The 72089-nt window shown below is 32.4% G+C and overlaps 2 protein-coding genes and 1 long non-coding RNA gene across 6 annotated transcripts; all 3 read right to left on the reverse strand.

Annotated features, from left to right (window-relative positions):
- Nucleotides 1-3928: 3928 nt before the first annotated feature.
- LOC148613694 (uncharacterized) lies at nt 3929-21666 on the reverse strand. 3 transcript variants are annotated; one of them, XM_088587213.1, is made up of 6 exons: nt 21374-21666; nt 8837-11235; nt 7859-8016; nt 7393-7423; nt 6978-7088; nt 3929-4492 (listed from the first exon to the last, which is right to left on the reverse strand). In XM_088587213.1, exons 2-6 carry the CDS (start codon nt 11220-11222, stop codon nt 4413-4415), a joined length of 2766 nt encoding a protein of 921 aa, XP_088443339.1. In that variant the 5' UTR covers nt 11223-11235; nt 21374-21666; the 3' UTR covers nt 3929-4412. The 3 variants fall into 3 exon arrangements, 2 of the variants coding, with proteins under 2 accessions (XP_088443339.1, XP_088443338.1); XM_088587212.1 differs by having other exon boundaries at nt 8837-11301; nt 21374-21664; XR_015923424.1 differs by lacking the exon at nt 21374-21666 and having other exon boundaries at nt 4474-4492; nt 7282-7423; nt 8837-19337.
- A 3763-nt stretch (nt 21667-25429) lies between these two features.
- Nucleotides 25430-36327, reverse strand: LOC148613695 (uncharacterized). Its single transcript, XM_088587214.1, has 6 exons — nt 36188-36327; nt 34584-35560; nt 33328-33485; nt 32503-32533; nt 30510-30617; nt 25430-29424 (listed from the first exon to the last, which is right to left on the reverse strand). The coding sequence occupies exons 2-6, from the start codon at nt 35194-35196 to the stop codon at nt 29333-29335; spliced, it is 1002 nt and encodes a 333-aa protein (XP_088443340.1). The 5' UTR covers nt 35197-35560; nt 36188-36327; the 3' UTR covers nt 25430-29332.
- A 12134-nt stretch (nt 36328-48461) lies between these two features.
- On the reverse strand, nt 48462-54394 carry LOC148613696 (uncharacterized). 2 transcript variants are annotated; one of them, XR_015923148.1, is made up of 4 exons: nt 54330-54394; nt 53963-54111; nt 49105-50524; nt 48462-48590 (listed from the first exon to the last, which is right to left on the reverse strand). It is a non-coding gene; the product is annotated as an uncharacterized LOC148613696 (long non-coding RNA). The 2 variants fall into 2 exon arrangements; XR_015923149.1 differs by having other exon boundaries at nt 48471-49186.
- Between the last annotated feature and the right edge of the window lie 17695 nt (nt 54395-72089).

Genomic DNA, 72089 nt, shown 5'->3' on the forward strand with positions numbered 1-72089 from the left:
AAGAGGAAAGGAAAACTATGACACGTTAAACAAATCGATTCGCATGGGGCAGATGAATACACTGAAACGATACACGATTTCATGATGACGACCATAAAGCTTCTGTAGTGAAGACTTTAATCTTGTGGCAACATAACCCTGTACCAAAAGCCTAACGGAATGAACATCATGTTTGCTGTATAGTTGGGTAACTAAGTTTTTTTTACCATCGATCTCTCAGTGTAGGTCAAGATATTAGACTGACTTCACATTGTCTGTAGTATCCTTTACATTGTCAAACAAATACGCAATATTAAATGCCAAGCGTCGATTTCAGAAAAAAGTCGTAAGTGTGAAGTTGATCGTAAGTAATGACGTCACAACCTAAAATAGCATTATGACGTAATACTTTACGATCAATTTCACACTTACGACTTTTTGTGAAATCGAATCCAATCTTTGTATCTTTTTTTGACCTACTGGTTTTAAGTTACTAAACCAATTATTTAGTAAGATCAGTATCCAAATTAAACTTTACACAAAAAGTTTTTTTTTTTAAATATCAAGTGGAGCATAATTCTACTTAGAATTTCAGCCATGTGTAATTCAAGGAACTAAAGCAAAGCGAGAGACACAAACAAATTATGACGCAGACATACACTTTCTAGTGGTTCTATTTCAAAATGACATTTGAGCTACTATTATATTTTCATTAATGAGAATTCATTGGCGAATATATGATAATATACATGTTATACGACACATTCGTCTCATGCCCAATTGCCCCCGTTCTCTTTTCTAATTGATCCAACCCCAATCAGATCCCATATGATCAACATTGTGAAAGAAAAGCACTGTTTTACTACTGAAGAATATTGAAAAATAATGATCAACTTTATGGTTAAAGATTATTGTTATCAAGAATAATGCAAAATTTTGTATAAAACCTTGCATCTTTCAGATTATTTTTACAGTGTTTGTTTGTTTGTTTGTTGGGGTTTAACGTCCGAGCAGCAATATTTCAGCTGTATTCAGACAATGAACATGAAATGGATGATAAAATGAACATGAAATGAAAAAAAAGGATGGGTCACAAGGATAATAGGGTCGACAAATTTTGATTGCCACTGGAAAAAGGGGGGTGGGTAAGGTCGGGCAATTTAGCCTCCTGTGGCGGAGCGCAAAGGTTCCTACTCCTATCGAATACCACAACAGGGTTCTTTAACGTGCGAGGAACGTGGCATCTTTCCCAACGCGGTTCATCACTATGGTTTGCGGTCAGGTTTTCCGTATTATAGCCTGACAACCCCAGCATGTAACACGCCAGGGGTACCCCATTCCACCACCTTGGGCACACATCCCAGTTGCTCTGTGGGCAGAGCGCCTAACCCCCGGCTAGGTTTCTGAGCACTATTTAGTCGCCTTATACGACAAGCTTAGCGCTGCTGCAAGCCTATTCTTTTAACACCCGGGCCTGCACCAGGCATTTTTACAGTGTAAACTCAATTTTATAGTCATAAATAAAGCAATAAAAATTTAAAAGTTTTTTAGCCAACAATTACAAAATTAATTTATGAAATTTCTACCCATTTCCCACCTATGTTGTGTGAAGTGTGAAGCAGAAGCGAAATACCAAATATCTGTGGCATTCTTATGTCGGTTTCTGGTTATTTTTATAGAATGCGCTGGACATAACGGGACAAATCTGAAAGTCCAGTTTTGACTTCAAAAACTTGATTCGATAAAATGAAGTATTCTAGCAAGACCATCTTGAAAATTTCTATGAATATGACTTTTCAGCAATCTCCCGATATTATTTGACTAAAAGGTTTGCAGGAGTGTTTTTTTCAGGAGGTAGACTTAGGGTAAGAGACACAAATCGTAAAATCATAGGAACGTTTGTATAGCATGAACGTAACTTGGACTGATTTTGTTCTGTTTCAAAGAAAGCTTGAAAGATTTTGGTGAAATTGAATATGATACAAGCATATCACTGATTTTAAGAGGTATGTCCCTTACTCTAGGTCTTCCTCCGCAACATCTGTTCAACTTTTGTCGAATATTTTGTGAAGTCTTTGTCGATGATATTTTTTTTCTTTATTTTCTTTGTCTTTAACTTAAATCTATATGAATGTTTTTGGTGTCGTGATTTTTTTTATAACTATCAAATGTTATTACCTTCATTGGATACATTTTTACGAGTAAGTCAAAATGAAAGACCGTTGTTTTGAATTATTTCTGAACCAAGTGTGATTACCATATACCTTAATACACCATATTGTTACGTAAAATACTTTATACTGTATGACTAGGGAGTTGCTTATAATTAACCACACTTTACATTCACAACCTTTGAAATGAAATTTGATTGTCGTAAATCAAACATAAGTGCGGGAAACTAAGATCAAAATGTAATTTAAGGCAAGCTAAATCATTCTTTCACAAATTAATGTAGTATCAATATAAAATCTTCTTAAAATCAAATACCTATAGTTCATGTCGAATTAAATACTAGTATATATCATGTTCATTCCATTTCATTCAAAGATGAAAACATTGTTTGAATTTCTTGCTTTACACGGAAGAACTTCTCGCAGCTTGATTAAGATTCTCATTTCAATATTTTCTAAATTTCTAGTACTTCTTGTATACAATTAATTTTTGAACATTCTAAATAATCAAGTGTAGTGCTGCTGATAAACAATTTCTTCTTGAAACGTGTATACAGCATGCCGAAATTTACAGCATCAATTCAATAGGTCCTTGTATTTAAGTAGCTCTCCTTAATATTGCCTCAAGGGTAATCTTAAATCCGACATTACATCCGTATTGTGCAACATTTAAAAGACCATTCCAAGCACTTAATCAGTTATTAAATTAAAAAGATAAAAGGTATAAAATTTCTTTTATCAAAAGATGCTATTTTCTCAGTGAAAAGATGATTATCATTGTGATATATGTATTAATGTAATTCACTGAGAAGGTTAGAAGTCATCGGTAATACTTGTTCAAATGCATTTTCATTTTATAGTTCATCCACTATATGTTATTTGTGTATTTGACTGTTTTACGTGTGATAATTCATTTTGATTTAATTCCAATCCATTTGCTATACTTTTTTTGATGTGTAAAGATAGTTAACGAACATGATTTGAACCCGGTCATATGACTCTAAATGCATTTTTACAGTTGTTATGTTGTATGAAATCGGTTGACTGATGACTTTTTCTATCCCATCAATACAAAATATTCTTTTACTAAGTTGTGATTCCAATTAAAGGGATTTATTATTTATTATCTTGAAGTTGTAAATCAGATATGTGGTCATCTTCATCGTGATAAGAGATTTGTTTTCAATTTTGTAGTTCCCCTCTTTAGTTTTGATACATCATATGAGCAAGCTTGTAGGTTTTTTTTTTCTAAACAAGCAATATACACTTTCTCTAGCGATGCACCTGGTTTATACTTCCAGTTTTGAAGTCTGGATTGCTCATTTATTTTTAAGTTTCTGTGTGTATTTCTTAAGTTAATTTGCGCTATTAATTATGTTCCTTTGTGTTTTTTATGGAGTACAATTGTAGTTTGGTGCGCTGATAATGTTCCTTTATTTCAATCATAGTGTACTTGGGAGTTTAGTTATTTTTTGTTTTATACATGTATGCCTTTATTAATGCCAGTTCACACTTTCATCATTGTATATTATTTTAGGTAGTTTGTGTTATCCAGGTTTTTCATGTTTTTTTATGTAGTTTTTGTCTACTATATTTTTTTATATCTTTTCTAACTATACTTTGCAAACAGTTCTTTTTAAAAACTTCGTAAATCTTAAACATTTCTTTTGTTGTCTCCATTTGAAACATTTACACACATGATAAAAGGGTTCTATACATGTATGTAACTTGCCAAACCGACACATGTACGCAAAATATGTATGATTCCAACAAACTACTGCTAATAATAATATTTATTTACAAAAATACAAAGAATTTCTTTTAGACACGAAGTACTTAAGAGGTTGTCCATGGAAAAACCAGGTATTGGGCGGCAAAAGACAAATTGTATTTTCTTATTCTCGTATTTCATATCACAAATGCATTCTTTCAAAATAAATATTGCTTTCCGATTAAAGAGAAATGAATCAAATAGAAAGCATTGGAATTATAGTGGTTGAAAAAGGGAGATAACTTTTTTTTGGAGCAAAATATGGTTCCTTTGTTTGGAAACTATATTCTGAGGCATCCATTATCGATTAAAAAAACAACTTTATACTATTTGCTTTAGTATGATGTATACATTACATTGAAACAAAAATTTATTTGGGAAAACATGATTTTGCGCCATAAATATTATAGGATTTGCTTGATTTTTACATGGACTCACTCTTCCAAATAAATACGAGACATCTGCGGTACGAAGGATTAGTATATTAATTTCTAATCCAACACATCAAAGGTTTTCCATTTCTTCTTTTTTTCCAGAATGTAGAACAGCTCATCAGGTTTTGGATAACTCCCTTAAATAAAGAGAAGAGTTGTATGTATATATGTATATGCACTGGATGAATTAAACAAGCCTAATACATGTATCTACACAAAATTACAAACGTTTCATGAATGAATATTTTTGGAGAATCCGTCTACTCCGTATTTCAATAAACTAAGCCTCTTTTCAGAAACCTAAATATACTTTTATGATTTTGTCAAAATAGGAAAAAAAATAATACTTCAAAATAATCTGAGCTTTTTCATGGCAATTAAAGCATCTCGGTCACGCAAAAATGATTGAAGACCAAGGCCTTAATAGAAAGTGTAAAAAGACATGCTAGTCTTTTGTTCTTTACATCTTAAGGAGGTAGACGTAGGGTAAAGGACATAACTCATGAAGTCGGTTATATATTTGTATCATATTCAATTTCACTAAAGCCTCTGAAGCTTTCGTTTGATGCAGAATAAAATGAATCCAAGTTAATTAGATGCTTACATAAAATTGATGTAAAATGCTCAATACAAATGATTCCAATGATTTTTTTTAAAGAGTTGTATCCCTTACCCTAGGTCTACCCTTTAATTAAATAATTGCTCGACGGTTCCTTCAATTTTGATTATTGCTCTAGATCGATCACCTCTGTCTAACCTTTGAGAGATTTGTTTGAGAGATGACTCTTACCCTTCCGGTGCACCTGGTCCATGCTTCCAGTTTTTAGTATAGTCCGAGTTGCTCATTTGCTTTTGTTATTTGGTATGTATGATTTTAGTAACTTTGTGTTCATTGTAATGTATGTCTGTTTTCCATGTCTGGTCTTTGTCCCTGGATTACATTCTTTTGATTACCGCTATAATCTTGGTTTGTGCTTTTCCCACCAGAGATTCATATATTAAATCAACAATTGAAATCGTTTACAGAAATCAAAAACATATGTGAATAGTGGAAAGTAACTTTCTTGGGTGTACCGTTAAAGTGTAAGTTTGCGATTTTTTTTCAAAATTTAAGTATACATAGAGATTACCTTAGTTTTTAAGGAAAACTAGTTCATTTCCGCGAACAATGCCCAGTTATGACCAAAACAATATTTCATAGATGCATTTAATCGATCGTGAGGAGTCACGTGAATTCTTAATTTTATATGATTTAAATCTCTTACAAAAAATGAATGTTATTACGTTTTATTAAATTAATATACATGAATTTCTTAATTCATCTATTTGCGTATTTAAGCAGTTTTTGTATACTTTAATTTGTAAGAGTAATCAAGGGAACCAAGATTATAGCGGTTATCAAAAGAATGCAATCAAGGGACAAAGACCAGACCTGGAAAACAGACATGCACAACAAAGAACACAAAGTAACTAAAATCATACACACAAAGCAACAAAAACGAAAGAGCAACTCAGACTCCACTAAAAGCTGGGAGCATGGACCAGGTGCACCTGTAGGGTAAGCGTCCTCTTTCTCAAACACATTGTCTTGGTCTATCTGAACTTTAATCCTTATACGTAAGTCTTGATTAACCTCTAGATATCTGCACGAATTTTTGTTGCCTGAAAACTTGTCATATTACTTTTTTCTGATTAATGCATGTAATAAATGGTCCAGAAATCCTTAAGTGTTACACTTAACTTGTGTATACATTTATATGATTTACATTACACAGAAGGTCAGCTACATGTAGTTTTTGTATATTGTCACTTGCTATTACATAGATGGACCAGCACGCCAGTCACATCCTGTATATTTCGATTAACTACCCAACGGGTGGGTATGACTTAATTAAGTAATTAAATAATTAAATTGATGACCAAGCTAATGTACAAATAAGCTTGTACAATTTAAAAAAAAATTAAATGATACAAATAACAGAACTTATAGTCGGAAATCATAATTATTGAAAGGAAGAAAAAATATTTTTTATATCCTTTTAGTAGTGTTAACATATTCAATATATTAAATATATATTCATTATTATATAGGACCACGTAAAATGTATTTTAAACTAAAATTGCGCGATATTCTTTCTACTTGTCTTTCACAATGTGTGGTTTAAAAAGAACTCCAATATTGTATGCTATATCGTAAGATACAAGAAAATCTATGTTACAACATAGCAATCGGAGTAAAACATAATTCAGAGCTAAAATTAATGACGATTTATTTATTTAACAATATGTGGTTAATTGTTTGATTGATAATTAAGGTATCTTCAAGTGGCTTTACGCCTCAGAAGGTTAGTTAACTTACTAATGGTAGACTGCCTAGGGATGAGAAGCTCCAATATACAATATTATTAACTAGGTCACTGTGCATGTGACACCGGGTAAATTAATTCCGTGACGACTGTGTCGATTGAAAAACTAGACTCGTAGTCATACTTAGAAATGCACATTTGCTATTTGCATAAAATATTTTTGTAAATCTCAGTAGCAAAAATCGCGAACTTATACTTTAATGAAACCATTCAATAGTGAAAAGTGTAGTGCATTTGTAATCATTAATAAACTTACCAATTTCTTGAAAGAAGTCCTGTAAGGTTTCCTGTATCATAATTTGTGAATACTCTTCTTTTAAAGCAAGTTCAACCATATCAATGCTGATCTGACTTGGTCTGTTGTAGCCTTTAATATAATAATAGTTATATTAATCAAGTAAATGAGGGAATAGTGTTAAATGTTTGTTTACTTTGTCATCTTCTGTGGAATAGGTTAAACAGCAAAGCAAAAAATAAATAAATAAATTTTACATGAAACAAAAATAGCTTTTTCATATCTATGCCTTAACACTTTTCTAGATATCTAGGTTTGTATGTACCTGTATTCCGTGGGATAATTGTACTAAATTTTGGCTCAATTTCGTCGAAAGGTAATGACATTAAAATGTGTCGTGAGCTTATAGTTTACAGCTATGTAGCCAGTAACGAACCTTTGTAAAATGTTTTAAGTGCATTCGTCTCCTACAAAAGAAAAGTCAAAATTTAAAACTTTCTCTGTTTCAAAAAAGTCGTAAAGTATGACATTTTAATCAAAACCCATTTGTGACTTTATTATTAACGATAAATATTACACTTACGACTGTTTATGACAACTAGTGAAAACTTTTGATAAAGGCTTTAAATTCAAATGAAGGACAAATTGAAACATGTATTTTAAAATACTTGTTTTTCTTTTTGAATTATACCTTAATACCATGAAAGTCTTTTATGAAATATGTAAGCAAAAATAATACATAAAACTGACTTCATATTCTTCTTATCAACCTCATTCCACAGACGTTAAATTTACACTGAACCGGTCATTTTTGCCATCATAAAGAACAAAAGGACTACTTTAACAAATACAAATTACTGCTTAACCTATCTTACTGCCTTCGTATATTTTAAAATAATTACATAAATAACATCATGGATAAACTGTTCCGACTTTTCGCTCTGTAGATACGGACAGACAGGGAACCATCGCGCATGTTCTCTCCATGGATCATCCAACAGTAACTCATCACATAAACTTAATCCACAGTAAAAGCAAGTTGTCCCTCTTTTCCCACACCCTATAATTCAATTATTTGTAGAGTAAAAAAAAACTTTTTTGGATTCTGTCAAAAGAATACATTCGCGGGTAGTTACTTCCACGGCTTTAAAAATGTCGAATTTTAAAGTTGATCTAAGTAAAGATGTCACAACAAAAAAAAGCATTATGACGTCTTAAATTACAATCAATTTTATACTTACGACTTTTTGTGAAATTCACACTTGGAATAGGATTATGTTGCTTCAAGATTGAAGTCATCACCACAGAAGATTTATGGTCGTCATCATGAACTTGTGGATCGTTACGGTGTATCAATCTGCGCCATGAAAACTGATTTGTTCGACGTGTCATAGTTTACCTTTCCACTTTCGTTGACCTTTTATGAGTGTTTCTAGAAAAGCAGAGGACGCTTACCATACCGGTGGACCTGGTCCATGCTCCAGTTTTTAGTCAAGTCCGAATTGCTCATTTACTGTTGTTACTTTATATGTGACATTTTAGTTACTTTATGTTATTTGTTTGTTGTCTGTTTTCCATGTCTGGTCTTTGTCCCTGGATTACATTGCTTTGAGTTCAGCTAGTTCCCTTGAATACTATATAATACATCTAATTGACATTTTCCAGTCACTAGTACCTATTGTTGAAATTTAATGCCCATAATATTAAAAAGACGAGTTGTCTTGTAGAAAAATCACTCAGGCTCTAAAAGCTTACCATGATATTTTTTGTTCAATAGTTGTTTTTATAGATTATATATAAATTTGAAGGTCATTGGTCCGACGAAAATAGATACTAAATATAAACTAGACACAATACTCGAAAGTGTAATTGATATTTACCGGTGGAAAAGAACCCGGCTTCAGCAATCAATTCAGCTCTCTCAGGATCATGATGCAGAAAACTACCCACTCGAGTTACCATCTCAGTAAATTCCGGAAAGGAAGGTACAATTTGAGTCCGAGTTACATGTTGCAGAAAGTTTAGTCCTTTGAATCTTTGAAATCCGAAAATGTCTCTGGAAGGAATTTCGTGTCTAGGTGGTATCAAAGGGTATGCACATTTTGTGCATGGACATTCTTCTGGAGCAGCTATAATTGACATCAAATGCGGGTAATTCGTCCGATCTTTCTTGTATGAAATATTTTCGATCTTTAATGGACTTCTTTGTAATAAAGCATCCATTCTACATCTATATTTGTGTTGTTTTGCAGTCAGCCCAATGACATCTTCATTTCCCCAGATAATGTTGAGTTCCTTTGCTTTCAACATCGCAATTTTTTGGGGTTCATTAAATTCGGACTCCATGAGCAAGGAAGGAGAAGTAATCTGTTGATTATTCAAATTTTGCCAACTTTCTATCTCTACATCATCGGTCTTCAATCCAGTGTCGATTACAGGGTTCTTGCCTTTCATCATCGCAGTGTTTTTGGTTCCACTAAATTCGGATGAAGTAATATGTTGCTTGTTCAAACCTTGCAAGCTGCTTCCTATCTCCACATTATCGTTCTTCGATTCAATGTCCAGATCCTTGCCATTCATCATCGCAGTTTTTTGGGTTCCACTAAAATCGGACTCCATAAGGAAGGAAGGTGAAGTAACCTGTTGATTCTTCAAATCTTGCAAGCTTCCTATATCCACATTATCTTGTTTCGATTCAATGTTCAGATCATTGTCATTCATCTTGGCAGTTTTTTGGGTTCCACTTAATTCGGATTCCATGAGCATGGAAGGAGAAGTAACCTGTTGATTGTTCAAATCTTGCCAACTTTCTATCTCTACATCACCGGTCTTCAATCCAGTGTCGATTACAGAGTTCTTGCCCTTCATCATCGCAGTGTTTTTGGTTCCGCTAAATTCGGACTCTAAGAAAAAGGAAGATGAATTAATCTGTTGCTTGTTCAAACCTTGCAAGGTTCCTATCTCCACATTATCGTACTTCGATTCAATGTCCAGATCCTTGCCATTCATCATCGCAGTTTTTTGGGTTCCACTAAAATCGGACTCCATAAGGAAGGAAGGTGAAGTAACCTGTTGATTCTTCAAATCTTGCAAGCTTCCTATATCCACATTATCTTGTTTCGATTCAATGTTCAGATCATTGTCATTCATCTTGGCAGTTTTTTGGGTTCCACTTAATTCGGATTCCATGAGCATGGAAGGAGAAGTAACCTGTTGATTGTTCAAATCTTGCCAACTTTCTATCTCTACATCACCGGTCTTCAATCCAGTGTCGATTACAGAGTTCTTGCCTTTCATCATCGCAGTGTTTTTGGTTCCGCTAAATTCGGACTCTAAGAAAAAGGAAGATGAATTAATCTGCTGCTTGTTCAAACCTTGCAAGGTTCCTATCTCCACATTATCGTACTTCGATTCAATGTCCAGATCCTTGCCATTCATCATCGCAGTTTTTTGGGTTCCACTAAAATCGGACTCCATAAGGAAGGAAGGTGAAGTAACCTGTTGATTCTTCAAATCTTGTAAGCTTCCTATATCCACATTATCTTGTTTCGATTCAATGTCCAGATCATTGTCATTCATCTTGGCAGTTTTTTGGGTTCCACTTAATTCGGACTCCATGAGCAAGGAAGGTGAAGTTATCTGTTGGTTGTTCAAATCTTGCAAGCTTCCTTTCTCTTCATTATCGTTCCTCGATTTAATGTCCAGATCCTTGCAGTTGATCATGGCTGTTTGTTGGGTTCCAATAAATTCGGACTTCATGATCAAGGAAGGTGAAGCAATCTGTTTATTTTGCAATTCTTGCAAACTACCTACCTCGAAATCATCGACATTCGAGTCGATTACAAAATCTTTCCCTTTCATCATCGGAGTTTTTTGGGTTCCATTAAATTTGGACTCCATGGGTAAGGAAGATAAAGTAACTTGTTGATTGATCAAATCTTGCAAACTTCCCATATCGACATTATCGCTCTTCGATTCAATATCGAGATATTTGCCTTTCATCATGGCAGGTTTTTGGGTTCCACTAAATTTGGACTTCATGAGCAAGGTAAACTGTTGATTGTTCAAATCTTGCAGTCTTCCTATTTCGACATCATCGTTCTTCAATTCAAGGTTGAGATCATTGCCTGTTTTCACCAAAGCTATTCGGGTTCCACTTAAACCAGACTCCATTAGCATGCAAGGTGAAGTACCCTGTTGATTATTCAAATCTTGCAAGCTTTCTACCTTTGGGACCATCTGCATGGTTTCAATTTGCTCAGCCATTGTGTGAATATCACTGTTATAATTGCGTTTCTTGTATTATTGTGAACAATGCCTCTTACAAGGTGATATTTTCTGCTTTCTTCCCCGAAAAAGAAAATATTACACTTTAGTGTAAGTGACAAAGCACAAAATGCTACAACACGCAAATAATATATGAACATATGAAACATATGAATATAAGTATATACATGTAAAATAAAATACATATATTATATATAAAGACAATTATTCGTCTAACTAATTGTCAACAAAAACCATCATCCTTGTTCAGCGTCAGAATCAATTTCATGACTAGTCTTAAACGTTTTTTAAGCTTGATATAGGTTATCAGAATTTTTACAATCATTTGCTGATTTTGAAAATATTTAGACGTTAAAATCTGCATGATAGATACATATTTCATTTTAACATTAAAAAAAATTTCATTTCATTAAAAAAACACCCAACATCTCTAATTTGTCCAATGAAGTGTTAGGTTCGTTACTAATGCATGTTGACTAAGGTTGAACTTGACATTATGAACTAGTTGGTATAATGGAAACTTCGGTACGGATGAGAGAGGTGGTTTTACTGCACTATTTACATCATTCGCATTTCATATTCTTTCACAGTGCGTCGCTATGACGTATGCTGGGTTTCGAATTAATTCTGTTTAACTTTTCAACGTGTACCTTTTACACAGCTGATAAAACATCCCTGCATTTTTTTCATAACTAAAGTACGAACACCACAAATAGAATACATAAATAGATAAAATAAAGGTGTGACTCTTCTTTGCATCTTCTTTACTCTCAGAAACGTGGCCACTTATCCCAAAAATTCCACTGGAATGGCTACATTACTCCCTTTTCTCTATCAATATGGAGAGAAATAATTCATCATGGTAGAAAAGATGTTGGTCCAAAAGTGAAAGTCACGAAGCCTAACTGTAAACATATTACAAAAAAACGACAATATATGCATAGTTTTCTCCTATGTGTTTATCTCATGTTATATCAAGTCCACTATGCCGATGTCCCGTTTTCTATTTTCAATGCTTGTTCGGTACTGGAATATTCAGTTACAGTTCACTTTGATAAAGTAGATGCTTTGAAGAATAAAGCCATCTTAAATATGACATTTCTACATTTTCTCAATTTCACTTAGAATGTCAATAATCTCAGTTTGGTTGCAAAAGCCATATTCGAGCATTACACATTTAGGATTTATTAATGTTACATTATACGTAGTTTTGCATGTTTTGAGAACTTTTGTCATGTTAAAGTAAACATGACTTTTAAACTTCCGTTACGGCTGTGTATTGTATTCTGTTCAGGAGCACTAGTAATCTTTAACGTGTTTGAGGTAATGTTATATATATCGCGTAAATAGTTTCAGTGTATTGAAGTGTTTCATTTGTGTTTTAATAAAAAAAAGTAAAAGTATTAGCTAGTTTGGGTTTAGTGAACCGACCATGTTAAATGCTCATATTTACAAAATGAATGTAAAAACAAACTGCATTGCAATTTCGAAACGATAAAGCTATATAAACACTAACATAAAACATTATTTTCTGTAAAAGAATTAATTTTCGCGAGCTAAACACCATATAAATCGTAATAATTGGTATCCGAGTTAATAAGTTAGTTGACAGTATTTAAAGCTCCTGTCATACGTTCAACTATCAACGAAGCGCGTTTTAGCGTCGAACAAGTTCGCCATAATCCGGGTACTTAAGTATCCGCACTGTGATACAACTGATCGAACGCTCCGTGCTGATGTTTATTAACAAATTAGTCACTGGGGCCAAAACAGAAGTAAAATTGATCCATTTATCGACATTTGTTTACTTTCACAAATAATTCAATCATTCAGCTACAAAATTATGTGTCGTAAAATTGTCGTTTAAATGTGTACGTTATAATCTTACTTTTATCAGAAAATATATAGACTATGCATCGGGCAACTAAAGCACACACACACACACACACACACACACACACACACACACACACGCAGCTGAACTGCATTTTATTATCTTAATGAACCGTAAAGTTCAGATCCTGATAATGAATAAATATTGTAAGCTTAAATTTGGGAATATATAATGTTAAATGTTGACATTTAACTTCTGAATGATCTTGTTCTATAGAGAACATGATGCACAAAAAAAAGCACATCACTGCTAATGTGGGAAACCAGAGTTTACCAACATATGAGAAAACAAATAGCTTGCTAAAACATACAGTAAGAACAAAAGAAAGTTTTGTGATCCTATACGTTGTCTTGCAGGTATTTCGTTTATCTATCGGACACCGGAAGTGTGCCCTCCTGCATTTATATACCTGCTCATCAGAAAATAAAGGGGCGTTCAGACATTCTCAATTAAATAATAGAGAACGTTATGCCTTGTTCTATTGTCAAGGTGCTGAATACGCAAGGGTTTAAACATTCATCAAAGAAACGCTTTATTACAGCCGTTATTGAGATGAACGAAATTTCCTACGTTGCGAAACGTTATTAAAACGTTCCATAAATGCTTAACCTTATAGTAACTGTAGTTAGATTTTAAATTATAATGGTATATCCATAAATAAGGTTCACACTTGATTATACAATATTCACCCTTTATCACTCGTGAAAAGCGTGAACATATTAAGTTCCGCAACATTGAAGAATGCATGCATGTTTAACAATATTACTTTTCTGAACAACTGTCTAAGGTCATTCAATTATTATTATTATGAGTGGCGGATAATGTCACAATAGGGATATATCTATCGGCTTACTTTCAACAAGTATCGGCTTACTTTTCAAAAGTATCGGCTTACTTTCAACAAGTATCGGCTTACTTTTGAAAAGTAAGCCGATACTTTTTAAGTTTTGCATATGTCTGCCAATCAAATTCCCGTTTATATAGGGTTTAAACCATTCTAAAACGTAATGGATAAGAACTTACTAAAATGTGATAATTTGTAATTCTGATTCGAGTCTGGTGCATACTTCGTTGACGACAGTAAATTTTGATTTCATTCCATTCTTATCGAAAGATGCTACTTGATTATGATTTTACGAAAACAAACTTGTTAATCAAAATAATTATACATACTAAGTATTATACAAGCAGATTTGATATAAGCCAGTGGATCACTTTTCACGACAAACGTGTGGAATTTGTGTATTACAATAGTCCATGGGCTGGGAGGGTTCACCGTGCACCCATCCCCGCTTATCAACTTCACCTTAAGTACTTTTATACCCCCCATAACCGAATCAATTTATCGCCAAAGAATATTTTCGGATTCTTTTTTCATAATAAGCCTATATTTGTACCCCACTGGGTCAAAAAATCCAATTTTTTTGTGACTCAAGTGTTTGAGCGTCTTAGCCTTCCTGGCCTAGCATGTATGAACAAACTATACAAATTCAGAAATAATCGTATAGCCCAATGTCTCAGCTTTACAATGGTACCAATAAAATTGCAGTAACACTCAAGGTTTTGTGGTAAAAAGGAAAAAAAATGTACTCCCACCCTGTCAAAAAAAAAACACTTAAATTGACATATTTTTCAATGTCAAAACCCCTAGGGTATTAAGGTTTCAATAAAAATGGTTTTTTTTTGCTAGTTTCTGCTTAGTTTTATCACAATTTATACTACTGGGGTTCTTTTGATGAATTTTGGCGTATTTCGTGGTCAGAATTTATAAAAAAATGCGGAAAATGGGATTTTTGATTTTTCGGTCAAAAGTCATATAAATTCAACTCTACAAGTTATTACTCAACTAAAACGTCTCAAATTTGGTATCATTTGATAATTATTTTAAATTTATAAATAAATGAACCATGAAAAAATAATGTTTAAGAACGGATTTTCAAAAATTGTTAAAAACATCACGCTTACCCCTAGAAAACTGGTCTCAGTATCAAACAGAATTCTAATTCACAGCATACTGATATTGTAGAACTCATATTTTAGGCATTCATGATTGAGGTAATGATGTTCCTAACATATCTGATCAATTTAGGCGCTTAGACTATCATTTTGGAGATCGGAAAAATGGGAATTTTCAGAACTTTCGAATTTTTTACTATATCACCCGATATTGTCTTTTTTTCAGAATACCGTAGTTTAAGCAAGCTTTTGTGTGATACGGTTAATTAATATAGTTTCTTAACTTCAAACAAAAGAAGCCCAAATAATAAATATTTGAACTTTTTCAAGTCAAGCTAGGTGGAAATTACTACCATTATCCTTGATAAAAAATGCCTCAATATGAACTAAAATGTTGATTTTTGGCACATAAACGGTACACAATAGATATGTTGGGTACTATTGTTTTAATCATCGATGTATTCCACAAAATATCTTCTTATTTCAGGTGCGTATTTTTTCAGTTTCAGTGTGACAATAATGAGTTTTTCATAGAAGGGGAATGTTCAGAATTTCATATTTTCTTCAATTGCATCTATAATTGGCAAGTTATAATAAAAGTCAAATTGGGACACACACATATTCACATGTGACGTAGCTAGAATCCTTTTAAGGTAGGGGTTATAGTGATTGCTTAGTGTTGTTCTTATTTGTGTTGGTTTCTTCTTGACTTTATTTTTCGTTTGACTTTGAGTCCTTTGTTGTGATCGGGATATACCTACTTTCAATCGAATAAAGGAATGATAAACAGAAAAACGATTTCTTGATCGTCCCTCATTTTTTGACGCTTTTTGTTTTCTATATGTACATTTGCAATGGTGAGGGAGAGCTAAGTTTCTACTTGCACGTCACGGTCCCGTCATTACTTTGTAACATCTTTCCTATGTCTTAATCTTTTGAGTTTGGATCAGGTAGATAATGTAATGCATAAAAAGTGTAGTTCATTTAGCTGAACTAACAGAAAGGAAAGATTTTGTTATACCTCGGGATTTCGTTTATTTCATTAAATGGTTTTAAGTTTATTCTCTTTTACATATTCAGAATTCCTGATTTTCAAGTAACATTTGCATTTAACTTACCTTACTGGAAAGACGAATTACAAGAAATCCCAAGTTTATTTCAACAGTTTAATTTAAAACTGATCTTTTGTTTTTGAAGTTGACAAATTTATTCATCTACAGTCTTAGATATAAAACAATATACAAAGAAGAGACTTTCCAGAAACTTGTAAGGTCAAGCTCACACCCATATGTTGTATTCAAAGCTTTATAAAAGGCGAGACTACAATTCGCCACGATCAGAAACAGAACGAAAACTAGCATAAATTGTGTTGGACACCAACACAGATCCCTATTGTCACAGGAGACCCCAAAATCAGCTTATTACGGCTCCAGGAATTTGTTTTTGCTGATCGGAAGTCTCTACATTCTTTCTCTCAATTTTTGTATGATTTTTCACGTCTTTAAACGGTGACCAGGTTTGACATTTCAAAATGTTTTGGAACATTTATATGTGGTCCCTATTTCTGTGCCAAGTTTGGTTTAAATTCATTCCGCCGTTTCAGAGGAGTTCCGCGGACAAAAGTGACAGACTATGCCAAGTAAAGTTGGAACAAAAACAACTTGTTACCCCGCTATGTTTAGGGAGCATAATTAAACGTGTAGACTTATTGGTGCATTCAAAAACTTTCAAAAACAGATACCGAAATTTAGACATTTGAAAAATCATCCTTGAAAACTTCTGAGACTCGTAAGTTAAAGTAATGATGCATTACAGTGAAATTATCAATAGAAAACAGTAAGAATTAACCTTTTACTGAATGCAGCTTTATAATATTCAAAGAGAGCGATAATGAAACGCATTGGAACTTACTCCAATACAAAATCAAAAATGCATTTTGGTCTTTTGTAGTCAATAGTTAAAGTAAAAAGTTACAAGAAATTCTTACAATAATATAAAATGAAATGCAGCTAGATACACCCGTAGAGGTAGAACCCCGCATGACAGACGGGGCAAATATGGACACAAAATTCAAGCTGAATACATGCAGCTTTTGAATTTTTAATTAGTGTAAAGATATCACTGAATATTGTCCAACACTGGAACTATCCTGTAGGAAATCGATCTCCAAATAATATTCATGAGATGGAGGTGCGATCGACCAACCCGACTTAAATGATATAAACTGTGAAGCTACCTACATGTATAAACATATTCTAATAGTGCATGGTCTGAGATAACCTCCGTCCACCCCACTAATTAACCAAAACATGATTTTCAGGAACCCTTATACCTTTCATGGACAAATCATTTTATCGCCAATAAAATAATCTGAAGTATTTTTGTATTTTGTTGACACTTTTTGTACCTCTTAGAGGCAAAAATCCAATTTGTTTGTTTTTTGATTCTTATAACTTCTATTTTCTTCAAATCGACGTACATTTTGTCAGACAGCCAAATATATTAGCTTTCCAGTGGTACCAAAAATTTGCAGTTAAAAAAATACGTACAACCTACCCCATCGAAAAATCGTTTAAATTGATACATTTTTTTTCAGTGTTTAAACCCCTTAAGTAATTATACTTCAGTAAAAATGTCTTATTTAGTATTTTCTATTTAGTACTATCATAATTAATACTTCTGGGGTTCTTTTGATGACTTGTGTCGATTTTCAAAGTCAGAATTGATCAAAAATTGCAAAAAATGGGATTTTCGATTTTTCTGGACTATATATAAGCAACCTTCTAGGTATTTCTTACACCAAAGTCCCTTTCAGTTGTAAAGTGTTTTTTTTTTTTTATATCAAAATAGATACTGAAAGCAACCCATATACTTCTAAAATATTTTTCTTAAGATGGAAAGGAATGTTTACCGTACAGAAAGGAAAGCGCTCTGAAAAAAACGAGCTTTTAACAAAATTGCAGTGCGTTCCCAACTAGTTCGTTGACCAATTCAAGCATCTTAATGAACTTGCAGGAATATTTATCGAATTATACTGCTTTTTAAGACTGTTTCAATATACAAATAAAAGAACACGCCAATAAATCAAATACTCATGTACTGAATCAATTTATATCCATTATTTAAATTTTACGCCTAAGATAATCGTCAGATTGTAAAAATATGGGATAATAGGAAAGCACATGGGTCGAATTGAAACGTATCTAAACACAATATTACTGTTTTAAATGATTAATATTGAACTCTGATATATTTTTGAATACACCATTCTGATTACAAATGACATTACAAATAAAACATACACACAAATTGATGATGCATGGTAGCAGTGCACCGGTTTGCATGATATTCAGGTTCGATGTCGCGATGAAACAGGAAGCAGTTAATTAAGCGGGGATATGGGGCCCATATGCACTCAGAACCTCTGGGTTATTTGACGCAAAAACCTGCTTTCTAGTTACCGGTATATGTTTGCTGACACTTAAATCTACGTGAATACAAAGTTCTTTTTGATGGAATATTTGAAAATATGGAAATTTATAACAAAATGTCCAGGGTTAATATATTTCCTTATGGTTTAAAAGAGTTTTTGTCTCACCACAAAAGAAGTGACTGAGAATAAGCTGTTAGTCAATATCTATTCTATAGCTTTCACAACCTTGTTATGAACTTCGTTGGTGTCTAGTTTGTGAAAATATGGCAGGTGATATCGATTCTAGATGGTGAGCATAACGATATCTCGTTACAGGACAGTCAGAACTGGTTGAAAGTTGAGTTTTATCATTGCATCAAAACGGGACTACAATCAGTTCTAAAACATTTTAAACAAAACGCCAAGTTAACCACATATAAAATTTAAATCAAGGAAGCCGGGATTCGAACGGCGACTAAGAAACATCAATGAGGGACAATAAATAAAATATCCGCTTCCAAAAGTTTTACAGAATTATTTTTTTTTCTTTTCTGATTTCTAAATAAATGTTGATCCGGTTTTCCCATTTCCAAAAAGAAAAAAAAAACAAAACGTGTCACCACACTCCTTCTCATGTGACTTTATCGCATCACAATTTAAGTGGGGATGTAAGCCTTACGTTATTTTATGCATAAACGTTAACCTTGAGTCTGATGCAAAATGCTTTTTCCCCGTACATTCTGACAGGATTCCAAGTGTGTTGTCATGCTAAACACTGATAAAACATTTATAAACTTTTGTATTACAAATGTATTGATGAAAAAAAAAACAACAACAAAAAAAAAAAAAAAAAAAACAAAACAAAAAAAAAAAAAAAAAAAACACCTAAATTAAGAATTTTTTTAAAAATTTTAATTCAATTTACTTATTTTATTAACAATAATACTGACTGATTCCATGCTTTAAACCATGTCTAAGAGTAATTTATAATATAAAAGATATAGGGTACACACTTTTTATTGCATATATAAAGGACATTAACTTTTTGGAATTTTAAAAGATAGGAAAAGGTTTTTTAATGAGAATATGCATTGCACCCATCCCCACAGCCGATAAATTTTTGTTTTTTTGTTTTTTATTATCTTGTGATTTCCCCCCAAACAAACGAAGTACTTATTTATTTGTTATTTATATAAATCGATTGAGTATCAATATTCGAACGAATATTATTACGGTAATAAAAGATCATTATACTTCTTATCGGAAGTAAGGAATCACGGTATTCATCCTGGATAGAGAACCACCATTTTGAATGGGAAAGCGTACACATGTAGAATTATTTGCAGTCGATGAAATGCACACGGCGAGTGAAGGAGGGGTTCCCATAACATTAGCTTTCTCTCGAAGTGGGCAGGGTGCTGTAAATCTTACAAGAATCGTCCAACCTGATAATTTGTATAGGCAATACATCTATTTATTTTCAATCGATTGATACAAAGTTTGAAAAAAATCCTCTTACATAATGAACCGGTATATCTAAAAGGGGTCTATCCCCCTAACGGTCTTGAATGTTCCACCTGTCAATTGATATGCATTGTATCTACATGCGTAACAATATCTTCGTATTGCATATGTTACATGAATTGCATCCAAATAAAACTTAACGGAAATATTGATGAAGGGTTGGCTAGGAATATTTCTATAGATCAAAGGCACGTTACCAAGAAATATGTCGTTGAGTTATTATATGATTATGTAAATCTTACTAATTCTAGTTTGTTTTCCATTTTCATCACCCACATGCACCACTAATTAAATCTTATCCATTAAATATGGTCACTATATGGTTTTATCAGCCTTTAGTCAATTAACACCCAATAATTAATAGATACACGTAGACAGTAATATATATTGTAACAAGAGGCAAACATTATACACATTTTTATCCGAATATACTTGCACATGTAGATATATCATGACTGATTCACTGAAATAATTTAATTAAAGAATTTACATAACAAAATGTTTTCTCGAAGTTTTCTAAAAATAAATTGAGTTTCTTCGAGGCTTAGCAACTAAGAACGTCTGCAGACTCAAAACTATACTAATATCGAAACTGGTAGAAAACGAGGTATAGAAAAAAAGAAAAAAAAACAACAGCAAAATAATCATTATGTAAGAATAAATGAATAGGCGATGAATCGAAAGTTCTTCGGTTCTCTCTCGGGAAAACCATCTCTAAAATCATTGCAATACATTCAAATTTAGATGAATTTCAGATGTCAACCAAAAAGCCATTTGTTCTTCATAACCTTTTTAATTTGATAATATTGAGAACTTTCCTCTTTTATCATAGTATGTATCTACTTAATTTGTCGGTTTGATACAGTAAAATAAGGTCAAAGGGATGTTTGCTGGTTGCGGAACCTACCACTGAATTTAGACTTATGCAGAATCACTTTCCTATTGACTTATAACGACCTTTTTTATTGGTCAGTTTGATTATGACACGAATGAAAAAAGTATCGGCTTACTTTTCAAAAGTAAGCCGGTACTTTTGAAAAGTAAGCCGATGGAAAAAGGTAAGCCGTAGGAAGTATCCCTATTATGACACGAACCGTCACTGATATATTATAGCATCTACATATCAATAAAGACCTAGACAACTGAAAAACGAATGATGATATAATCTGACAATGAGTCACAAATTTATCAACATTATCATATACATTAGTGCATGAGCAACGAGAGCGTTGTATTTAGACGATATTAAAACACATTGTATATAATTTATTTAATAAACATATCATATTAAAATACAAAAAATCAAGTGACTAATAATGAATTACCAATGAATGAATGACATACCATAAATATTATTAATTTCCCTTTTTTCCTACGAACCTACAATCGAAAACACATAGTCCACATAATCAAATGACGTCGTGGTTGCTTACCGACTATCACCTTGGCTAGTTTAAGAAATTTCATTGGCTATCGTCAAAACATTTTCAACGGTATCTGATAAGCATGTGTTTTACTAGATATAAATAGATACGTCCGTTGACTTAATCGCTCAAGTATTTAGGACATTTGAATTTCTAAAAAATCATCAGGGTTTTTAATTTTACTTTCGGTTCACGTACATGTTAAAAAATGTGTACATGTAAAATACCTTATATTTTTACTATAAAGCATTACATGTATTTGTTTATATAGGAATATGATTTATCAATTATTTTCACACACTGTAAAACTTGCAAATCAAATGCTCGTACATTTTTGCAAAAATAAGAATATTTATTAATAAGGAAAAGTAATAACATCAAGGTCAGTTTTGCTCTGATTTTATTGTCCACTTAAGTACCCGTCCATGTAAAATTCAGGCATTGCCAAAGGTTAAGTGATGCTTGTTCAGTCTGAATGTGCTATAATTTCACAAAACGATAATCATTTCTGCATTCAGATCTGCACTTTTTAGAAAAAAACATTCATTTATCCCCCACTTAAATCAACCAAAATGAAACCAAATAAAGGACGACAACTCTTGCATAGTGTCTCCATAGATGGTCTCCTTCCTTTCATACAAAAACCTCTTGGACTTCATCACATTAGAACCAAACTTTATTCTATACTTCTCACTCTACTACACCCCCTTTACAAAACAAACCTTGACACTCCTGTTTCTGACCCCACCTCATCATTATACAGACTTGTTGCCATCATTTTGGATATTGGTTTCCACAGACTCTTTAAACCAGTTTGTGTGAAAAGTCAAAATGAAGAAAAACGATCATTTCTTCAACTACCTTTGTCAACAAAGGTATAGATGCAATTAATTTGGCTAACATACTCCATCACAAAAACGTTACCAACAAAATTCCCCCATATTTCAAAGACAAATCCATACCAATTATTTCATATTCCTATACTTTACCCATCGCATCCAAAATTTTGAATTATAAAAGGCTATTGCAGAACCTCCAGATTGAGGACTTCAAGGCTAAACCACCTGACTGTTCTTGCAAAACCTCTCCATTCAAATATGGTCCTTCTGGTCACGTTGTTACGGGAGATTTAACCATTATCAAAAACGAATCTCTGCGTAATATCCTTTCTAAAGGTCCCAAGTACCGTGAACCACGCTCCATAAATTGGAATTATAATTTTAAAGTTCTTATGGATGCCGTCGAGGACTACGCAAGAAAATGGATAAAACGAGAACAAGAAGACATTGATTCTCTGTCAGAGTGGTTAAAGGCCATGAGGTCTTTAATTTTGAAACGAATGAAAGTTTTAAGTAGGTCAATCAGTGCCAAGGCTACATCAGTTTTCAAAGACCCCGATGTAGCAAAAACATTGTCTACTATACATGACAAATATGTTGTCGTACAAGCAGACAAAGCCCAAAACAACATTGTTTTTGTCTGCAAAACGTTTTATATCCAATGTTTATTATCAGAGGCAGACGTAGAAAATAATAGCAGTGATAAGACCTACACTGCTACCACTCTCTCCAAAGAAGAGATTGTAAAGAAAACCATAAATCTGTGCTATCCGCGTTTGGTCTCTCTACCAAGGATGATTGTGATTTACCGTCTATGTACTGGATTCCTAAACTTCACAAGAATCCATACAAACAACGTTTCATACCTGGATCTGCCAAATGTACCACCAAACCACTTTCAAAACTTTTAACTTCTATACTCACAACTGTCAAAGAGGGTCTACAGACCTACCACAACACTTGTTACGCCCGTAGTGGTATTAATTCAATGTGGATCCTGAAAAATTCGAAAGATCTTTTGGAGACAATCAGTTCAAGACTATTATCTGAATATAATAGCATTAAAACCTATGATTGTTCAACACTGTATACTTCTATTCCCCGTCCTCAGTTAAAATCCCGACTTAAAAACATTATACATCGTTGTTTTTTCCAAAAAGATGGTACACCTAGATACAAATATATAGTTCTTGGTATAGATTCCTCATACTTTGTAAGAAATAATTCCAAATCATCTTCCAAATATACAGAGGAAGATGTTTACAAAATGCTGGAATTTTTAATTGACAACATATTTGTCCAGTGTGGTGGACGTGTTTTTCAACAAACGGTCGGCATTCCAATGGGAACAAATTGTGCTCCTTTACTTGCTGACCTATTTCTTCACTCTCATGAGGCTGACTTTATAGCTGATCTGATCAGAAAGAAAGAATATCGTTTGGCTAGATCCTTCAATCTCAGTTTCCGCTATATAGATGACGTATTATCTTTAAACAATCCTAATTTCGGGGATTTGATACATCGCATCTATCCAAAAGAACTTGAGATAAAGGATACTACAGACACTGTGAAGTCAGCCTCATATCTTGACCTACACTTAGAAATCGATGGTAAACTATTGATCAACTTTTACGACAAACGTGATGACTTTTCATTCAGAATTGTCAACTTCCCTTTCATCTGTGGCAACATCCCGTCGGCTCCTGCGTATGGAGTGTTCATATCACAACTCGTACGTTATGCCAGAGCTTGCCGAAACTACGCAGACTTTTTGTATCGCACTAGAACTCTAACAAATAGGCTTCTGGAACAGAGGTATGTTGCTACAAGATTGAAGTCATCTCTACAGAAGTTTTATGGCCGTTATCGTGAACTCCTGGATCGTTATGGTGTATCCATCAGCACCATGAAAACTGATCTATTCAACGGGTCATAGTGTTCCTTCCCTCGTTTGTCTACCCCGGACTTAACTTTTCATGAGCAACTCGGCGGGTGTTTCTAGAAAAGCAGAGGACGCTTACCCTACCGGTGCACCTGGTCCATGCTCCTAGTTTTTAGTCGAGTCCGAGTTGCTCATTTACTTTTGTTACTTTGTATGTATGATTTTAGTTACTGTATGTTCTTTGTTGTGTATGTCTGTTTTCCATGTCTGGTCTTTGTCCATGGATTACATTCTTTTGATTACCGCTATAACCTTGGTTCCCTTGATTACTCTTTCATGTACAATTTATATAATTTTTATCTCAGAAGCGCAATAACCAAACGAAAAACTAAGACTGGTTATGTGATCAGTAACTGTTTCTAAATAAGAAATAAAAGTGATTTTGGTGGGCATGAATCACTTTCTGTTTGATTTTTAGAAAGACTGCTACTTAATTGTTTATTCCCTGTTCATGACGATTCGGTCAATTGACAACTCCAGTTAAAGAGACCTTAACCAATGCATCGTTTCTCTATATATTATCAGAAAAAAAAAACAAAAAAACAAAACAAAAAACAAAACAAACAAACAAAAACAAACAAACAAACAAACAAAAAAAAAACAAAAAAACAAAAAAAACAAAAAAAAACCCCAAACAAACAAACAAACAAACAAACAAACAAAAACAAAAACAAAACAAATATATCGATTTTGTAGGTGTACTTACTTAGATTTATTCGATAAAAATAAACAGGACGGCAATGTTAAAATGTTGTGATATAGGTAGGAAAACATTCGAAAATAAAAACTTACTTGTATGAGTAACGGTAAATCAATCACTACAATTGAATAGTGATTATAAAAGTTATCTCCGACTGCCTGCGGAATCTTGTGACTCCCTGTCCAACGATCCTAAATTCGTTTCGAATACGTCATTTTGTAAATTTAAGTTTTAAAGGAGGATAACTCATTATCAACATGCTTCGTTCAGGGAACTTCAAAAGTAAGCGACCTCTTTTTATATATATTTTTTGTTAATATCAGGCATACATCGGTTAAATTATAAACTATAGTTAACTCACAATGAAAACAAATGCCATTTTATATATTTAATATATAGAATTAAATATGTCAATGAATGTGCTTCTTTTAGGGTTATTTTATAGTATGTATAGGAAGAATTTCAAAATTATCTCATTAACATTCTTATTAAAACTAGTCTTCAGCAAATTTAATAATTAGATATTTTGTACAAAATCATACATTAGTAAGTAAAACTATACAATGTTAAATGCAAAAAGTACAAAAATATAGCTAATATAATTATAAATAATTGAACTAAATTGAGAAAGTGTTTGAGTACTCCAGTACTACTTTGTACAGGCAAAATGTACATAAGGTGTGGCCCTTGAAGAAAAATCGCAGAGATTGCATCATTCAATTACTTGCTTCAGGAAAGATTTAAAAAAAAACATTTGGGTTGTTTTCATGATGTGCTACCATTTAATGTTTTTGATGTAAATAATATTGAATTTAGAAAAAATGATGCCCCACACACTGCCTGATTCTTACACAGAATTATACTCAAATATCTCTACCCATTAGAACTTAGCGATTTAAGTGACAAATGTTATTTATTTGATTTTTTTATTAAGTCAACCTGAGACATTTTATTCATGAAATGAAATGAACGGTTATTTATCATGCGAAATCGTCTTGTATTTCTGCTAAAAGATGAAATGAGAAATGACAGAACATTCCATTTTTGTATCTCTCAATAGAAAAATAATCACTCAAAATCATTGTTAAATTTGTTAAACTGTTTAACATTAACATTAAAAGAATATCTAAGTCGAGAAAAAAATGTTTTGACCCATAACTTACAACATGCATAATACTAATAGTAGGGTAAAAATACAATTAAATTTATTTTCAAAGCACATAACAATTATGCTTCTTCAATCAGGGGCGGATCCAAAATTTCAGATTAGGGGCGTTGATTTAATTAAAGGCTGAACGACGCAAAGTAAGAAAACTTTTTCGAGGGGTAGAATTTGTAGAAAAATCAATTTCAATTCCTCCCAATTTTAGGGAATTATACGCCGGGCCTGTCCCCCTTTGTATCAGCGCCTGACATTACTATATGACATTTTTTCAATGTAATTACTTGTAACAGTAGATATTGTTTCCAAGGCTCAGTTTTCCTGCAGTTATAAAATTAAGTTTGAATAACATTTTAATAACGATCATAATATATTTTGCTATCTTATTTCAAATCTTTCGATCTGCTGATTTGAAAATATTATCTATAGTTATAAATTTTAATCATCATATTTCTTTAGTACTTGATCATATGTCCTTTTTGAAGAGGAAAACTCTGACAGGGTTAAACTTACAATTATTCCATCAATTTAGTGTTAGCTTAGTGGTTGCAAAAAGACAGTTACTGGACAAAGATTTTCTAGTGAATACTTGACCAGAATTGACTAACAAAAAATGTACAATTTATTCGCACAAGAACAATAAAATGTGGTAAATTGTATTTCAACCATGCATACAACATAAATTATAATTAAAAAGAAACTCAACGTAAATGTCATGGCGGTTATGAGATGGCAAGATTGTTTACCGAACAAAGCCATACAAAATATGTTTGAATGTTTTAAAATGCGAACAGTGCATAATTGTTAAACCTAATTTATGTAGTCAACAATCAATCCTATATTTGATATGTGGTATGTTGAAAGTTTACAAGTTTATGTGTGGGTGTGTAAGTATTGTGTGTGGTGTGTGTGTTGTTGTTTATCATATTATTATCATTATTATTTACTAAAATGCTTAATGTATTATAAATATTAATGTAAAGTAATAATTTTTGTATAGTAAATTATGCTATAGGGATTCAATGGGATTTACTATAGAGAGGAATGGAAATAGTGGGTGATGTGATGTGGGGGAGTGGGTGGAAATTCGATGGTAAAAAGATTTATATCAAGCCATTTTTCTTATTACTTGCTGCTGCCTTTTGCTTAAATGGTACTTAAAATTGCTTTTTAAATTGCATACAATGATATAAACGGCTACCCTAGATTGTATCTGACAATTATGCAAAAGTTATCATCCAAATCTTTTGCCTACATATATTTGCAAAATTAAAATACAACTTTGGTTAATTTGTTATTAGAGTCAAGTTAAGAACTCTGCTGTGAAAAAAGAATATTTCCTGTCAAAATTCGAACCCTACATTATGCAGATATTATAACAGAGCAATGCATATACAATAATAAACAAGATATGTAGTGATTTACTCTAAAAAATTAAAATGGTACAATAATTACATCAAAGTTAAATGTTTAATAAATGACGAATCATCTAGAGATGATTTATGCAGACTATCACATGAAAAATTACAAGATATATTTTTCATATGTTTCTGAGATTTAATTCATGTGAAACAGTTCAATAAAAATCATATGGTATTTATATGTTTTCAATAAGATCTCATACATGAAGAGTATGGTCTTTATATCATTTTGTAAACATATGAATTCAAAAAGAGTAATATAGGCTATAGCTTAACCTCTTATTTAAAGTTTTTTACCGAAATATCTCTTGCTTTTATGGTAATGAAAAAGTGAACATTAATCAATTGATTGGAGAGTTTTTGCTACATTAATTTTATAAATCTCCCCCCCCCCTTCAATAGCTTAACACATAAAAAAGCGACAAAATGCGATTACTAGAAGTTTCCTAATTAGTCGTTCAAACAACTTCTTTGGAAAAGCAACCTAGGTATCTTACATGTAAATAGCAATGTCCTGGAACTTGAATAGCAGTTAGAATATCTAGACAAACGATAAAAGATAATTACATATAATATGTGTGTGTGTGTGAGTTTTTGTTTACGCTTTTTGGTGATGTTTTATTTTTAATTCTTCAAAAATTTGATTACCAAAATAAAAATCTATAGTTTTTGCAATGGTTTCTCTCGTTTACAGCTTAGGCATATTACAGATTGAACATGCTTTATAAATTATAAGCACTAAGAATGAAAATTATTGTGACTTAAGTAGCAGTCTTTGTAAGAATCATGCAAAATCTGAAAAATGTGTGATACACCCCAAAAACGGCTACATATTTGTATTTTTGTAATTTGTTTCAAGGATCTATATTAAGAAATATGTAATTATTCATTCAAATCTGCTTGCTCTTAGGACATAATCAACATTGAAAATTCAACTGATTATATTGTATTTGAGTGTCACTTATAGAATTGTCGACCATAATTTTGAATCTACAGTGCATTCTATTAATTTTTTATCTCCTAAGAACACGGGTTATATAAAAAAAAACTGAATGTTAGTTTCTGTTTACTATGACAATTCGAACAAAATATCAAAAATAAAAATATAAAGCTATTTACCCATGAATCACATTTTGCATTATCCTTAGCTGGAGTGCTACTTAAAATATTATAAGTACTATTATCATCAAGACAAAATGAAAGTAAAAATGAAAAATGTTGAAATAATAATAATACAAAAACATACAAATAATTTATGAAAAACATCTTGTGAACCGTCCTTATTTTACTGTTTTTAATTTACACTATTTGAGCGCACAGTAAAAATGGCAAGTATCAATATGTCACAGTTTATCAACGATTGATATGAATAAGTAAAAAAAAAGCACAAGCTTCTAAAAGGTAACACCCCTTTTAGGTAAGTATTCAACCCACTGACAAATTGATTATATGCTCCTACGAAAACATCGACATAAATAAAAGCACATTCAAAACAAATAAGCATACACGACAGGGGAGTATAAACTGTAATTTACATTAAAAACGGTGGTGGGTCATTTCTAATTCGGTACCTGTGTGTTCCTTAATTACTTCGTATCTGATACTTTCATCTATGCATAACTGTGTATAGGATAAGACTGTTTCTTGACACATCATATAAAATAAAACTACATACTGAAATATAGTCATATAAACAAAACAAAATGCTCACAGAGATAAATGACAGAAGTTTCAATACAGATGATAACAACAAAGGGAAGTCATTGTACAAAACATTGCCGAGAAAACATTAAAGTAGCATTTGAAGTAAGTCTATCACACACAGCTCCTCGGGATTGTTTCAAATGTTTTGTGTTCCTTCTTTTGTTTCAAAATATGAAACAACTCATCTGCTTTCGGAAAACTGCCTGTAAATAAAAAAAGTACACCCTTTTATATAAACAGAACAAGTATATCCAGTTTTTATTCTGACACAGTCGGTATAGTTTTGCATTTTACCATTTGACCTTTAAGGGGCTATTCTTTTGAAACGCAAGTCACCTGGTTGCAATTCTGTTTCCTGATTAGCTATATATTAATAATGATATCGGACATTAAAATTGCGGACCATTTGTCATTTTCTTGAATGAAATTTAGGAAATGTTCAGTAAAAAGAAAAACAATTTCCTTCATTGGACATCTTTTTTTTAAAGATAATACTTGTGTAAATATATATTTGTTTTATGGTGACTTTAATAAAAGGGGAAAAAAGGCAAATACAATGAGCTATTTGACCACATCCTTTTGACTTGGTTCTGATACGTTTGCCAGAGAGACATTTACTATAAACATGCAGCCGATGTAAGTCGTGTGATATCACTTGTAATCAAAACGTTAAGCATACAATATCGCAACATACGTGTTGGTCGGAAAGTTGAACGGAAACTATAAAATGCAATACAAAATAAATACAAAATCTAATAATATAAGTCATTGAAAAATGTTTATCGTTTGATAAAGATGATGTGTGAATAATGGAAGATACCTTACTGGTGCAACTGTCATACGACTTTGAGAAGTCCCTACAGACATTTTATCACTTTATGAAAATATATAAAGTACGAAAAATATTAAGTTGGCCACAATGGTACAAAAAAGACAGAAAACTACGGACAAACTGAATTACAAAACAATTACAAAACCAAGAAATAAATTACAAGTAAAACGATTGATATAAGGCAGGTGTCATCTGTAAGAGAACGAAGTTGATTATAAATGATTATTTCTTTTACAGTATTTCATCAACTAAGTTTTTTTCCTCAAACTTTAACGATGGTTAACTAGTAAAGATCCTTTCTCGGTATAACAGGTTAACCTCATGAACGACTGCACTATGGCTCTCAGTGCTTCTGAGGTTAAACTTGAAAATTCGATTTGATAATCTTTATGACGACTTCGTCCTTTATTACATATAAATTTTAAAAAAAAGAAAAAGAAGAAAGGTCAAACTTACCGAATTCTTGAAAAAATGACTGAATAGATTCCTCTATTATAATTCTTGGGAATGTTTGCAAAGCATCCTCCACAATACTGATGTTCATTTCATTTGGTCTATCATAAGCTACAATACACAAAAAAATTATATAATTCGAGTATAAATATACACATTTTGTAAAAAAAAAAGACGAAGAATGCAATCACTACAATGTATGTTTGCTTGAATTAAGTGTTAAATAATTGGCATTTTTACATAAAAAGATAGATCCAAAACAAAATATTTCGAAGAACAAAGATTTTTCACGACGGCAGGTGTGGAAAATTGAACACGGAGAACAAAAACTGATACAAAATTCAATATTTAAACAGCCTTGATTGCGATTACACTTTTGACAAAAAATATTTATTTTACCAGAAAACAAGTAGCTCCTTATTAACTATGAATTCTTCAATGGTTCATATAATCATTACAAACCCTAATAAAATCTTAAAAAGCACTCCAGCTAAGAATCATGCAAAATGTGATTCATGGGCGAAAAGCCTACATATTTTTATTTTTGATGTTTTGTTTGAATTGCCATATTAAATAGAAATTAGCATTGGGTTTTTCATATAACCCGTGTTCTTAGGAAAAAAATATATAGAATGTACTGTAGGTCAGCCTTATATCTTGACCTACAGTTAGAATCGATGGTAAAGGAAAACTACTGACCAAACTTTACGACAAACGTGATTAATTTTCATTCAGAATTGTCAACTTTTCTACCATCTGTGGCAACATTCCTTCAGCATCTGCGTATGGAGTATTCATATCACAACTCATACGTTATGCCACAGCTTGCCGAAACTACGCAGACTTTTTGTATCGCACTAGAACTCTAACAAATAGGCTCTGGAACAGGGTTATGTTGCTACAAGATTGAAGTCTTCACTAAAGAAGTTTTATGGTCGTCATCATGAACTCGTGGATCCTTATGGTGTATCCATCTGCATCATGAAAACTTATTTATTCAACAGGTCATAGTTTTCCTTTCCTCGTTTGTTTACCCCGGACTTAACTTTTTATGAGCAACTCGGCGGGTGCAGAGCACGCTTACCCTACCGTTGCACCTGGTCCATGCTCCCAGTTTTTAGTGGAGTCCGAGTTGCTCATTTGCTTGTGTTACTTTGTATGATTTTAGTAACTTTATGTTCTATGTTGTGTATGTTTGTTTTCTATGTCTGGTGTTTGTCCCTGGATTGCATTCTTTTAATAACCGCTATACTCTTGGTTCCCTTGATTACTCTTTCAAAATTAAGGAAGGTAACTCTGTAAATGACACTCAAAAACAATAGAATCTATTGGATTTTCAATGATTAGACTAGATAATTACACATTTCATAATAAAGATCCATAAAACAACTTCATTACAAAAAACAAAAATGTAGCCTTTTTTGGGATGTAAAACTGTTTTTTAGATTTTGCATGATGTTTACGGAACTACTGCTTGATTTGGGGTATCACCTTATAATACATTTTAAAGGAGTCCCGTATACTACATGTAAAAGTTGGCATCAGGAAAGTGCTTGTTTGTTATCCCTGTTTGGCCCTGCGTTTCGAAACGTTTCAAATCATAGCCCCCAAAAAAATTCCAGTATGACGTAGCGATATAGAATATTGTGGATCAGTATCATGTGTATATAAATGGATCTTACTGAAGTAAACTATTTGTATTCTATGAAATGCTTGTTTAAGGCATTCTTTTTGTCCCTTATTTCAAAACGGTTTGTGCAAATAAATTCCAAATCATTACCAACCTTCCTCCTGTGTTTGTAATCTTGTTATATAATTTTACAAGATCATCCAACTAATATCTAAATAGTATCACAAAAAACACGAGTTCACAGACGACAACACGGATGACAGAGCGGACGACGACAGTGCTATAACATTTTGCAAACATTATATTTTTGAGGTCGTAAAAAATGCATAATGCTTGATTAATGAAACGATTATATATTTTACATACCTTTGTAGTACCTCTTCAACATTTTTGTGTCCTAAAATAGATAAACATAATTACTGATTTGTATTTGATATTATTGAAACTGAAATGCATAGTGTCAAGACCTATTCAAACATGTGAACCACACATTTTCCATCAGTTTGTAGAACATGCACGTTTAAGGAGGTAGACCTAGGGTAACGGACACGATTCTTACAAATCATTGGAACGTTTGTATACAGCTTTTTCGTCGATCTTATTTATGCTTCAAAGTAACTTGGACTGATTTAATTCTATTTCAAATGAAATCTTGATATGCTTTGGTGAAATTGAATATGATACAAACATATCACGGATTTCAAGAGTTATGGTCAGTTAAACTCAGGTCTACCTCCTTAAAGAAATGTATTTAACCATATGTTGCATTATAGCATTAATTCGTATTGGTTTAAACACTAACTAAAACAGCCGAAAATTGCACTAATCGCTTTACTGTAATAGGTTTGAGGTATCATAGGTTCCATGCACTTTTATTATAGAGAATGATTACATGGCAAAATATTTATCAGATGCTACATCATCCCGAGATATCCAAGGGTGTCTGGCAGAAGGGTTGATATCCCATATGATACAAATCTTACCATGTAATAGAAATTTGGTCATATAGATTAAAACAGAAATGAATTGCAGTATGAAGTAAGGTTGTTTTCCGATCAATTCGGAGAATCTCAGAAACGGAAATGATATGGCGAAATTGCGAGTAGTGGTACGATTAAGATTTTTCACTGCGATACAGGGGTGGGATAAAGAAATATGTCACCAACGAAATATGCTGATAATGAAACTTACATGAATGACATCGTGAATAAACTGCTCAGGTTTTTCCATCCGTAGATAAGGACAAACGGGGCACCATCTTGCGTGTTCCCTCCATGGATTATATATGAGCAAATTATCGCACAAGCTCAATCCACAATAAAAGCAACTAAGCATGCTTTCGCCATATCCTGAAGAATAATCCGTTTGTTCATGTTCAGACAATCTTTTAATACTGTGAAAGTGCTATTGTTCGTGGGGTACCAATTTTCGTGGTTTTCGTGGGTAGGTCAAGCCACGAAATTTGGTTACCAACGAATAGTAAATTCCCATAGATGTGTATACTGAAAACTTCAAAACCGAGAATTCAACAATCCACGAACTTATGTTTCTTCCCTGATCCATGAAATTTGGTATCCACGAATTAAAGTACTTTCACAGTAACCAAATTGAGAATAGTCGGAAAACATGTCTCAACAAGACACCTGAAAAAGTCTCTATACACAATTTAACATTTTGGTGACCCGACCACTTGTTAAAATCGAAAATTTTACTTTGTCGTTTTTCGGCATCTGTGTCATTTAGACAACTTTAGAAACGTCACATACTCGCTTTCAACCACAAAGATTTTATAGATAATGCATTACAATCACACAGCATTCCAAGGCCGCTTTATATTTCAACCAATCAGCGCCTGATTTGCAATACTGAATAATGTATGCGGTCTACAATATGTTCGACTATCACGCTGAAGTAGGAAATATGTAATTCATATAGATTTATTGTTTTTAGGACAACTTTATTTTAATTTGGTATAATAAATTTACAAAAACACAATCTCTAAGGTGCTTTTGAATATGCTACAATGATTTTAGAGTCTACCTTACTGAAAGTGAACATGAAGAGCATACATGTAAGTGACCTGAACTTTTGTCGGCTAAAATCCTAAACAAATGTTTTAGAATCTTTTGTAACACACTTTTGAGTGATAGTTCACTAATTGAACATCAGTATTTTGAAATTCATGACATGACCAAGGATCAATCTTTCTGCATTTGCCCTTTTAATTAAAAAAAATGAAAATTAAATATTAGTCGTTGTTAGAATCAGGCAGTGGATGAAACATCAAGTTATTGTGATATCAAATACATGTAATGGCTATTAACATGCATTAATATGTAAAAGACTCCCTAGTGTGAAGTTATAGTGTCAGATCGATGGGTTTATTGACATGCGTGTTACAGATTTTTCTTTGCATTTTACCAGGACCTTTAAAAGCAATATCTTACTTCCAGAAAAGAAACCGGCCTCCGCTATATCCTCTGCCTCTTCAAATTCATATAGCTCTCTTAAACTGTTCAGACGGTTGACTTTGTCGGATTGATCAGGGTATTCCGGTCCATTTTGACTGCTCAGTTTCTTTTTTACATTCATAATAAGACTGCAACCTGACAATCTACGGAACCCATATATGTCTCTCGACCTAAAACCACACTCACTAGTAACCAATGAAACCAGACATTTTGAGCATGAACATTCTTCTGGTGCTGCCTTAATTGACAGCAAACTTGGGTAGATTGTCATATCAGTTTTGCACATTGCTGATAAGCATTCGTTTCCACTAGATAGTGTACTAATATTTGTAACTACGTTTCCTCGTAAAGTGTCGTTAATTCTGCAAGACCTTTCATGACTCTTAGATAACGATATAACGTCATCATTTTGAATGTCAACTTTGACGTCACAGTCATCGCATTTGACTATCATTCTCTGTCCCGTATAACTATATCCCGATTTCACTAATTGAACAGGTGAATATTGGGATCTGTTACAATCTGGCCAATTAACATAACTGGCAAGCTTCAGTGTCTTTTCGAAATCAAATGTTTGTACGTTCGTCATAATTGAAATACAATAGTTGTACAGCAAAATAAACAGATGATGTTTTTTTTCTGTCAAATTATTTTTTAACGTTGTACTTTTTGACGAATACTATGACAAAGAAGACAGGATCTTAATTAAAAAAAGTAACTAACTTTCTGTGATTTTGTCTTTCCCGTGGGAATAAAATGCAGTTTTTATAACAAGGTATCTGTTTACTCCCTTTTTGACAAACTTCGATGTTTGATTACATACAAATTTAAGATTCCACGGCGAAATCAGACTGCCTTGTTGTTCGTCCGGATTTTTAAGCACACCCATAATGAATAACAAGTATTTAAAAAAGGGAACAGAAAATCTGTGATAATATTTGAGTCTCGATAATCTAAAATGAAAATAAAAGGATAAGTGAATGTATCAAATGAATAGTTAATTAAAATTTAAAAAAAAACAGTATATTTCTGTTATAGATATAAATAGATGTGGATTTTTCCTAATCTAAAAATAGCATCGTATGATCGTTTCTCGTAACTTACGCACTGATCACCACGAAATAGAATATAAATAAACATTAAATGTGTAACATTTATCCACTTTTAAAAGAGCAATTTTGAAGACTGATATTTTTATAAAGCCAAGAATGTTGTGCATATGTAATCAACAGATTTGGTAGTTTGTTTTTCAAATGTGAAATCCACATGGCGTCGCCATTTGACATCAAACAGATAATCAATGTCATGTTTAAGTGAGACTTTAGGAAACGTATTGGTAAATTATAACAGTATAAAAGATCCAAGATCCATAAACATATTTACTGGCATTTCTCGTTCAACTCAGTGTTTCAACTGTTACACATATAATGTTCAGTAACAAATGAATGCTAAATTTATGATTTGTAAACATTGAATTTCGACTTCAAATAACACAAATGACTTTTATCAGTTTAAAGAAATGTTTTATTGTAATTATGCATAAAACATTAACATGATTTAAAAAAAGAAGCGAATCATACCTGTTCGAACTTCTAGAAGTCTCTAGAAGAAAATGACTAACGGTCACGAGTTCTCAGTTCTATAAGGGCGTTTCCAGAAGTTTCTAGACGAAATATTACAAATAATCACAAGACATCTATACGTCATGAAATTTAAATATATAGTACGTTTTAAATAGCTCAGGTGTTTCCCTGTAACGAAGACGACTTACAGATCGATATGTCAACATAATTTTTGTAGAAAAATATTAAAATATTTACATTAAAATAATTTTTTTAATTTTTTTTAAAAAGAGTAAATAAGGCATTCATATGGTATAATATGTTCGATAATCCTTACTATTGAAGTTGGAACGACAGTATCAGTTACAACTGTAGACAGAATACTATTTGCAAAATGCCGCTTTATTTAAAAACTTCTTCAAAAAATTTTTAAACTTAAAAAGAAATATTTATAATTGAAGCTCATCAATGCAGTGTTTAAAATACAAGCAAGTGGAGTCTGCGGTTGTTACTTTAATTCTGCCTGTCGACGTTTATATAAAAATCCGACCTATCATGTTGGGATAATAATACACATAGGCTGTTCTTTTTATCGAACGTTTCCACCCTTATATGCATGAAAACATATACCAAAAAACATTATACCGCAAACTATCAATCAGACATACAAATGTATGTAGAAACTTCTATATTTCGTTCATAATGGCTGCATTTTAAAAGAAAAATATGTAACGTGTTTCAGAACTATTGTGAACGACCAGTTTCATTAGTAGGTTAACATACTAGTAATTCTTTCCGCAAAGACTGTCAAACTTATTGAGGTTGGATTCGATATTTTTTCAGTATATTTCAAGAAAACAATAGTTCAATTTGATCCGGTGTGTGCAGTGCGTCCTTTTCAAACTGAAAACAATTGAACAAAAAATTAAAAGCCCTCTAACAAAAACAAAAAAACAAAACAAAACAAACAAACAAACAAACCTTAAAGTATAATATTTAAGTGCCAGTCAATACCGGCTCATAATAAAGTGATTAATGGTGTAGAAAAAACCCAAACAAACGATGCCTTTTCAGTATAAATATGCTATACTTTCACATAACGATAATCATTTCTGTATTCAGATCTGCACTTTTTTTGAAAATCATACATTTATCTACCACTAAAATCAACCAAATCAAAACCAAATCAAGAACGATAACTCTTTTAAATGGCCAATGTCTTGTACAATCCATATAATTTTATCCCAAAAAGTGCAACAACCAAATGAAATACTAAAACTGGTTATGTGATCAGTAACTGTTTCTTTACAAAACATTAAACTGAATTCGGTGGGTTTTTGATATCGACTTCCTTATATCTGTAGTTATAAAAGACTGTTATTTGCCAACTTAAAGGAATTGATGAGAGCAATATGGTAATAAGTGGTTACTCTCATATGTACCTCTTACTGTGAAAGTACTTTAATTCGTGGATACCACTTTTTGTGGATTAGGGAATAAACACAACTTCGTGGATTTTTGATTTCATTGTTTTGAGGTTATCAGTATACACATCAATGGGAATCTTCTTTTTCGATGGGAATCAAATTTCGTGGTTTGGCCAATAATAGTACTTTCACAGTATTTTAGTCGAGATAGCCTTAAACAACAGCTTAGTAAGTGTTTCACTACACGTCGGAATTTTATACCCTAGATTTTATTTTGGTTACTGTGACTCGTTGTTGAATAACTTTCACCGCTTCAAACTCAATAAAACTTCACTAATATACATAAATTAAAATTCCTGTGAGAGTTTTTAGAAGAATTCATACTCTTTTTTATTCCTTAGACATGAAAACTGACCACTACGAAATATCCTAAATTGTGACCATCGTTCACAGGACCAAAGCACAACTTCCACATATTAATTGCAGGATTAAACAATATACCATTTAATTTTTATCTTTACCCTACAATTACTAAGCAAATACTAAGCAATAAAGTTTATGATAGAAAAGAAAAAAAATCACACATACACAAAAGAAACTATATTCGCACATTTTTGTATACAACGAAAAATTAGGGGAATTGATTGGGATCTCTTATAGCATACGTTGCGTGGAGCTTAGTTGACAGCCACTCGCAATATAACCCGATTTCTATAATTTACTTCTATTAGCGATGAGCTAACGATCCACTACTACATATAGATACCGGTCGCTAGTCCATTGTTGGAGGGTCAAATAATTATCAATACCAAGATCCGATCACCATCTCATGCATATTCATGACCTAATATTTTAAAATTTAGCATTTTTGAGCAACATGTTTAATGACTTTAAACAAAAAAATGCATTTTTATGTCGGTGTATTGAAAAAAAACTATAAAAAAAAAAAAAATACGTTCGGTCTATGCTAATAGATTTTGCATATTATTTACCCTGTAAATCATGTATTTCTTTGCACAAGTGCTGAAGTAGGAAAACCATGTATTTCTTTGCACAAGAGCTAAAGTGTATATTCATTACTTCGTTGACTTGTAATATTTATTATGTTAATATGCAGTTTGTGATAAAAATGGTGTCTATGCGCTGTAATTAACTTAATAATATTTAATACTGTGGTAATTATGGAAGTTTGGGATCGGCTGCTAGAAATTGACAAACGAATCGCTACTATACTGTGACTTCTATGTGTCATACTATGTTCATAACGGGTATACATATCGTTATCTATCATACTAATTATATTGCTGCAGTCATAATATTATAGGATTGAACAGCTATTTTCGATTGTTCATGCATATGAGAAGGGATCTCAGAGCTCCCAAACTCAATAAACGGCCGAAGACTGTTCATGTAATGTTTGGGAGTGGAGAGATCCGTTCATACATGCATGAACGACCGAAAATAGCTGTTCAATCCTTTTAATTCTATCCGACAGTCAAAGTTACCCTCTGAGAGCCTCAGTCGATTATATTGATACACTGTGTTTATGTTTACGCTTCAATACACACATATTCCTTTGCACACGTATGGGAGCGCGGACGAATGTTTAGACATTTGGCACTGTACACAAATATAGCTTAAAATCATAAAATGAACTCACTTAGCACTTTTGCGGTCGTTTAATGTTAAGGTAAGGGTATTTTCTTTGAGGGGATAAATTTGATATACCCTTGGTTTTTACTTTTGTACTTCTTATCAAATTCATTAAATGTAAGTGTTTGTAAGAATCAGCCAAAATGGGAAAAATCAGAAACATGCATGTCAAAACCCCATCGATCTGACAATAAAATTTCATTCGAGGATGCTTTCTCTATTTGAAAATACCATTATTTGATTTTTGCATGACTGGTTTTGCTCAGAACCCTTGAAATTTTCATTTCCTTTGCATTGCAATGAAATTGTAGCTAAAATGGTCCAGCATGATATGGAAAATCTTGTCTATTTTCCTTGTTTCTGGTGGTGCAAATAGTCAAATTATAATATCAAAAAGATAGAGTTTTTCATACCATGTTTCACCCAATACCTGATTCTTACAGAGACTGACACTTAAAACAATTGTATAGGATCTTTTGATAGCTCTTGCAAACATTTTTTTTATCAAAATAATAATTTATTACTTGTTGGTATTGAATCAACATGTTATATCTTCACAAAAATAAAAAAAAAACAACAAAAAACAGAAACAAAAACAAAAACAAATAAAAAAAAATTCACAAGGAAGCATTGAATAATTAACAATCATTTTACTCTTTTTTGTTGTTGACCTCATTCGTTATCCATAGTTACCGTTGGAGACTTTGTTATTTCCATCGTAATCATAATGTTATAATAAAGTAATCAGAATTAAGGGGTATTTTGAAAAGTAACCGATTCAATTAAATTACATATAATCAGATTTGTTGTCTGACTAATGATTACAATGATTACTTTAAGAAATGTAATGAATTACAGCTGACAATCCATTACAATTACACCATCTCTGGTTCTGACTCGGTACAGGAATTTTATATGCAAATGGTGGGTTAATCCAGATTTTATGAGACACTTTGATTTCATTTATAAAAAATTTCCCACAACTTTAATCATATTCACAAGTCTGTATACATTTAAATGTGTTTACTTCAGTTTATTTATTAATATCTCTCCGATCTTACAAAGTTATGTAAGTGGTTACTCAGTCAATTTATTTAATTGTCTCAATAAGAAAAGAGGCGATCATCCTGAAGATAAAAACGAGGGAATCCTTGGATAAGTCAATTCCGGAAACACTAACACGAGAACACATGAAGAAGACAGTAGTATTTTAAATATTTCTTTATACAGACCTCCATGCGTTTTGTACAACAACTTAGGTTTAGTCCGATTTTTTAATTGCAACATTGATGTAATGGTGTAAACATTTTACAGTTCTTGATTAAATAAAAGTAAGTTCGTTAGTGATATAATTTTATCGGTAAAAATTACGATAGCCGAGAATGCAATGATGTCACTTCCATATATATAGCATTAACTTTGTTTTTGTTTTGCACTCAAGTTTAAGTTTCCTTAATGACAATAAGACAATCAAATTATATAATTGAAATATTTCCGATAACTTATCTTGTTTTGTGAACTAAACGTCTTTTAGACGAAATTACGCTATAACAGAAAATATTTTTAAAAAAATGGTTGATAACCGGGCATATACTTTCTTAAATTTTTTTTTTAACCGTAGAAGGTGCATTTTGGCCCCACACTGAGTATTTTTATTGAAACAACGAGAAATGATGGTTTGGATCGAGGGTTTCCTGTTGTCTGATTTCGAAATTTATTTAACGTTTTAATTTCCTGTTTAGAAGGTTGAAATGAAATAAACTAGTCCACGCCTGTCAAAAATTGAACCTACAGTCGCACTTTGTGAAATGGAGAAATTAATCGCGAACAAGGTTTGGAAAGCAATACCACACACTGTGCAACATTGTTATTAAAACTAGAAAGAAACCTCACAGCAGAAACCGATTCCAAGACTTTGTTACTAGATAAATTTATCCGATAACTTGTTTCCATTTTCATTGGTGAGACTCTCTTGTGTGGTCATTGACACTAATGATCCCGATTTTTGGTATCTGTGAGGAAAGTAAGAAATAACAAATAACATGAAATGATCAGAATAACGTACAGAAACAAAAGTAAGTTGTCCCGAGCATAAACCAAGTGCAACGGTAGGGTAAGCGTCCTATGTTTTTCCAGATTGATCATAAATGTCAGTGGCATTAAATACTGAGGCTAGCAAAGTTTTGTAAAAAAATATAATATGTCAAATTTTATATTTTGAATAAACATCTATAGTAATCTTCATCGATACTCGGTGAATGAGTAATCATTGAGTTGTATAGTGGGTTAGAATGAAACAAGCAAAAACCGGCTCCGAGATAAGAATTCAAAGTACAAAATAAAACAAAACCACCTATACCCTACAAAAAAGTTGTATCATTGACAACCTTAGATGCATCCTTTCCAATGAAGAATGCCGTATTAGGTAGTTTCGCGATAACTTGTGAGGTAAACCGGGTAGAAGTTCCTAGCATTTATAAGTTATAAGGGTTACAACAAAAGTACCGAACACTAATTCGATTAATAATCAAAGTCAGTCTAAAAAAAATCTGGCAAAATAGATATTACACCACCGGAGCAGCTTGTACCGTAATGGTCCTATCTTGGTATAGGATTTCAAACAAAATGGTAGGTAAATCTGGATTTTAAAGCGCGATACGCCTCCCTTTTTTCATTGCGTCGTAAATATACCAGTGTTGATTATATAGCATTTGCATGCTATGGCGTCATAATGGATAAATGTGATAGTGTTTTTGTTAGAGGACTGACACCAGCATGAAATAGAAATGATGCATCTCATCTAGTTATTTAGGTTTTTCAAAACTTTTCTTTTGAATATTAATAGTACTTTTAATTTCGATCAGTAAAGTATTCGAATTGTATTCCATGTATTTCCTCCTTCAAACAATTCCTTAGCTAAGAAAAAATAAACAGTAGTCCTGCACTTGTATTATCATAGTCGATAAAATCATGAAAGACAGACGTTGTGTAAAGTTCACTTCTGACTGCATCAGTTCGAGTGGACACTTAAGTGATAAATTTGTCTGTTGTTTTAATACCTCTTTATTATTCAGTTTAAACAACTCTATATTGCTTTTATTTGTAAGATAAAATCTTATTTACGGAGAATTATATAACAGACTAACCGTCTGCATTTATATGTACCGAGAATACGTTTCTTTTAATAACGGAATTTGACTAAATGGCATTTTGAAATCAAACATTTATGAGAACAGACTTGTTATTCTAAGATAAACGCAAGGTCATCAGTATAAAAGTAACGAAGAGAACAAATCAACAATTTAAACCAACATACGACTGATTGACAATCTGATTGATTGTAGTTTTACGTCCTATGGCATATATTTCATGCGTATAAGGACACGAACGGTTGACCAATCGAACATACTTTGTTCTAAAATGCTGCATGAACCTGATATTAATTGTTCTAGCCCATATAAGCAACAGCTAGCACACTGAAATGTGTGTCAACCCTCTTGTATACATTCTTGTATACATGGTTATCATTTCAACCCAACATAAGGGACTCACGCTCCTATATGCTGAAGTATAGCGAGGAGGAAGTGGCTAACTATTTTAAAGTCTTTAGTGTGACTCGACCAGGGATCAAGTCAACACCCTCTTGAGGTGATCACGATACCATAAGACCTCAAGGGTGGCCACTATCACCAGTAAGTATGCATGACAATGATACTTAATGTATTAATAAAAATTGATAATCAGTCATTAAACACGTTTGGCAACTCTGAAGGAGATAAAAAAAATATTTGGTATTAAAAAATACTATGTTTCATTTTCAAATGTATTTTGAATATTACAAAAAATAGTCTTAAAAAACATAATTTAGCAAAATTAAAGAAAAAACGTTGTATATGTGTTGATAAAATAATTTTCCGTTAGAAGACATAGCAAAATCGAAGGTTCAGATAAGGGGATATCTTATGAATAAATAATGATTTGTATATTTAAGTGCAGCTCTTAGTGATTCGTGCACTTCTTAATCCCAAATATTTTTTTTTATTGGAAACCCATTTGTTGGCCTTATAGTAACTGAATTAAAAAGGACAAGATACGTAGAAAGTCGTACAAAACTAAAATACCAAAAAAATACACACAGAAAAGGACAAGCAAGAACCTTTTTAAACTCTCAACAAATCAGAGAATTAAGGACCAGTACTGGACATGTCAATGAATCAAAGGCTCTGTCTTTCGATAAGTATGAACATATCTGATAAAATCAAACCTATACAGAATCAAAGGAGAAACCACAGAAATATCCGAGTGCTATCAATTTAGTGTCAGTCGATCCTAGTATTTTTTCAAAACGCGGCTTAACAGCAGTTCTATTCACAGATCAGAGTTGTCTTTCTTGGCATCTTCTCTTTGATTATAAACATTCATTTTCAAGGCTTGTAAAATATTGTAATTGTAGAATTCCTTTCGAATCAGTATTTCCATCAGCTTTGTCGCAACATAAAAATCATTGCAATAAAAATTTAAATTTGTATAGTATATCAAGACAAAAATTTTACAAAAAGAAAGTTATTACATTAATCTACTTAAGTAAAAAATGATAATTCTGAACTTAATTTTCAGCTTCACAAGGGACATAAGACCAATGCCTATAGTAAATCTGGGATATGAAAGGGGTATTAAAACGTATTGTTATAATAAAAGTGCTGTAAGAAAGTATCCGATTATAACTTTAACAAATGAACGTGCCAATATCATCAAAAACAACGTTGATGTGGGACATCACTTACGAAAAACGTACGTACATTGTTGAGTAAATGCAAATCGTAAAATAAAGATGTATCTAAAGACACTTCAAGTAAAATATATTTCTCGTAATCATTTTATATACGTCTCTCTTATCCCCAATGAAGAATAATGTAATGTAAAGGAAACTTAGAACCAACTTCAATAAAGATTATATATCATTCGAGATCTTTGCAGGCCTATTTGAATATCCTGAATAACAAATTTATTCTACTGGAGTTGACTAAAATGTTTTAGCAAAGTCTTTGTATTTCTTTCCTAGTTCTGCTCGTGTCATTAGCGTTAAGTACGTACGTCTTTTGTGACGTTACACATATGGATAACATTATGTACGAAAACTTAATTTTTCCATAATTGTTCATATATCCGTTAAAAAAACATTGAGTACCCATATAAGTATGACTGCATACTTTTTTTTAATTCATTATTTTTTTTCATATTTCATAAATTCATAAACAAATCATGTCCCGATCTGCTTCCATATCTTTGGGTCTATCACTGGGATATTTTCTCATACATGTATCCCTCGTCAAGCTGACAAATTCAAATTAAATATTCAAGGATTTCAGTCCAGTAGTATAGCTCTGCACATCTATCTCAGTTAAAGTACTTTCATTTTCGTGTTCTTTATTTTTGTTTATTATTTAGTATCTGTCTGCACGGAAATAGAAAGGTCTGTTTAGTCATTTTTACAGAAAAATATCATCCTTTTGCAGTAGTTATATTGCAAAATATGGACGTTTACATGCTAGCGTCTGTATTAAGTAATTTACAGTGTCTTGCTATATAATCATTATTAAGAGTAATTTGAGCACTGTCTTCGACCAAGAAGTTCAATGAAATAGTTTTCGAATTGCTGAAAGTCATACCGGAAAAATGTCTCCAAACATATAATGGAATTGCTTATAAATGGGTAGTTTATTACAAGTTTTAACATATTTTTTTTTTATCCCGAAACCTTAAGTCTTATACTAAATATTTACTTACTCGTTACGTTGAAATAAAAAAAGTCATAGAATCTCTCAGTTAAATTAATAAATTTTCTTCACATAAACAAAAATAAAATACGATTTAATTTGATTGTTTATCTCTCATCTTCAAGATTTTTCATTTTCAATTTTCAATTTTTCAGAGTGGTCAAAGGCCGTGAGGTCTTTAATTTTGAAACGAATGAAAGTTTTAAGTAGGTCAATGAGTGCCAAGGCTACATCAGTTTTCAAAGACCCCGATGTAGCAAAACTATTGTCTACTATACATGAAAAGTATGTTGTCGTACCAGCAGACAAAGCCCAAGACAACATTGTTTTTGTCTTTTACATCCAGTGTTTATTATTACAGGTAGACGGAGACAATAATAGCAGTGATAAGACCTATACTGCTACCACACTCTCCAAAGAAGAGATTTTGGAAAACCATAAATCTGTGCTATCCTCTTTTGGTCTTTCTACCAAGGACGATGATTGTGATTTACCGTCTAACGTTTTTTTTTCCAAAAAAGATGGTATACCTAGATACAAATTTATAGTTCCTGTATTATAGCACATGGTGATTTCACGCCACGAAATTATCAAAGGCATGATTTTATTTCATGAATAACATATCGGATTACTTGACAGAAATTATTTGTTGAATATAGTAGACTTTATGTCATCCCTTTACATAAATTGGATTTGAGGGAAGTTAACCTAAACAACTTAGCCCTAGTTTTGGTCGTAATCCAATGATTGTTCCCGCAGGATGTCTTTTAATAAAGATCTCCACTAGGAATCTAGCACTGTACTTGTTTATAACGTATGCTGTCCAAAAGTCCTATTCGTTCCGATTGTTTATATTGTGTGGCAGGACCGCCTACATGTACATGCTTTATAGAAGTTAGTTAGATTTTTACATTACTGTTTATGTTTACATGAATTATTTCTAGATAAATATTTTACCTTTTTTCTATTGCAGTGACTGTAACTTTAATACCATTTGTTTTATTTTCCTTTTTGAATTAAGAGAAAAACTAAAGATATTCTGATAATATGATAATTCTTCATAAATAAACTAATTCATAGAAACCCAGTGTTTAAATTTTTTTTGCTGACAGCAGACGCCTTGGAAATCATAATATTTTATTTGTTTTGGGGCCCCATTGGCTCATTTGAATGTGATTTACATTTGACTAAGAACAATCTCTATTAAATTTTGTTTCTAGTCTTAGTAACTTTCAATATATTTATAGATTTAGAATATTATCTAATCATGTACATGTGATAAACTACTCTGGTCTTAATATTCATGTTTCCAAATAATTTCAGGAAGTCAGTAGTGTGGAGTTGACCTACATGTAGTTATAGCAGAAAAAAAAACATGTGACATATTCTTGTTATGTAAAGTTGGCACACTAGTTATTTTGTTCTGTTTGTTCTGTTTTAAATTATGTAATTAATAATTAATATGTAGTTTATTTATGACAAAAACCCTATAACATGACTTACAAAAAAAAAAAAAAAAAAAAAAAATCCCCCACACCTGCTGTACAATTTTTACACTTAGAGGATTTTATGATCTACCTCTTATTTTATTTTCCCGCCAGAAAACGGGCTCTTGATACACAGCAACATGGCAATGTAAACAGAAGACGGCCATTTCATTTTTCTTTTCAAAGTGATTTGAAAGAGTAATCAAGGGGTCTAAGGTTATAGCGGTAATCAAAAGAATGTAGTCCAGGGACAAAGACCAGACATGGAAAACAGACGTACACAACAAAGAACATAAAGTAACTAAAATCATACATATAAAGTAACAAAAGTAAATGAGCAACTCGGACTCCACTAAAAACTGGGACCATGGACCAGGTGCACCGGTAGGGTAAGCGTCATCTGCTTTTCTAGAAACAGCCGCCGAGTTGCTCATAAAAAGTCAAGTCCGGGGTATGCGTTGTTCAACAAACAGTCGGTATTCCAATGGGAACAAATTGTGCTCCTTCACTTGCTGATCTATTCCTTCATTCTTATGAGGCTTACTTTATAGCTGATCTGATCAGAAAGAAAGAATATCGTTTCGCTAGATCCTTTAATCTAAGTTACCGCTATAAAGATGACGTATTATCTTTAAATAATCCTAATTTCGGGGATTGATACATCGCATCTACCCCAACGAACTTGAGATGAAGGATACTACAGACGCTGTGAAGTCAGCCTCATATCTTGACCTACACTTAGAAATCGATGGTAAAGGAAAACTATTGACCAAACTTTGCGACAAACGTGAGGACTTTTCATTCAGAATTGTCAACTTTCCTTTCATCTCTGGCAACATTCCTTCAGCACCTGCGAATGGAGTATATATATCATAACTCTTACGATAGGACAGAGCTTGCCGAAACTAGGCAGACTTTTTGTATCGCACTAGAACTCTAACAAATAGACTTCTGGAACAGGGTTATGTTGCTACAAAATAGAAGTCATTACTACAAAAGTTTTATGGTGGTCATCATGAACTCGTTGATCGTTATGGTGTATCCATCTGCACCATGAAAACTGATTTATTCAACGGATCATAGTTTTCCTTTCCTCGTTTGTCTACCCCGTACTTGACTTTGAATGAGCAACTCCGGGGGTGTTTCTAGAAAAGCCGAGCACGCTTACCATAGCGGTGCAAATGGTCCATTCTCTCAGTTTTTAGTGGAGTCCGAGTTGCTCATTTGCTTTTGTTACTTTGTATGTATGATTTATTTACTTTATGTTTTTTTGTATATGTCTGTTTTTTATGTATGATCTTTGTCCCTGGATTACATTCTTTTGATTATCGTTATAACCTTGGCTCCTTAATTACTCTCTCAACGATAGTAACATATTTTTAAAGCAATCAAATGTAGTTATTTAGAAAGAAGTAAATCTAAACTAACCAAAAACAAACGCAAAATATTCAAAACAAAATATCAGTATAAGAAATCATTGGCGTCACTTACAACGTTGTACATTATTGCGGCTTAGAGACACGAAATAAAGACAAGAACAAACAAGATTTTTGGTGAAACTATGGCATTTTCAAAACGTGAGCTATTTCATCATATGTGACATCGGTAAGTATGACAAGCAATAAAACTTATTGTATCCTTCTTGGGGTGTTTTGCAGTACTAATGGTAGAAAATGATGCAGCTTTTTAAATGCTTAACATTGTTTAATGAGTTTCTTGCTTTTCCAAAAGAGGCAATAACATTCATATATTTCGAAAGCAATAAATTCAAAAGTAGGACGCAGTCACCCCAAACTGTTTTATTTTAAATGTTAGTCTCTCTATGAATCAGGACGCGTACGGAACTTGGTATGAAAACCCAATACTTTGACAATGTAAGTTGATTATTTTTACCATCATAGTCGAGTAATTAGGACAATAATGTTCTTCGTATGCAAAAGTGAGATATATTTTTATTAACATTCATTACACATGGACTTTACAAGGGCAGACAATTCTGTTAAAAAATATCAATGTCAACACTCAAATGGACAATTTCCAAACACATTTAGTGATGCAGAAGTAAAACACTGGTTACCTACAATAGAAACTACATTGAGTGTAAAAATAGTTAGTTCAGTGGCAATTTGACTTGTTTAAAATTTTAACTGTCAAGCCTGATTCTTACAATGATCTGAACTAAAGGTATCTTTATTTGTAATCGTAATGCAATTTATTGTACATGTATATATAACAGTTGAAATTTGAAAAGAGAGTTTTGATGTTCTATTTCTTCCGGTAAAACACTCGACTCTAACAAGGTTTTCAAAACATCTGGCTTGATAAACTCAAATTGATTTGTTTAGTAATACAAGGACACTTTAAAATACCGTATAAAGTTATCCAACATATAAGTGTTTATGTCAACCTCCGTCCAGTAAGACGAAGGCGTATTGAGATTAAACTTATAAATTCTTAAGGAGTTAGACCATGGGTAAGGGACATAACTCTTGAAATCAGTGATATATTTGTATCATATTCAATTTCACAAAAGCCTATCAATATTTCATTTGAAACAGAATGAAATCAAACTATGTTACTTTCATGCTTACATGAGATTGATGTCAAATACTGAATACAAACGTTCCAATGATTTTAAGAGTTGTGTCCTCCTGATTCTATCTTAATTTTGTACTGAAATTGTAAAAAAAAATTATAAACATATTAAACAGCAAGTAAATCCAAAACATGAAACATTTACAGTGAATATAAATAAATCATTCAACATGATATAAGCTTGGTGTAGAAAGGGTTTAAATTCCCTCTTCAACAAGAAAGTACATGCAATAGATATTCTAAGGTAACGAATGGGAAGAGAGTGGGTTGATAAAAAAATATACCGTGTAAAATGTAAGATATGTATTGATCTACACTTTTACATTAAGTTCGAGTGGTCAAAAAAGGTATTCATAACTGAGCAATCACTAAGGAAAAATTGTAAAACGATGCTCGTAACCGGAGACTCAAAGAAACGTACGGGAATCGTATTATAACATCAATAGACACAAACACACACACACACACATATATAGAAAGATCTGAAAAATATCCAACGATGTTAGAACTGTCAAATTTGCGATGCAAATTTTTGGTCGTTCCCTCCGCGGGACTCGAACTCGTACCGCTGTGACATCTATGGCAACACCGCCTGCACAAAGTCCAGCGCCCTAGACCACTCGGCCAGCTAGGCTATATATATATACGTTTCAGATTGTGAGGACTCTGGTCGCTTAAATGGTCTATCGTATCGAATTGATACAGGGAAAACAACCTAAGCACAGAAGGGTCTGAAAAATTTCCAACGATGTAAGATCTGTTGAATTTGCGAAAAAAAATTTTGGTCGTTCCCTCTGTGGTACCCGAACTCGTACCGCTGTGACATCTATGGCATCACCGCCTGCACTAAGTTCAGCGCCCTTGAACACTCGGCCAGGTAGGCAATATGAAAATGTAGCTTTCGCTGCCCGGATCATTCCTCCTTGTAGAATTGATCTGAGGTTGTAACTTAGAACACGATGTATGGTAACACAGCTCTAGGTGTTGTTATGTAGGATCAAATTAACTAAATATGTCATAACAAATCAATATTATACATACGTGTCAGACTGTGACGACTCTATTCGCTGGATGAGCTGTTTCGTACTATCATGAATTTAAAAAGAAAATAGTGTAGGTTTCCAAGACAAAAAAACTTACTGATGTGGCTTGTATTCCGTAAATATAACACAGAGCAATTCTATTTTACATTAACACGAAAGGAATGTTCGGAATCTTTAGCCAGCTTTGTGCATAGCCCGAGTAACCTTTTTATGGATTGAAAATATCTTAATTAAATGTAAAGTTTACTTGCATGTAGAAAAGTTAAAAACATTATATACGTTGCAAAATACACATGTATACAAAACCAATTTCTCCACGTTTCTGACCTCATGTTAGGCTGATTTCGCAAACTTCAAAACTTCTTCTTAAAATCTACAGGAAAAACACTGCAATTATTATAAATGCAAAGCATAATTTACGAAACATTTTATTTGTTTGGTATTAAATAAAATCAACCCACTTTCATAGAAAGATGAAAAAATAAACGAGCCATTCTTTATAAGACAGTACAAAAAAAAACAATGAAGTCCACATTGCTAGCTTTTTATTTTCTTCACGTTTACGATTTTTCTCGTCAAATGCGATGTAAAGGGTTATCAGATCTAAACTCTACAAAAACTCTTAAATTCCATGCACATATATAAAACTATTATTAAGAGCACATGTTACAGATGTTGTCCAGCATTTATCTCCTGCTTTATATTTTCTGCAAAATACTCTAGCATAATTCTCCACGCATATATAGTCAAAATGGAGAATCTTTAACTAGATTAGCTGTAATGATTTGTTGTATGTCACCTGTTGAAAGGCGCAACAGCGGCAAATGTATAAGAAACGGTGTGTGTGTGTGTGTGTGTGTGTGTGTGTGTGTGTGTGTGTGACAGCGAGAGAGAGAGAGAGAGAGAGAAAGAGATCTCACATTTCCTTTCGTGTCTTCGTTCAGTTTTCCACGCATCAAATGAACTGCTCTGCTCTATGTTTGTGTATATGTTTATTTAAAATATAATTCTGTGATACTTGTATTGATTTTAAAGATAATAATCATGGATTTTTTTATAAAGGAGATACCATGTCATTCAGTACTAAGAATCTACTGAACATTTTGACATTGTTTGAAACGTTGAAGACAATAAATCGGTGCGATATTATTCTTCACAGAGCCAATTACAGATTCTAGTTACCCTGAAGGTTTAACCAATATTTTATGGAAATAACTTGATATGCAATTTCAGTGTAAATGATCTTGTTACATAAAGCCATCCTGAATAGTTAGAAATATATGAACCCTATTATTTTTGTGACTTAGTCATAGAAAACGGGAAATGTGCCAATTCTAGTTTTCGAAAGTTGCTAGCATTGTGTAAGAGGAAAGCCAATCAAGTGAACCGAAATCCCTTATATAGTGAGTCTCTAGAAGGTACTTCACACTTCATGGAAAAAGACCATAATATTTATGGTGTTTTTTAACAAACGCAAAATCGAGTTCACAATAATTTTTATTTCAACTGATTGATGTTCGATAAAAAGCATATGTGTCATTAAGTGAGAACAAAAGAAATGGTTTTGTCAACAGTTGTGGTCAGTTCAGCATTTTGTGAAAAAGAAATGATTTGCTTCACTACGTCAAATGCACAGTTCTGATAATTCTGCACGATTTTTATAAAACCTTAACATACCAATTATAAAATCAAGGGTTCTTGGAAGTAAAATCGGTTGCTCATCTCAACAATGAAAAAACAGAATAATGCCATGTCTAAACGAACAACAACGCAATAAGCTTTCCGTCACTTTGAAGTAGTGATTCTGTCAAGTAAACATATACGCGGGTATCAATTTTCGCCGTTTCAAAAAATGATCAGCGTTATATAGTGTAAAACAAATCAATTTCGCGTGTAGTATTTTTCGCGGTTATCTGTCCAGAGAGAAAATAGCGAAACAGTACGTTTACAGTTTACAAACGCCTGATAACAGTTTTCTTCATCGAATTTGTGCTTCCCGTTGCATCGAGGCGATGGAAGTGCAACGATTTACTGACGAAGTAAATTCAACAAATTCTACGGCCGACGTGGTATGATGTGGACTGCGATACCATATAAAGAAAGGTCTGCTTTGGTACAGTTTTCAGTGAATAGGATCTGAAATGGTTAAAGCCAACGACCCCCATCCTTTCTGAATGGCGTACTATCAAAATGCATAAACATACATTACTGTTACTAGATTGGGCTACCTTTGTTGTTTCAAGTTTATTTGCAACATACTCTTATAATAAGCACAATAAAATAATGAAATTATTACATCATATGGTAGTCACCAACCCAGTAGTCAAATTTGTCTGACCCTGAATTATATCAGAAGAGAAGTTACTCCTTGAAACACGTGAACAGCATATCAAAATTTGTAATGTATATTAATGGTATTTATTGTATTGCATAAACATTCGGTCGATGCCAGTACTGCTGGTGGACCTAAGGTCACCTAGAGTATTTACCAACCCAGTAGTCAGACTTGTCTGAACCTGAATTACATATCATTTTTATAAAATTTTGCAGTATTACATATTTCAAAGTACTAAAAACACTGACTCTTCCTTCCATCTATTGCACATGATAGAAGCTCTTGATGATGGATTCGGCTTCTCATTGTGATAGTTTGGGTTTTTGAGATCTTCTTGTATACAACTAAATTTTGAATATGTTCTTAAGAACAAACAATTTCACAACGAAATATAAACAACAATCGAAACAAATAAATAAAAAAGCGTTATCAGGCATATTGAGGTGGCCATTGTTCCCCAGATCAATAAATACTCAGTAATTCACGGTTTGCAGAAAACCTTAAAAAAGTATTTGGTATAAGCGTATGGAAGAACTAATTATACTTAGTGATCAGAATTATTTGAGAGTTGTATTTCTTCTTAAATAAAAATTTGAGAGAATCTCAAGGAATCTGTTTTCTCTATCATTCTATTTTAAGTTCAGTTTCCCGACGTATTTTTCCGATGTATAATTTGATTTGGATTTCAGTTTAAGGAAAAATAACACATTAATTCTATAAACGGACGTTTTTACAATGATTTAGATAAAAATCAAACACCTAAGAAGAAGTACATCAATCCAATATCAAACAAAGGCTATAGGATAAATTGAGTGATTCAAATCAGAACTGGAAAAAGTGCAAGGTTAGGGCATTACATAACGTTTGTACTTTTGTTACCACTACGATACACGATTCGCCTGTTAACGTACATAACTTCCTGGTTTTAAGGGGTTATTTGTGATTGAATCAACTACATAATTTCGATATTTTTATTCAAAGTTAAGACTTTGTTTAACTCCTACTCTTTGCACTATAATGTAGATTATTTACCTCTTTTTTGTATAACAAATTTTGTTGAATCAATCTCGTCTTAGAGTTTCCTGTGATTTTTAAAATTACATTCGTTAAAAGTATGAATAGTAAGCTGGTGGAATTAAAATGTTATTAAAATTTACATACTTTTGTTTTGTTTACCAGTAGTTAAACCGGCAGGAAGAATTTCTTTGCTTTTTAAATATACGATAAAATGTTTAAAACTATTGACAAGAGAAGTACGTGTGTACTTTTGAACAAAGAATAATTTCAAATGAATTTAAACAAAGTGTAATTGTCAAATCTTAGGGGTGGGTACGGTTTATTTGAAATTCGGCAATGAAATTTTGAACAAATATAGATATTGCGTAACATTTTGTAAAATGTGTTCTAATCTATGCTAACGAAACCTTTTCTACAGTAACACAGAAATAGACCAAGTATTGAATTTAAAATACTCACCTTCTATATTGGTACGTCTTGAGTCCCTCTCTAATTTAGAGCTATGTTCAAACCTTGACTCTTTAGATGTTACATCATAGATTTTAACGTTTTCTGTTTCTTTCTGGTTGATTTGTTTTTACTCCACACCACAAAGGGAGCGACGAAACCTGAAAAACAGGATGTAACCTTTAAGATACTTCGATTGAAATGATTTCTTTATTCTTCGGCTTTTCGTAAAGGTACAATTCCAAAACTTTTAAAAATATTGCATGATTTAACGAATAAACAAACAAAAACAATTTCATGTTAAGAAGATTATATTGCTTAAAAATAAAAACATAAATAACAAAACAATAAAACATGAACTAACCAAAATAATACATACAAAGCACAAAAGTAAATAAGCAACTCGGACTCCATTAAAAACTTGGAGCATGGACCAGGTTAAATTGTAAGGTAAGTGTACACGATAGTGGGAAGAAAAATTATGACACGTTCAACAAATCAGTTTTCATGGTGCAGATATATACACCATAACGATCCACGAATTCATGATAACGGCCATAAAACTTCTGTAGTTATGACTTCAGTCTTGTAGCAACATAACTCCAGAAGCCTAATTGTAAGAAGTCTAGTGCGACATAAAAGTCTGCGTAGTTACCGCAAGCTCTGGCATTACGTATGACTTGTGATATGAAAATTCAATACGCAGGTGCTTACGGGATGTTGCCACAGATGAAAGGAAAGTTGATAATACGGAATAAAAAAGTCATTGCGTTTTGTCGTATAGTTTGGTCAATAGTTTTCCTTTAACATCACTCTCTAAGTGTAGGTCAAGATATGGGGCTGTAGTATCTTTTATTTTAAGTTCTTTTGGGTCGGTGCGATGTATCAAAACCCAAAAACTAAGATTGTTCAACAATAATACGTCATCTATATAGCGGAAACTAAGATAAAGGGATCTAGCTAAACTTTGTTTCTTCTATTGGATCAAATCTGCTACAAAGTCAGTCTCAAAAGAGTGAAGAAATTGGTCAACAAGTAGAGGAGCACAATTTGTTTCCATTGGAATGGTGATCATTTGTTGGAAGAGTAATCAAGGGAACCGAGATTATAGCGGTAATCTAAAGAATGTAATCCAGACATGGAAAACAGGCATACACAACATAGAACATAAAGTAACTAAAATCATACATACAAAGTAACAAAAGCAAATGAGCAATTCGGACTTCACTAAAAACTGGGAGCATGGACCAGGTGCACCGGTAGGGTAAGCGTCCTCTGCTTTTCTAGAAACACTCGCCAAGTTGCTTATAAAAAGACAAGTCAGGGGTAGACAAACGAGGAAAGGAAAACTATGACCCGTTGAATCAGTTTTCATGGTGTAGATGGATACACTATAACGATCCACGAGTTCATGATGACGACCATAAAACTTCTGTAGTGATGACTTCAATCTTGTAACAACATAACCCTGTTCCATAAGCCTATTTGTTAGAGTTCTAGCGCGATACAAAAAGTTTGCGTAGTTTCGGCAAGCTCTGGCATAACGTATGAATTGTGATGTGAACCTCCATACGCAAAAATACTCTGAAAAATGCGTCCACCATACTGGACAAATATATTGTCGATAAAAAATCTCAGCATTTTAAAAACATCTTTGGTATATTTGAAAGATGATTTGGAATTATTGTTTTAGAAAGTATTAGAAATCTCTATCATGAACTAAATATTTGTATCTAGGTGTACCGTCATTATTGGAGTAACAACGATGTATTATGTTGTTGAATCGGAATTTTAACTGAATATAGGGAATAAAACTATAAAATTTTGCAAAATCATAGATTTTAATGCCGTGATAAACATATGCAATGATAATAATCTTGAACTCAATGTTTCCTGATGATCTTTTGATTTTTTTCAGAATCCACATTGAATTTAAAATACCACTTTTGGAGTAAAAAGACCCACTTTGAAAGCTGTGAGTATAGAAGTTACAAGTTTTGACAGAGGTTTGCAGGTATATTTTGCAGATCCAGCTATGTTTCGTTGTTTGTATGGATTCTAGTGGATTACGAATCATGTATATCGACAGTAGATCAGTCATCCTCTTTGGTAAAGTAACCAAAAGAGGATAGTACAGATTATGGATTTCCACTATTTCTTCTTTGGAGAGTGGTAGAGTATATGTCTTATTACTGGTATTAATTTCCACAGCTACCTCTGATAATAAACACTGGATATAATACGTTTTTCAGACAAAAGCAAATTTGTTCTGAGCTTTGCCCGCTGCTTCGATAACAGATTTGTTATGTATAGTAGACAATGTTTTTGCTACATTTGGGGTCTTCGAAAACTGATGAAGAATTGACACTCATTGACCTACTTAAAACCTTCATTAGTTTCGAAAATAAAGACCCACTCTCACAGATCAATGTCTTCTTGTTCTCGTTTTATTAATTTCCTTGCGTAGTCCTCCATGGCATCCATAAGAAGTTTAAAGTTGTAACTCCAATTTAATAAGTTTAATGGTTTAATATAAAGTGAAGACTACGTTCAATATAACAAAAACCTCGTATGCATGAATATGATTGTGAAATTATTACGATTAACTATGTTTACACTTTCAATTTGGAAACAAAAAAAATAGAAAAGTGTAATACGTTTGCATCATTTGTTGTAACCGAATTCAACTGTACAATTCTCGAATCGGAAATGCCGTGCAGCCGGTAATTTTTTCATGTGTCAAATTTCTCAATTTTGCTATAACTACGGGTATGAAATGTTTGAGGAATTATTTTTGAAATCATAAGTAAAATGTCCGGACCAAAACTTTGCGAGCTTTCATTATCGAGATTTCCCAAAATTCGCCCATTTACTGAACCTCTAGAAAATTTTCGCAAAACGGTAAAACAAGAAGAATGCAAGGAAGCCCTATATTATATATTTTGTGCATGTACTTATCATAAGTCATGTTGTTAGACTACAGAGTATATATCATACTGTTCCATTGTCGTTCTTCAACTAATTCAGAACTGCAAGAAAGTAGTGCAGGCATAAACGAGTTGATCATGTTGAACAGTTGTATTTAGAACAATTGTACTCTCTTTTGAAGATCATGTAAAAGACAAGAGAGCAGACACATGACAAATGCAAAATAACTGAACAAGCAAAATATCAAAAAGCAGATTTTTCAAGTCTGTTTATAAATGCTATTTTCAGAAGTTTTCTGACTTTCAAGTCACTTAAACATTTTGAAATGTCATTTTCATTTCACGTAGCATTTAGAAACTTTAAGATGCACTTTAGATTGCAAATACAGTGAAAAAAAAATAATATTCGTGGGTATTTTTTTTGTGGTATGTAACAAGTTCGTTTCTTAATTGAATTTTAGTTTCGTTAATTTGTGAAAAGCTAATTTTCCTGTTGGTAGTGTCACCGGGTTGATTTTCATGATTAACATTCATCATTCAATTATTCATTCATTCATTCATTCATTCAATACCTCTATCATATTAACGAATTCAACGGGACAATATGAAAAAAAAAACGGACTTTCATATATTGACGGACTGTATTTAGCGGTATATGCTTTCGCTCGCTGAGCTAATTGCCAGAGCGTCCGTACTTCGCTGGTAGATAATTCGAATCGGATATTATTCTTTGTCCGGTAGTAGGTCACATGTAGGGCGGAGGAGTAACATCGCCGTCTTTCAGGTGGTTATCTAAAAAATCCAATTTGTTAAATTCATTTTGATTTAAAAGTTTATGATTTTAGCGGTTATTTATAGAATGGATTTTAGTATACTGAGCCTAGAAAGTCTACATTCTGAATAGAAAGCTATAAACTTTGGAAATAATATATTTCTGTGATTCGAACATTTGCATAGTTCATAATTACTAAGTCAGTTTACTTTGCGGGAAATACTTTACAAAGATTATACATGTTACGAATTGTTCATATCATCTATTATGTATGATGATAATTTATTAATTTTGCTCGAATTTGTTTGCATTTCAGTATTGTAAATACTGTACCATAATATGTACTTTTAAAGTAGAATGATATATCCTTGGACGGTTCAATTTTTAGCAGTGGCCATATTTGTACATTACTGGACCCAAAACCATCATTTTCCCACTTCGACAGTAAGAAAAGAGAGAGAAAGAGGTAACATGACCAACATACAACGGGTCACATACCATTATCCTCTGATGCAAACAAAGGAGTATAAAACAAAATTTAGTAGAAAAATAAGCAAGTATTGTGTTTTGGCGTAATACATGTACCTACTCAATTTCCACATAACCCCAAATTTCAGAAAAGAATCGATGATTCATTGTTTGCAAGAGATGGTTTAACCCAATTTCTTGTGGTGATGCAAGAAAGAAAACAATTATAATTTAATCCGACGTATAAGTGTGTTAATACACAGTTGTCATTAAAATGTACCCCCTTTTACTTCATATCGATGTAATTATACATTTAACTACAATGCTTATGCAGATAAATCTGCTTATTTACGACCTTTTTGTGATATTGACTACAGAAGAGAGGTACTAGCATGCATAAAGCCTTAAATAGTTTTGGTAATCAGTCTACTATGTTTCACATACTCCACGCAGCGGCAGACGTTCATCACCTCTCTCACTAACCGCTGCAGACAGTCTTTTTGAAATTATCGGGGTTATTGAAATCATCGTCGTTTGACAATCGGAAAACGTCTCGTAAAATCAAGAAATATTAGCAAGATTCTTGCATCTTCTTAGAGGGCTGGCGTTTGCAGTGAATTTCGAACGTCAGACGCTGTTCGGAGCCTGTAAGTTTCATTAATTTTACCTTTAAGTTTTAGTCATCATTGGGTTGTGGTAAAAGGATCCGTTGTTTTCAGGTTTAATTACTTGTTTAATTTCTTACTGCTGATATGCTTGAACTGAGTATTACGGGTGTTAAAAGACATGTCAGCGAAACAATCTCAGCACATCGTTTTAACCTGGGTCTGTCTCCATAATTTAAAATGATCCACAATTTCGCAAAAATATGTTTCCACATTTTTCGCGATTTAATTTCGCGAACATTTGGCGCTCACGAAATAAGCGAAAATTGGTTTGCATTCTAGTACAAAATTATAAAACTACAACAATAAACGTATGTAGCTGGTTTTAAATGTTCAAATTTACATGCTATTATAGTTAAAAGACTATTTTGTCTTTTTTTCGAACAAATACATTAATTGGTGTACCTTTCCAATAAAAGCAAAATCTCATTTTGTAAAACTCATCGAAATCAATTTGGTGTTTAAATAATAATTAACTTATATTTTTTTGTAAAAAGCCTGTGTGAGAAAAATATAATATAGTATCAAGAAGCTAGAAATTGATGAAAAGGATACTGTTTGACTGCACTTTAAAGTGTCAATTGTTAATTGACAGTGTAAAGGTTAAATGCAATCTAATTTGTTCCAACTAAAAGTTTAACATCCACTTTGAAAAGCCGTGTACTTTTAAACAATGATTTTTAAATTAATTTAAGTACATGCGATTCATGCAAACCGAGAAGGCATTAAGTTGAGATTTTGTTCATACTTTATAAATGGTCAAAAGGTTACAGAAAGTGACAATTATTGTATGAATTTGTATCGATGTTTAAAACGAAAGACAATGGGACAAAACGGGTTTTTTGAATTCCATTAGTCATTTTTTCTACTGCAGATTAAATTACTTTTTTCCGTCATTTTTTTTCGCCACTGCTTAAATCGCCTTTATTGGTTTTTATTGATTCTTAAGGAGATAGGGCAAGGAACACAACTCTTACATATGATTAGAACATTTGTATTTACCATTTTACATCAATCTAATGTAAGCATCAAAGTAACTTGGGCTGATTTCATATTGTTTCAAAGGAAAGCTTGAAAGCCTTTGATTAAATTGAATATGATACAAACATATCTCTGATTAAAAAGTTTATTTCCTACCCTATGTTTACCTCCTTAAATCATGAATCGAAAACAATTAATGCATTTAGATTATAAGGAAGGTATTCACATTGACCCCCCCCCCCTTGCATGATTATTACACAAACCTATATTGACATTGACATACATTGTGTGAATTGTAGGTAAAGTCAAGATGAAAAACCAAAACTTTCTAAAAAGTGCATGTCCAGTGGTGCACAACGTAATAATTCGAATACTTTGATGAACTCTGGACAATTCATGTTCAGAATCCGCAACTTAATCTTCTGAATTTTAATACTTACCCTACTGATGCAAGTAGTAAAATTAAAGTTTTTTTTATCAGATTTTGTCTTGCTCATTTACTATGTTTCTATGTGCGTAATTTGTTTTAGGTTGTTTGTTTTGTTCTGTTTTGTTTCTCCTTTCATGTTGTTTCTTATGTGTGTCTATATTCTTTGTCTTATATTCATAGCTGGATAACGTCTTTTTTTCTTATTTCCGTTCGAATCCCTTGATTGTCTTCTCTTCTTTTTATCTGTACTATACATGAAGTCGTAAAAAACTATTTGGACACTTTGCTTAAAGAAAAGAAACGGTTTTCATGATTGCTTTCAAAGTTCCTTAATTCCTTAAATGCATTTAACCGATATTTGTTAGAAACTTTGTGGTCATTTTCAGTGTTGTAGTATTGCTCTGTTTATAATATTGATAACAAAAGAAATATAAAGGAGAGTAAAAAATTCAGATAATAGATAAAATAAAGAAATTCAGTGAACACACCATCGGCATATTCTTTAAATTTTGAGAAACATTTTCAATTTTGAACAGGTTTATTTCATTTGAATAAAGATACTATTTTACAGCGTAATAATTTCGTACAAATAAACGTTCATAAAAAATTAGGACACCATAGTCAGCCAATCAAAATCAACGAAACAATCAATACTGGAATTATATGTTAATACAATTAGATTGTTTGCTGTCTTCCAATACAGTGATGAAATTAATTCAAGTGCATTGTAATCGTAAGGTTGCTCCTAACGTCAAATTGACTTAGAATGGCATAGATGAAGTAAGTTAACAGTGTTATATAATATTGCATAATAAACTTAAATTAAAGTAAAACAAGGAATGTCATAAAATATGGCAATCCTGTTCCCTGTATTGAAAAGATAATAACATATAAAAATACTGTATTATTTATTCAGTTCAGGCTAATATACTTCAGAATTTCTGTGTCATGATATCTTGACATTCTATGTAATTTGCCTAACTTGGAAACGCTATATTTTTTCCGGATTCCATCTTAATGTCTCTCTTAATGCATACATTAAGTTATGCTTATTTGTAAACCCATGGTTGAAGGCTTGATAGACGTCCTGGTGCATAAGTATGATGATACAAACTAGTCTACGGGCGCAATTGCTAAATAATCAATGTATGCAAGTAACATTTCAATTGTGGATACATTATACTGTTCAAACTTTTTAAACTTCGAACCTGTTGGGGGAAATGGCATTAATGTATACTCTTTAGTTCAACCTTCAAACAGATGAAACAATTGTGTAAAAAACAATTACTTAAGGTAGTAGATCTAGGGTGAGACATAACTCTTACAAATCATTGGAACGTTTGTATTCATCATTTTATACCAATCTCATGTAAGCATCAAAGTAACCTGGACTGATTTCATTCTGTTTCAAAGGGAAGCTTGAAAGGCTTTGATGAAATTCTATATGATACAAACATATCACTGAAATGAAGAGTTATGTCCCTTGTCCCAGGTCTACCTCCTGAATATGATTTAAACTTTGCCTATGAATGTACTCGAACATTTTACTCTGTTCATAATACACCCCTTTATTACAATATCACTGATATCTGGATCAATAAGAATTGTGCGTTTGTTTTAAAAGTAGACATACTTTATTTTACATTTCCAAAACTCGTCACTTTCGAAAAAAAAAAACGATTTTTGAAAATGCCTAAGGGCATCTACATGAAAGGACGTCTCTGACGCTCCCTCTGAATTGTTAAAAAACAATATTTTGGGAGTTTTCTGTATAAATACATAATAAAAAGTCAAAATTGGTATTGATGTTTTGTACAACGAATCTTTATACTGAATGTGACTTGGCCAATAAAGAACAATTTCAATTTTAATCCAATGGTCGGTAAAGTAAAATTTGCTGTTTAGAAGGTTTTCAGTGCACGCAATTGAAGTACAATCACTTTGGTAATAGACACTCATTGTATTACCCATTTTTCATCAGTAATCACTTACCACATTCGAACACTTCGTCTGCGACCAAAGTTATTCGTATTCAATGACAATTTCTGATTATATTTTATTTGTAGTATACCGGGTGTTATTTTTTTTTTTTTGCATTTGTTTTCCACATAGATGAATATATATGTATCTCCATTTCTTTTTACTGTTTTATGTTATACCATTAGTCCATGATTATTCTCCTTGACTTGCAAATAACCTGGAATAAGAAAATAATCTAAAGAGATGGACATTACCGGATTAACTGTCTCAGGTAGTGAAGTGAACAGGTGACAAGAGTCATAATTTTATAATTTCAAAGTTATGTGAATAATGTCTCATATAAAGATAACGTTTGTGTCTTATTTAGTATTTCCGCAGGCGATGGTTCTCGAACCCCAAGGCAAGGTCAACTCAATCTCCTAAAGTCAACTGTTTAACTCGCTATAATCTCTGATCACGTAATGTTTATCTAGTGTATGTGATTAAAGCACGACTCTTTAATATTGTTAGGAAAACTATCAAGTGCAATCAATGTCTTGATTATAGTCGTCAATATTCCTGAAGATATGTTTTTATTTGTCAAAGACTATTATGAATTACAAAACAATTACGTTGACATTCTTAGCTATGAGCACTGTAGGTGACGGTGATGTAATTTACTCTGACGTGTAATTGTATGCAAATGCTTCTAATTTATCCGCTCTCGGGAAAAGACAGCAAGATGAATGTAATTCGATGAAATTACGGCATACTTTCCCGCTGCTTTTTTATAAGTTGATGAAATATGGCATATTGTTCCAGATACGTTCTTTTGTGTAACAGTTGTTGCCATAACAACATTGTTCTTAAGTTTGTCAACATACCAGTCATTCGTTTTTAAAAAAGATTTTTAGACATTTTTGCTTTTAGAAAGAGCAAGATTGAACAACATGATGGCAAGTAAGTTATTATTAGTTCCGTTCAAAAACCTTGAAGTCTTTGGCATAAATTTGTCCTTGGTTCGGTTAACATATGAATATCAGCGTTTACTTGTTTTCGAAAAAGTGCCAATTTTTATGGTATTTTCGTCTTATAGTGAATCGAATGTTAGCAATACTAGAGTTTCAAACGAGGAATAAGACAACAGACAAAACATATATGGTATAATACAATAAAAACACATTTTAAAGCATTAGCAAAATGTATGCGAATGATATATAGCTCTAAAAACAAACCAAACCAGAAAAGCCAAACAAAACAAAATTATAACAAAGCGACAAAACCAACGACAAAAACGATACTAATCATCAATTTACTCTGCCGTCATTAATAACATGATGATAATCGAATAAATGGCTCCTGTGTATCTTTGTTGAAATATATTTTATATTGGGTGGTTTTAATGTGTTTGGCGTTGATTTGCCCAAAGAATCCATTCTATAGTACATAAAGCGTTATGACTTCTTTTTACTTTCTTTTCTTTTACTACTCAAGTCAATATTTTTATATGTTATACCATTTCTTTGTACAATAAAGTTCATGTCGCTCCAGATGTCTGTAGGAAGCCATTTCATTTTGTGATTATGTGTGTATTTTGTGTTTGTTTTTGTGTTTGTTGTTGTTTTATTTTAGTTTTTATTTTTTGTTATACAACCTGTTACCGTACAGGAATAAAAGTTTGTTTTATAATTCTCATTCTGAAAGCAATATTAATATATCAATCGATATCAATGGAATAATAGGGAAAAAATCCCTTTGTTTCATTTTTCAATTGACAAAGCTTTTTTAATTGAAATATAGTAGTTGCAGTTTACATTATTATTTGTTCTACAATCACTTTGATAATGACATTACAGTTGGTATAGTAAGCACTATTTTAGATAAAATTCAACACTTATTTCTTTCTCGCTTATCATTTTGGAAATCTATTGTCCTTGGGCTGGGAGGGTTCATCGACTGTGCACCCCTGCTCTTTAATTTCATTGTGATTTTGTTTTATGTATTTTAATACCCCTCATTTAAGAATCAACTTCACGCCTATATCTGTACTTACTTGGACGAAAAACATCATATATTATGTGACTTGATTTTTCGAACGTCTAAGTAAATAAACATATATAGGTATTATTATATAGCCCATTGTCTTAGCTTTTCAATTGTATCAAGAAATGTGCAATCACCATTGTTAAAGACGTTTATTTTTCAAAGTTTTGTTAGTATAGGGGCTAAATATATCTGCTTGAATAAATAATCCAAAAGACGAAACTCAGTTTAAAAAAAGAAAATTGCAGAATTACAGACTGTCACCAAAATAACCAGTGAATTGTATTTTTGTTCCAAATACTCGAGTTTTAGCATTATTTGGTGTGCCTTTTTTAGTAAAATGGTCAAGAATGCATATATTATTATAATTTATGTACCGTGAAGGAGGTAGACATAGAGTAAGGAGCATAACTCTTGAAATCAGTAATATGTTTGTATCATAATCATTTTCCTCAAAGCCTTTCATGAAATCAACCCAAGTTACTTTGATGCTTTCATGAACCTGAATAAAAACGTTCCAATGATTTGTAAGAGTTGTGTCCCTTAGGTCTATCTCCGTAAGTTACTCAGGTTAACTTACCGCATAAGAACTACCAATGTATTTGATAAATATGTTTAAACACATAGGTATATAGAAGTGGAAATATTTGGACGAAACAATGCTGTTAACACCAAAAGACAGTAGAAGGAGAAACATTGTGTGCATCACAAAACCTACAAACATCAAAACGAACAGCATAAAATATTTTTAATTACCAAAATTGTGAATTTCTTAGAAAAATAGTTATACCTAATGCAAATTGCTCCGTAAAAAAAGGGCGCATTTCATCTTTTCCAAAAACAACCGAAGTGAGTCTGTAGTGTTCTTTATTTCAGGCTTTTTAAGACGATGTAGGAATTGTCACTAAATCTAGGATTATTTAGTGATGAAGCATCATCAGATGCAATTAACACACTTCTGTATTGAGTAAATAATGAAGAAGTCTGGCTTCATAAGTGTAGAACAAAGGAATTGAGCAGTGGTACACATAACTGGTGCCCATTATAGTGTTCACGTTCAAAACTATATTTGTGATTTGTGTTCAATATTTCATAATTAATGAATATTTATCTACTTAAACATTTTGTGTAAGATAAATGTGTCAACCAGGTGTTATGACGACATGTTGTAAATCTTAACGGTTTCAAATTTTTTGTGATAAATATTGCGTCAAATTTTATTTATAATATTTTCAAAGCAGACGTTTATGAAACTTGCAAGGTTTATTAAGCTACTGGAACGTAACATGATACTTTGAGTTATTTGAAAATACTTGTACGATGTGACAATTTCAAAACAAGATTGAAAAAGATAAAAATAAATGACTGACTGTTTGTTATATTTCCTTGAAATTTCAACGGAGTCATCTGTGCGTTTCATAGATGTACGTCAAATGCTTTTAGTTGTATGATCTGTTAAAGGCTATATCCTCATTAGCGGATTCCGAAATTTTATTACAAGGATTTAGCGTTTATAATTTGGTAGTGTTTGCCTAAAATTTGCACATAATTAACAATCAACTTAAGAGTAATAAAGGGAACCAAGATTCTAAAAGACGAAGATCAAAGGAATGTAATCCAGGGACAAATACCAGACATGGAAAACAGACAAATACAACAAAGGACATTAAGTAACTAAAATAATACATACAAAGTAACAAAAGCAAATTAGCAACTCGGACTCCACTAAAAACTGGGAGCATGGACCAGATGCACCGCTAGGGTAAGCGTCCTCTGTTTTCTAGAAGCACCCGCCGAGTTGCTCATAAAACTCAAGTCCGGGGTAACAAAAGAGGAAAGACTATGACACGTTGAACAAATCAGTTTTCATGGTGCAGATGGGTACACCGTAACGATCAACGGGTTCATGATAACGACCATTAAACTTCTGTTGTGATGACCAATCTTGTAGCAACATAATCCTTTTTCTAGAAGCCTAATTGTAAGAAGTCTAGCGCTATACAAAGGTCTGTGTAGTTATGGTAAGCTCTGGCATGATGTATGAGTTGTGATATGAAAACTCTATGCGCAGATCCTGAAGGCGACAGGCGTAAACGTTCTTGTCAAATATTGACATTAATAACCGAAAAAAGACATCAAGAACTCTACTCCAAAAAGACATTCTGGAATATAACGACAGTCTATGGCTTCAGTATTTATAAGTGCATCGAGGACATATTTTTTATAAAATGAGAAATTATACTTATGTGATGGGTATTTACAGACATTTTTGCTAAAAGAAGTTCTAGGAATAGAATAAAAGGACAATTGAAATTTGGTATAGATTTCTCTCTTTCTCAAAATTAGATGCAAATATAGATATAGCAGGACTATTTTCATTTGTTTTGAATTGCTTCTTTATATTCTACTTTAGAAAGATTGCGCTTTTGCTATAAGTATAAAAAGCCCTCATGTATTTTTTTTATCTCAACAGATGGTCATCTAATGTTATTAATTTCACAAGACTCACTTCATTTGGAATAAGAAGACAATTTAGTGAAATATATATTGCCAGTCTGTTGGTGCAGGTTCCCTGATTGCTTTAATTCAACTGATTTGTCTAACCGTGAATTTACACATACTCATTGAATAGTATATAATACGTTGAATTCGCCTACTTAACAACATTTGCATGGAATTCCTGTGTAATTAAGCATCATTGTCTTGGGGCGTCAGTTGGGTAAAAAGGAATACGCATGTGATTTAGATATTTACGTTGATATAAAAAAATACAAGTCTATAGAAAATATCAGTATTTCTCCTACAATAAAAAACTAATTCGGTTCAAATGAACAATACTTTATGTTTTACCTCCATTCTTAGACTCTACGCCACATCAGTTTGCATACTGTTTTTATTTTAAGACAACAAACTATTGTCTATTAATATATATATAAGAAAAATCTGTTTATAAAAGTGAATAATTCTAAGTAAGATTTCCACACAAATTTTGGGTTATACAGTTATACAAATCAACACGGCTTAGAACCAGGGGTTGGTTTTATAGGAAGTCGTTAATGTGAAAATGATAGTCCGTTATAACGTTTCCTTTCAATTTCTTCTCTTGACGTTATAAGTATCGATCAATTTTACTCCATCAACGTTTTGAAAAATTGATAATTAAATATGTTTTCGGTAGACAAAAAAAACGGAATAGGGATGACTTTATGATAATTTTTAAAGTTTTTTGTTTTTGTAAAACATATGACGAGTATGGTCAGCCAAAAAAATAATTTCCAATTTTGAAAAATCCTTTGTTTAATATAAGAATCTCGTTGAATATTTATATCATAAATTAATGATAATTTCAATATTCAAAAATAGGACTTTTTGTCCACTTTGACTTGCCATAGACAAATGTTTCTAGAATACTTAAGGACACTAATGTAATCAATTTAATAACCAACGGTTAAAAATATAGTTTTTACAGATTATGTGGAATTTGAGAACTAATCCTTTATACAACTAATTAATCAGTGTTCTTTAAAAGCTTATCTCTAAATTGCGTGTTGTATACAAATAAGTTTCTTCACTTCTTGTTTTAAACTAAATGTTAGAAGTATAGCACCAGACCTCTGGAATTCTCTACGGAAATGTCGAGTGATGTTACGTCGTAACATGATTTAGGTAGGCTTTATTTAGATATAGGCGAACGCGGAAATAACCTTCTTATTTATTTGTCTCAGTAGAAAAAAATATCCATTTTATTAGCAAGAAAATATTCAAAAACATCAATAAGTGCACTTCCTGAATGTATTCAGTTTTGAAAAAAAACTTTATATATGTAACAAATGTATATTGTAGCTTGATTGAATCTAAATTACAAAAAAAAAAGAATTCAAAAGTACTACCGAGAAAAGTTCATTGACTCATGAGAAAGGAATCCCAACAGAATTTTCATCACGCTTTCTCAGAATTATAAAATTGCTGCTATATTCTATTCGAATACAAAAATATCACTTCAATTTTCAAAGGGAGACATACATTTGACTCCTTTAAAAATAATCAAAATATTGATTATTTGTTATGCATATTTGTGATATTGTTCACAAAGGTTAACCTCTTCGGTAAAGCTTTTAAATGTATGATCAGAAACCGGAAGCATTTACAGCTGACTTGTTGACATATTGTGTTTGAATGAAGATTTGCCTTCAAAGGCGGTTTAGAAGTGAGACGTGGATTCTCTACAAAATATACTTGTCTTTAGAAAATTCAAGAGACAAAACGCAACCATAGAGTCGAGTCACACACACCATATACATGAGCAGACAAAAACCTTGTCAAAACAGGACACTTCGTAAGTCCCTTAATATTAATTTAAGTGTATATTCAACACTTGTCTAAAACAAACAAAATATGCAGTTCAAACGAGATTCGATTTCGACAGGTTTGACTATATTGAGCTGATTTTTCCGTCGATGAACGAATCAGTACCTTGGATAAAACACATTTTAAAGGGCAAAAAGTACGATTAAACTTTGATATAATTGACACATATTTTTATTTTTTAATACGTTTATAATAGTGGACTGTGGGATATGTCGTGGTAATGAAACCCAGGTCTTGATGAAGATTTTGCTACATTGTATTCATATCTTTCACTCTAATAAAGTTTACTTCGTGCACATTGTAGCTATATATATCGCCAAAAAAAAAACAAAAAACAAAAAAACAAAAAAAAAAAAAATCAAAAACAAAAACAAAAACAAAAAAACAACAAAAAAACAACAAAACAAAACCTCAAACTAAAAGGGCAACGCATATTTTAATGTAGATCTCTATGATACATTTGTTAAAATATTTTGTCTTAAATGTAAATTGGTGATGTAAGTCGTGCATTATCCCTTTTAATCAACAGTAACAAGTACAATGTCATAAAATGTAGGTGCGTCAGAAATACATTGTTTAGGTCAATGAGTGCCTATACTACATCACTTTTCAAAGACCCCGATGTAGCAAAAATATTGTATATATATACTATATATGACAAATATGTTGTCGTACCAGCAGACAAACCCAAAACATTTTTTTTGTCTGCAAAACGTTTTACATCCAGTGTTTATTATCAGAGGTAGACGTCGAAAATAATAGCATTGATAAGACCTATACTGCTACCACACTCTTCAAAGAAGAGATTGTGGAAACCCATAAACCTGTGCTATCCTCTTTTGGTCTCTCTATCAAGGACGATGATTGTGATTTACCGTCTTTGTACAGGATTCTCAAACTCCATAAGAATCCATACAAACAACTTACATAGATAGATCTGCAAAAAGTACCACAAAACCTCTTTCAAAACTTTTAACTTCTATACTCACAACTGTCAAAGAGGGTCTGCAGTCCAACCACAACACTTGTTACCCCCGTAGTGGTATTAATTCAATGTGGGTCCTGACAAAAATTCGAAAGATCTTTTGGAGACAATCAGTTGAAGACTATTATCAGAATATAATAGCATTAAAACCTATGAGTTTTCAACACTGTATATTTATATTCCCCATACTCAATTAAAATCCCGACTTCAAATTATTATTCCAAGAAAGATGGTACACCTAGATTCAAATATATAGTTCTTGGTAGAGATTCCTTATACTTTGTAAGAAATAGTTTCAAATCATCTTCCAAATATACAGAAGATGCTTAAAAAGTGCTGGAATTTTTAATCAACATATTTGTTCAGTGTGATGGATGCGTTTTTTCACAAACAGTCCGCATTCCAATGGGAACAAATTGTGCTCCTCTACTTGCTGACCTATTCCTTTACTCTTATTAGGCTAATTTAAGAGCTGATCTGATCAGAAAGAAAGAATATCGTTTAGCTAGATCACTTAATCTCAGTTTTTGTTATATAGATGACGTATTATCGTTAAACAATCCTAATTTCGGGGATTTGATACATCGCATCTACCACAAATAACTTGAGATAAAGAATACTACAGACTCTGTGAAGTCAGCTTCATATCTTGACCTACACTTAGAAATCGATGGTAAAGGAAAATAATTGACCAAACTTTACGACAAACGTGATGACTTTACATTCAGAATTGCCAACTTTCCTTTCATCTGTGGCAACATCCCTCCAGCACCTGCATATGAAGTGTTCATATCACAACTCATACCTTCATGCCAGGGGCTTGCCGAAACTACGCAGACTTTTTGTATCGCGCAGAAAAATTCTAACAAATAAGCTTCTGGAACAGGGTTATATTGCTATAAGATTAAAGTCATCACTTCAGAGGTTTTATGATCGTTATCATGAACTCATTACGGTGCATCCATCGGCGCCATGAAAACTGATTTGTTCAACGTGTCATAATTTTCCTTTCCTCTCTCGTCTGCCCTGGACTTTTACTTTTTATGAGCAACTCGGCGGGTGTTTCTAGAAAAGCAGCGGCCGCTTACCCTACCGGTGCACCTGGTCCATTCCCCCTGTTTTAGTGGAGTCCAAGTTACTCATTCACTTTGTTACTTTGTATGTATGATTTAGCTACTTTATGTTCTTTGTTGTGTATGTCTGTTTCCCATGTCTGGTCTTTGTCACTGGATTACATTCTTTTGTGTGCCGCTATATTCTTGGTTCCTTTGATTACTCTTAAATAGAAACTATGAAATATGATATGTAATAGCAAAAGTATACTTTCTGGGAAAAGTTAAACATGGAGAATGCCGAACAGCAGAATTATGATACTTTTAACACCAGAGTTAAAAATTTGTAAATTAGACTATATATATACACATTTATATATAACCAATTATATAGTTCATAACTACACATTACTGCGTAAAATAGGTGATTCAGTTACTTATTTTGTTTTTTAAATACGTAATTAGGTTTCAAACCACGACGTTAAAACAAACCAATCTATATATAGATTTTTATTTAGTGCGAAAAGTGTAAAACATAAGTTACCAAAATGATCAGCCATGATTCAGCGTCTCTAAATTCGATAAAAACTATATTGGTCCAGTAAATAGTAAGATAATGATTATTTCGAAAATGTTACTTTTAAACGTAATTTGATAAAATATTGAAAGAGTTCTTGCTTCATTAATGCTAGACGAAATACCATTTATGAGTTTTAAGTTTTCATTCTGTGTATGAAATATAACGAGTAATGCACTTAATCTTTTAAAAAATTAAAAGAAAAGCTGTCAACTAAAACGTGTTAACCAATAGAATTGAAGTTGGATTCGTGCTACTCATTTCTAGATTACATACGTTAAAGTTCACATGTGTTGTATACATTGTCTTTCTTGCTTGGTTTTGTCATTGACTTTGCATGCTAATGACACCGTAATTTCTCACGAATCATGCTAGCTGTATGAGCTGAAAATATTTAAATACAATTTTGAAACCTTATTTCAAGGCTTTTTTACTTGATCAAAGTACATGCATGCAGCTTCTTACGTATCAACAACATATTGGTACTGCTATTGCTTTATATTAAGTTCAGCCAACATTTACATATATTTGTGCAAATTCAGACCTAGAACGGTTGATCCTATCCTACTTTGTATAAGTATGTTACGCTGGGTAAGATATTTTACGTTCTAAATCGAAGAAGAAAAAACATAATGTTTGACTCTGTGACAACCAGTCATTACTCTTTTTCATTTGTGCAAAGAGTATATGCTGTGACTATATCGACCCCGTCACCTCCCGCACTCGAAATGAGTTTAGCATTTGTATATAACAAAGTGCATCTCTTTTTAATATTAAGTTTGTTTTAAGTAAATGTACAATGAGTGAAATCTCGGCATCATGAATATTTATAGTTTTAAGGAATTTGTTTTAAAAAGTATTCTAGTCTTATCGTACTGGTATGTTTTTATAGCATTTCACAGATGCTCGACA

Source organism: Perna viridis, chromosome 6, assembly GCF_037379345.1.
Source record: "Perna viridis isolate PV_CMFRI_1.1 ecotype Kerala chromosome 6, ASM3737934v1, whole genome shotgun sequence".
NCBI lineage: Eukaryota > Metazoa > Mollusca > Bivalvia > Mytilida > Mytilidae > Perna > Perna viridis.

Bases quoted from the DNA above. Each gene is read 5' to 3' on its own strand.
- LOC148613695 (XM_088587214.1), bottom strand. From the start codon at position 35,196: ATGACGAACGTACAAACATTTGATTTCGAAAAGACACTGAAGCTTGCC. The intron at 33,486-34,583 runs GTAAGATATTGC...ATTATTCTTCAG, and splicing joins GGCCGGTTTCTTTTCTGGAA to GATATGGCGAAAGCATGCTT. The intron at 30,618-32,502 runs GTATGTAAAATA...TGTGTATTGTAG, and splicing joins GTTGAAGAGGTACTACAAAG to CTTATGATAGACCAAATGAA.
- LOC148613694 (XM_088587213.1), bottom strand. From the start codon at position 11,222: ATGGCTGAGCAAATTGAAACCATGCAGATGGTCCCAAAGGTAGAAAGC. The intron at 7,424-7,858 runs GTAATTATTTTA...TTTCTTTTGTAG, and splicing joins TTATCCATGATGTTATTTAT to GAGACGAATGCACTTAAAAC. The intron at 7,089-7,392 runs GTTCGTTACTGG...ATTATATTAAAG, and splicing joins ACTTAAAACATTTTACAAAG to GCTACAACAGACCAAGTCAG.